The 71,323-nt window shown below is 37.4% G+C and overlaps 5 protein-coding genes across 5 annotated transcripts in view; all 5 read right to left on the reverse strand.

The window, feature by feature from the left end:
- Positions 1-3,484: 3,484 nt before the first annotated feature.
- On the reverse strand, positions 3,485-5,159 carry LOC142643748 (B2 protein-like). Its single transcript, XM_075818463.1, has 5 exons — positions 4,757-5,159; positions 4,421-4,521; positions 4,194-4,277; positions 3,981-4,091; positions 3,485-3,824 (listed from the first exon to the last, which is right to left on the reverse strand). Exons 1-5 carry the CDS (start codon positions 5,157-5,159, stop codon positions 3,738-3,740), a joined length of 786 nt encoding a protein of 261 aa, XP_075674578.1. The 3' UTR covers positions 3,485-3,737.
- A 3,726-nt stretch (positions 5,160-8,885) lies between these two features.
- LOC142642469 (monooxygenase 1-like) lies at positions 8,886-13,263 on the reverse strand. The gene is made up of 6 exons (XM_075816828.1): positions 12,969-13,263; positions 12,707-12,853; positions 12,536-12,586; positions 11,898-12,066; positions 11,013-11,241; positions 8,886-9,637 (listed from the first exon to the last, which is right to left on the reverse strand). Exons 1-6 carry the CDS (start codon positions 13,046-13,048, stop codon positions 9,111-9,113), a joined length of 1,203 nt encoding a protein of 400 aa, XP_075672943.1. The 5' UTR covers positions 13,049-13,263; the 3' UTR covers positions 8,886-9,110.
- A 21,604-nt stretch (positions 13,264-34,867) lies between these two features.
- On the reverse strand, positions 34,868-36,750 carry LOC142644403 (uncharacterized). Its single transcript, XM_075819027.1, has 3 exons — positions 36,573-36,750; positions 35,561-36,074; positions 34,868-35,474 (listed from the first exon to the last, which is right to left on the reverse strand). Exons 1-3 carry the CDS (start codon positions 36,748-36,750, stop codon positions 34,868-34,870), a joined length of 1,299 nt encoding a protein of 432 aa, XP_075675142.1.
- Positions 36,751-39,545: 2,795 nt separating this feature from the next.
- On the reverse strand, positions 39,546-42,845 carry LOC142642209 (protein SRG1-like). The gene is made up of 4 exons (XM_075816549.1): positions 42,465-42,845; positions 41,902-42,149; positions 40,732-41,056; positions 39,546-39,953 (listed from the first exon to the last, which is right to left on the reverse strand). The coding sequence occupies exons 1-4, from the start codon at positions 42,711-42,713 to the stop codon at positions 39,687-39,689; spliced, it is 1,089 nt and encodes a 362-aa protein (XP_075672664.1). The 5' UTR covers positions 42,714-42,845; the 3' UTR covers positions 39,546-39,686.
- A 24,466-nt stretch (positions 42,846-67,311) lies between these two features.
- LOC142643648 (monooxygenase 1-like) overlaps positions 67,312-71,323 on the reverse strand; it is a 4,095-nt gene continuing 83 nt past the window's right edge. The window contains exons 1-6 of the mRNA XM_075818347.1: positions 71,192-71,323; positions 70,931-71,077; positions 70,726-70,776; positions 70,075-70,243; positions 69,326-69,554; positions 67,312-67,969 (exon numbers count right to left, since the gene is read on the reverse strand). The exon at positions 71,192-71,323 is cut by the window's right edge and continues 83 nt beyond it. Coding sequence (XP_075674462.1) covers positions 67,443-67,969; positions 69,326-69,554; positions 70,075-70,243; positions 70,726-70,776; positions 70,931-71,077; positions 71,192-71,271 — 1,203 coding nt within the window. The 5' untranslated portion in view covers positions 71,272-71,323 and the 3' untranslated portion in view covers positions 67,312-67,442. The remainder of the gene's footprint in view (positions 67,970-69,325; positions 69,555-70,074; positions 70,244-70,725; positions 70,777-70,930; positions 71,078-71,191) is intronic.

Here is a 71,323-nt window from a genome sequence, read left to right on the forward strand (position 1 = left end):
CTAAATTACTGAACATGTATATTAGTATTAGCCTCTGTTTGATTGCCCAGAAATTGGAGGTGGAATCAATTGTAAATGTCTTAAGTAACCATTGTTTGGCTGCCGAGAGAATGTAGCAAAGAATAGGAGATGTTATTTATTTGTTTTTTCTAGTAATTTTCGTTTTGCTGTTTCCATTGCTGTACGATTTTTTTCTCCTTTCAAAAGCTCAGTAAGTGTGTTACACACTTACTCAATTAGGTGTTGTTTTGCGTTTCTGTCTTTATTGCTCTAAATCATCAATGAAGTTCTTAGCTTTTGTTTGGTTCCAGAGAAAATGGCAGAAAGAAAAGACAGGATGAACTAAAATCAAATTTATCTTTTTCCATTTGGATATAGTCTTATGAAAGATTTAGTTTCTCCTTATGGAAACTGACTAAGCTATTTGATAAAAATTAAAATTGGAATTTTGAAGTTGATCTTTGTCCATATAATAAATTTGTACAGTTTAGATCTGCTATCTCTAACAAATTTTTTAAAGGGGGAATATGTAAAATCTAGTTTCTACAGGGTAATTGTTACAGTGATTGAATTCTATGCTCTTAGTCAGTATATAGGAACCTCTTGGCATTAGTTAAATTATATATTAGAAAATGTTGGATTTCTAGTATTATCCAGTAAGTGGGATTGCTTGCTTTTGTTAATCTCTCTCATGTTGCTTGGCATTTGATTTTGTGGCAGCGGGAAGCTTCAATGGATTTAGAGCAAGCTTTGATACCAGGTCAAAGTGATCTAGCTAAGAACCAATGGAGTTTGCAGATTGAAAATTGCAGATTTTGAATGGAATGTTTAATCAAGAAGAAAGAGATGCATCAAATATGGAACTATCATGTTATTATAGTATTGTAATAAAAAAAAATTATATTTTAATACTGTAAGACTCTTGTTATTATGGCATTGTGATATAAGTATACATTTTAATAAAATTTTGTTCATTTTTTTATCAAAATCTTTTATTGTCTACCTTTCTCTTTAATCAAATTTCAATATAATGCAAGACATCAAAATTATTAAACTTGAAGTAACTATTTATAATACTTTAGGAACTTATAGTCATTCCTTTGGTTTCTGGTTTCTTTATAACAATACGTTTTTTCAAGTTATAGAGTAGTTACAAGATGTAGAACCATCCTTAATGGTAAATGATACTTTCGCCAAAAGATTAAAGAGGTAATGTTGTAACGGCCCCGCCCCAATTATGTAGATATTGTCCGCTTTGGGGCCCATGCCCCTCACGGTTTTGTTCTACACATTAAAGGGAGGTCATTCCTTATAAGCACATTTCATGTGCTTCCCTAGGCTATGTGGGATTCCATGAAATGCAAGACCCCCTTTTTGGGTCATTACAATCCACCCCCCTTACGGGCACATGCGTCCTCGCGTGTGGGGCCCATACTTCCGGCTAGGGCATGACTTTGATACCATCTGTAACGACCGAAGGACAAGCGCTAACTACATCTGTGTTATACCTTAAAAGGACTAGTCACAATTAAGGTTCCTTATAGTTGTTAATAAAACCTAGATCTACTTAGTAAATACCAGGGTGGTCGATACCGTATCGGTACATACCGTACTGTACCGGCTAGTGCACCGGTACTGGTACACTTCTATTTTGTACCGGAAAAAATACCAGCCATACCTGCCATATACCGGCCATAACAGCCAATTTCGGGCAATACTGGCCGGAACAAAAAAAAGCTTTTTTTTTTTTTTTTTAGTTTTATAATTTTTGAATTTTTGTAAGGGCATAATAGTAACTTATTTACATTAACTTATTAGTATTATTTGTTTTCTTAGTATGCAATGAACAACTAAGGTTTCTATTTTTTATATTGTGTTTTTTTTTTTTCTTTTCATTGATACTAAAGTCTAAGATTATGAATAATTTGTTCTAAATTGAGGTAATGTTTTATGATAAACTTTTATATTTACTATAATATAAGTGAAATATTATATGCTTATAAACATGGTTCTAGAGATTTTGGTGTGTGTGTGTGTGTGTGTGTGTATAATAGCGGTAAACCTGAAACGGTACACCGGTATCCGAAATATATCGTATCAGTGGCCAAACCGGTAAAGTCTTCGATACGATATTGACTTCCTTGGTAAGTACTCGATGTGAGACTCATCACACACCTACACACATCACACAATCAATCAAATTAACAATCCAAGGAAATTTGCTAGTCACATCTACGTTATACCTCAAAGTACTAATTATAATTAAGGTTCCTTGTTGTTGTTAATAAAGCCCAGATCTACCCAGTAAATACCCGATGTGAGACTCATCACATGCCCACACATATCACACAATCAATCAAATTGGGGTATCACAATCTCCCCCACTTAAATCCCTAACATCATCATTAGAGCCCACTTTGTGGGGCAGTGTCTCCGGTGATGATTGTGTAATATGCAAGAAGTAGACAATCATTAATTCTTGGGTCACATTGGCATTACTGCATTAGTCATACTAGGTGCAAAACATATCATTCTAAGTATGATATCAGTTTTGCAGAGCTAACAATATAATTTTTTCTAATAATTTTTCATATTTTCATCTTTAAATTCTAAAATCCTTGTCGAAGGACTTGAGAACTCTTTTTTCCATTCACAATATTATGATAAGAATTTTTTATCTTAAGTCATCTAATCACACCAATCTCCTACCATATTACAATGGAACTACTTTCTTCTTGTTGGTGTATGATCCAAACTCTTCTATATATTCTTCAATTGTCAAAGTTGTTGGAGAAGAAAACAAAAAGAAAGAAAGAGAGAGCAAGATTCAGTGAAGAAGAAAGTAAGTGGGAGACAGCAACAATGCTTTTTCGGAAAAGTAAGAAAAAAGGAGAGTTAAGAGTTAGGCGTGTGAGAAAGAAAAAGCAAAAGAAATTAATAAAGAAAGAGAGGTAAAACAAGCTGAAAAAAGAGAATAAATCACCACATCAAAGATGATCAAGTTAAATTTTCATGGGTTGTAAAGATCTTTTTTTTTTTTTTTTTTTTCCCTCTCTCCTCCCCTTGGTTCTAGTCCTCTTCTTCTCCCACATTTTTCTTTGGTGCTATCTGCACTCTTTGGTTTGGGCGATCTGTTATTGCAAGTAAGTAAAGGCACACTAGAGGGTTATTCCTAAATCTTCATGACAGGAAATGCATCAATCTCAAAGATCATTACTATAACCTAATCTTGAGGGATTGTTAAGCCAAGAGAGCCAATCGCACAAAGTTATACTTCAAGTTGCATGAATCAACCTCTAAGGACAATGCTATCGCATGATTTTATAGCTTTGTGAGATTGTTCTAAACTTTCTTTTTAAATTTCTGTTGTTGCTAATTTCTTTATTGTTGAATCAAAATTTGTTTTTTCATTGCTATATATTCCAACACTACTTAAGACATTATTTGGTTGCTTCCTATAATAACATATATAATGAAATAAATAGAAAAGGAAGTGTTTTTAAAGTGTCCACATCAAAATATATTCTATTCTTGACTTTGTAGAATTTTTCATGCTACATGTCTGAATTGAAATCTGAATGATAAACACGCTTTTTGTTTGGATCTTCAACTGTCACCATCATAAGTCAAATTTTTTTCAAGCAACCATTAGTGAATGCTGCAGTCCCTTACAACTATCATTTTTTGAGGAGCATTCTCTATTCCTATACATATATATATATTGTCATATGCCATCTTTAGTGAGCTCGAGCTTCCTGCAATCCTGCTACTGCTACCATTGGTGAGAGGTCCTCCTCTTTAAACAAGTCTAACAATGCAAGTGTCTGCCATAGATTCAAATTGAAACATAATAATATTGTGCCAAGTGGAAATGATTAAGTCATGTAATAAAAAGTTATTGGCATGTATCAATCTATGTACTAATGTGGGCATGTAACAGTTTTTGATACTAAGGATGCAGGCAAGGCATAGAAGCTTACCTCAGGCACAGAGAGCTGCAATCGGAACTTTGGGCCATCATAGTGGTGCAATATTGGCCTAAATGCATCTTCTTCTAATGGTTTGCATTTCTTCTTGATTTGAATTCTAACCTGAAACGAAGTCAGATAGTAACAATGTAATTCCCTTGAAGTCCTAATTCACAAAGAGAAGGTAAAAGAGAATGTATTGATCACATCACCAGTCTTTTTTACCTGTGCTGGAAATCTTGATTCTCCTTTGAACTTCTTGTCTTCCCATGCTGTTGGGTCTATGTTAGACCCACCAAAACTCATTGCCTTTTTTTATTTCAAATAAAATAAAAGTAACTCAAAAGAAGAAAAAAAGTGTATATAATTGTGACTTAATTTAGCTTTTTAAACATTTTCTAGGCTCAGTCAAATGGTTGAGAGCAGAGGTTTGTAGCATTCATAGTTCATACCTGGAATACTCCATGCAGCTGGTGTGATGTGTAGTTATAAAGAAAAAGGGGTATGCCAGGGGTTATTGCCCTAACAGAATCCTTATATTTCTGAGGTAAGCCTGCAAACAGAATTGCATTAGTAATTAGAAAGAAAGTAAAGACACATTAATTCTACTTTTCTATATTGTCATAGCTTAATACAAAATAAACTACTAATAAGTGTCATTTTTCTGACTTTGAACCAAATCCATAAGCGATGTTTAGAAATATCTCATGAAGTTTAAAGATTTGATGACTCGTTCTAACTCAATGAAATATCTAACAGAACAATGACAAGAAGATTAGAGAAATTACCAAAGAGTTGGCGGCGGAGATCCTCTTGCATTGTCTCATTGTTACATACAAAAATGAAGCCTCCCAAGACCTCATTCCTAGGCAGCATCTCAGCAGAGGGCAGAGTCTTGTACCACTTATCAGGCTGCTGCCCATGAAAAGGATGATGAATTTTCATCTCAGAGTACTTCAGTGACAGATCTAAAAAATTATTCTTTCTAAAGTGATCATCACCATCTATGTTTGCATATCTTTCTGCCATTCTCACTTCGTTGTCAAATGCAAGTCTTGATGCAGCTGAGCTCCATCTGTGGTAATCATCTGTAGTGGCTACTACTTGATGGAATTGGAATTCAGTACCAAATTGCCATAGAGAGCTTCCATTAGTAGTTTTGCTTGTGTTAGTACTATTCACAATTGACATATTGTGTGTGTGAGAGTGTGAGAGAGAGAGAGAGAGAGAGAGAGAGTTGTGTACTCTTGCTGTCTAGAAATGAATGACCTTTGGCACCTTATAAATATCTTCATGAGGTACGCTTTATTTGGATGGACATAAAAGACTTTCGGTATGGCATTTTTTCCATCTTTTTAATCTTTGGCCAGAGTTTGAACCAAGAGCCCGCCATTGCACTCTATAAAGTCATATAATATCATTGTCATTTGATTTTGAAATCTCCCTCCTACCATCTTATAAAGGCTATTAATCTAGGAGTGCTCATTAAAGCTGTCCGGGGTCCACGTTCTCACACTTTACTTATAGACATAGACAATTTGAAACTACAGTAACAAGAAGTTTAACATCTATCTACTATGATGCACAACGGTGCTCATCAACCAAAGATCAATTTTCATTTAGGGTGCGTTTGGTTAGATGTAAAATATTTTTCGAGTATAAAATGATTTCAGCTAAAAATATTTTTGGAAAAAGAAAATATTTTTAGGTGTTTGGTAGCATTTTAAAAAATACTTTGAAAAATATTTTCAGGTGTTTGGTTGTGATCTTGAAAATATTATAGAAAATACATTTTTTACTTGTTGCTCACATTTTCTCAGCTTCCAAACAAATATCATTTCTCAATACAGAACAACAAAACCCAAAAAAAAAAAATCATCAAATTTTCTCAAGAACAACAAAACCCAAAAAAGAAAAACTCATCAAATTTTCTCAATACAGACCAACAAAACCCAAATTCGGTCAGAGAAGAACAAAGAGATATTTCTCAATACAGAACAACAAAACCCAAAAAAAAAAAAATTGCTCAAATCCGGTCAGAGAAGAACGAAGAGAGAGGCGACTGGGTTCGACTGGGTTCAACGATCAAACTGGGTTCGACGATCAGACTAGGTTCGACGAAGAGAGAGGCGAAGGCGCGATCTCGCCGGGACTGGGTTCGACTGGGTTCGGCGACTAGGTTCGACGAAGAGAGAGGCGAAGGCGCGACTCGCCGGCGTGGGTTGGGGCACGACTCGCTCTCTCTACTCTCTCTTCGTGCTCTCTCTCTCTCTCTCTCTCTCTCTCTCTCTCTCTCTCTCTCTTGTGCTCTGTCTCTCTGGATTTTCTGGAAAATTCCTATTTGAAGGTAAAATAGACCTTGAAAATGTTTTACGGGTGGGGAGGTTTTATTTTACGGTCAATGGTTTTGATTTTCCGTTTGACCAAAATTTCAGGTGTTGCCAAACACCCGCAAATGCTGAAAACATTTTCCGAAAGTTATTTACCGTCGAAACAAACGCAGCCTTAGTTACTTAAAATTTAAAAATGCCACTCATTATAGCAAGCCTCCCTTATGTGCTGTTTTAGAGGAACAGAAAACTGCCTCTTCTGTAACGCCCCAAAAATCATAAGCAATAAAATTCTATTTAATCTGAAAAATTCATAAAAATATTAAATAAAAGAATCCAGCAACCTAAAAATTTCATCACAAATGTCAGAGCTCTAATCCACCAAAAATTAAAACATCCACAAAAAAATTCTCTGGTACAATGTTTAATATCATAAAAGTAAAAATAAAATCTTCAGTTCCACAAAATAATTTATAACTGCTGACTTCCAGGAATCTCTACTCCAATAATCCATCTAATGTATCTGTAAGGGGAAATAAAGGAGGGTGAGATACCTCAATAAGTGGAATTCACTAACATTGGGGTGCGGGAAAAACCTTTAAAAAAATAATTCTTACAAACAATTCATTACTCATACCTCATCAATATTTTATCATCAAATATTTCATATAAAAGAAATAATAATCTTTATATAGTGAGCCATCATAGTGTATATATATATATCGATACCATCACAAACACAATTTCCTAGACTTTACTCGTGGTCAACGTTTACGCCCCGTTGACAAGGTTGTGCTATCCCCTTTTTTGGGACTGGGACCTCTTTTTCATTCCCTTTCTTAAGGATGGTTCCTTTGGAACCTAAAGGTGCACTCCCTTGCTAAGGAGCTTTCTTTTTGGATCCTCAATAGTATACTTCCTTGCTAAGGAGCTACCAAATGTGCACTGTCCCCTTTTCTGGGACCGTCTCTTGCTAAGGACTAATACAATACTGAGCTTTTTAATCACGACTTGCCATAGGTTTTCAAAACATATTCAAGATGCTCACATAAATAATCCATTCATAATTCTCAAAATATCAATATATATTCACACATACAAGATTAAATAAATTTAGGTTGTCCCACATGTTTTTCGTAAAATGAATATTCAACGTGCACATCAAACATTTATAAAGTATCAATTTATATATAATATCAACATATTTATTTGATATAGAATAGTTTAATAATCAAACACTGTTTTGGGAAAACCCCCAAAATTAGCAAACACCACTTACCTCTTAATTGCAAAAATAAAGGAAATCAACCTCCCTTGAATCACAACAAATCTGTAGAATTAGAACCTAGCAACACCAAAAATAGGTTCATCAATACACAATTTCCCACTTAAAAATCTATTTTCACGCTTAAACGGTTTTATCCTAGACAAAATTGTTATATCCAAAATCCTCTATTTATTCACTTAACTATCCAATTCAATATTGGAAGCCACGTATAGCCTTAATTTATCCATTTAGTTGCTTAGCATTCCCACTTGATGCTGCTAGGTATTGACTCTAATATTATATATATACATCAAGTGGGATATCTATTGGCTCTAACATTATATATATATATATATATATATATATATATATTCAATCTAACATGGCTCCCACGTACAAGCCTTAATTCATTCATCTAGTTGCCTTTTCCCCCATTAAAACTGCTGAACAAGTTTTAGAAAACAATAAAAGGGTGATAGTTGATTTGGTCAACAATGGAGGCTATGTGTGAATACATATTAACACAAATACCCTTATCCCTTTAACATAGTCACAAAGTCCAAGCCTATTACTCTATTTGTTCAATTTCAAAGTCTATGGTGACCATACGGCTATATATATACAATTTCTACTACAATAATCATCATGGTCTGCTAGAGAAGCCAAAACTCTCTTTTAAAAGCTTTAAATCTTCATAGTAAAAAAATATTATACATATATCTATTCAATCAAATATAGGAAGCTATGTAGAAGCCTTAACTATCAATCTAGTAGCCTATAATTCCTATGATGCCGTTGGACTTGTTTTAGCCAATAACAAAAAGGTGATGGTTGATTCGGTTAACAATGGAGGCTGCACTCTTTTCTATTAGTATAGAGATAGTTTAGGTTCATAACAATTTCTACCTATGACTATTCCAACTTCTTAAATCTAGAGCATTAGAAAATCATACCTGTAGACTCCAACTCAACGCCATAGTGAAGAAAGCAGAGTTCAATAGTCGGCTAAAGCAAAAGGAAATACACGTGTGACCAAAGAGGAAGAAAGCTAGGGTTTTATTTATTTAATTATTTTTTTTAAAGCTTAACAAGGCCCATATATATATATACTTATGTCACCTCACTTGGGCTTCATATTCCAAAGTATATATCTCACTTTTAATATCTTAGGCCTAGATCAATTTAATCCATTTAATTGTAGGCATCTTTTATAATTTAAGTATAATAATTAAATTGGTATAAAAAAAAAGGGGGTGTTACATCTTCAAAGGTCGGTCATAACAAATCCTACATGCATCCGGAGATGTAGCAATGATTCAATATTAGTAAAACATAGAAAGATGACTGAAATAGATTATAATACTAGATGAAAAGAACAAAGTTTGTACAATAATGGCAATGAAATTATTTGTAAGCATTATTGAGACCACTGCACAAGGCACACACCCGGCAAGTACCAGTTTTAAACAACAATTTTTTTTTAATCCTAATTAAACAAAGTTAAATTCCCTATAGATTCTACAATTCAACTTAAAGCAGCATATTTTAGAGGCGGCCACAGTCAAAGCGAGAATGAGCAGTGGGGTCACTGAAGAGAACCGTCATTAGGATGTTACATACAAATCTCACTAGCAATGGTGGATTTTTTATTAGTAAACCAGTTAGATAAGTTTGTGTTGACAATCGCACCAATCTCATCCTCCGTTCTTTCACATATTGATCCAATGCTTCTCCAACTTTGTGCGCTGTCACCTGGCTTCCATTGGTCTTAATATCAATTTTATGCCTCTTTTGTGCCAAGCATCTTGCTAAGATGATTGCATCTTCTAAAGCTGCTGAGCCACCCTGTGCCAAGAATGGACCCATGACATGCATGGCATCTCCAGCCACTGTCACTGTTCCTTTTCTAAAACTTTCTAGTAGTATGTCCCATGGGGCATGATATCTCAAGCGTGCAAGAGAGAGAGAGTCTCGGTCACTGTGTTTTACCATGTCTAACATTTCTGTAGGGAAGCCTTTAATTGCTTCAAGAGTCAGTTGTTGAAGGAGCTCCGGGTCCTTTGCAACCACATCTGTTCATATAATTTCTCTCAAAAAAAGAAAAAAATCTGTTCATATAATAAATAAACACTGCTGTGAAAATTCAAGCCTGCTACCACAGTAACACAGTTACTGGAAAGCAAGTAACATATTAGCACTGAAGGGGAAATATCATTAAATTTAATTCCTAATAATATGCATATTACTTTGAGATTATATAGGAACACTTATAACCTTAATCACAGATTGTTTTGGATTGTGATTGTCTTGACAATTGGACCTGGACTGTCAACAGCTGGAGCATTTGGGAACAAACTGCAGGTTTGGCTCAAACTACAAATCAACAAAGCTGCTTCCATTCCTCTACTGCAGAATGTATAGCGGACTGTGGGGTTGCTGCCTAATTATTACCTGATCTTAGATATTCATATCAAAGGACTTTTCTTGTTATTAAATTAGTTCAAAATGAGGATGTGAAAAAATGAAGATTGTGTACACTTTATATCTTGTTAGGCACTGACAGGGTGATGCCTATTGAAGTTTACTTGCTGTGCCTATCAACACTACAACTCTCAAAATTTTAAACTTACTGGCCCGGTAGAAACTATCAAAATACAAAATTAAATGTACAGACTGGCATGGTTGTCACCACTTAGCTCAGGCGAAATTCCAGGGTGGTGCAATGTAGTTTTTGCCTTTTTTAACTAAACAACCTTCAAATGGAAAATTGCTGAAGATTTAGGATCTTAGCAATATTAGTGAAAAATACAAAGAAAAGAGAAAATATCAGCACAAAGATTTATGTGGTTTGACAGTATGCCTACATCCACAAGCAACAAAAATCTTCACTTTCAATAAAGGGTTTCCAAAGACATAATAGTACTTCCAAAGTAACCCCAGCCCAGTATATTGAAATTTTCCAATACATCCTTAACATACTTAGACTAGAGACCAATATTACTTCCAATTTAAAATATGAGTTACTATCTCTAAAAATAATTTTTTTGAACATACATTGTAACCCTTGATTATGTGGATTGAATTGGATGAGTGTGTGTTGTGTGAACGTGTAGTAGGTCCAACATTGGAGGTATACTAGGTTGATTTGGACTATATAAATGATTACAGGGAATTGCAAAAAGAAACAAAATTAGAGCCTACCAGGTAATGCCATATGGCTGGCACTACTTGTCGAGGATGTCAAGGATAGAATATATTAGATCGTATCTGTGTGAGTTGTGTTGAATCCTATATTGGACTCGAACTAGATCAATGAGACCTACTTGTTACTTACTAATCCTTTTGAGGTATACCACCAATGTAGATATCGAAATAATGCTTTCCTTAGGTTGTGACATGCATAAAGAAGCAACAGTTGAAGATAAGTTGTGTCATCTTAGAGTGTACCTTTTGGATTAGCTTTATGAGTCACAAACCAATAGACCAACTTATTGTCAATTGGGATCATCCCAATCATGCTATGATCTCCTCTGACTTGGGCATATTCATTTTTGAAATCATGACCACTTGGATATTCAGTGTAACCTCTGACTTCCGATAATGAGAAAAACTTTAGTGGTTTTAGCCCAAGAAAATCTGCAACTACTGAGTTGGCTCCATCACATCCAATCAAAACCTGCGATATGATTGGTAAAAGGTTAAAAATAATTTTCTTATTTAAGAAAAGCGATTAAACTCTCTCCAATTGTAGGTAAGGAGAGATTTTAAGTATATTATTTTCATCGTATATTCATTATTACTTTAGGTCGTAGCAGTATAGCCACCTTGACCTTGAATGCTTTAGATGGATGTCTGAATTCAGAAGTAATATGCCAAAAAGTGGTGGCTATAAATTATTCTTGCTAATATAGTTTCCAGAATTTGACCATCAGCCTCAAAAGAGTCTTCCATTGTTTAAAGCAATTGATTAACACAACTTGGGATTTGATTTGCCTCAGCAATGTTTATTTACATTCTGGAGAAAGCCAGCACTAGTTTTTGGAAATGCTAAGAATTGTATCAAGAAATTACAAATTCAGGAAATTTCATTTTGACATTTTCACTGAGAAAATTTCTCATATATTGTGATTGAACCTATGAGAACTGCAAAGTAATTTTAGTTGAGTTGTAGACCCAATTGGCGCCAAAAAATCATTCCAAATTCCCCTCAAAATTGATGATAATGAGATTTATAAAGTGATGCACACAATAACTACACAGGGTATGTCATCCAATTTGATTGAGCAAAATGATATAAATCTATCTGTCTACACAAAATTAATAAAAGAATACCTTAGCCTTGATGGTACCTCCATTTTGGAGTTGAATAATTGAATAGGAAGAAAGTGGGTCTGGTGTAATGGAGAGTACTTCGCATCCAAGGTGTATTGTGCCAGGAGGCAAGCTTTCTGCTAGGCTTGTAATAAGCTCACTTCGCCTCAAGCATCGAATTTCCCCCTTCCTGTAGACAGCTTGAAAAATTGGTAAAGATTTTTATTCCCCCTTTTAAATGAGTTCTTGTGTATATTACATAGTTGAGTACGACAGGCTTTGAGTCTTCAATCAACTCTCGTCACACCATTCATGAATTTTTGTAACTTAAAAAAGTAGTCATTTTCATTTTGAATGCAATCAAGTGATGAAAAATATTCAACATATCATAATATTTATTCTGCATCTGTCTTGAGAAAGTGTAGCTCATTTATGCAAAATATTTGAAGGAATGTGGTCTTAGGGAATGTGGTCTTAGGCATAGATAAAGAAAATAAATAAATTTGTGTTGCCAAGAAAAAGAAGAAGAAGTGAATGGTGTACTTGGAGGAGCAACTAGTTGGGACTCAACGCATTATCATAGTCATATCATTTGGTTTGAAAATTACTGAGTTGAAGTTCACACGATTTTCAGATTTGGCCTCTGCACAGGGACTTACTCAATTGATATTTCTTGTTGCTGTCCATTTGCAAGACATATATCTTTCCCCCTGTGTTGAGTAGTATACATCAATGTCAGAAAATATACAACATATATATACATAGACTTGGGTTTGAACTACTACTTCACTAATCTCTTTCCTTTTGTTAGGCTATGAATTTGAACATACCCTTGTATAGGGAGGGCAGTTAGTCTGAGGTTTGAAGCAACACCAAGCTGATGAAGAGCACACCAACCATTTGCCCTGATAGTGATACCTGCTCCAGTTGAACGCAGTGTCTCCGATTTTTCTAATACTACACTTTTTATACCCTTCCTATACAGCATACACATTTCCATATTCACTTTTCTTGTTTTTTATGTCTCAGAAGTTATAAGTTACTGAACATGGTATAAGAAAGAAGTCAAGAAAAGAAGTGAATAGACAGTACCTATGAAGAGCAAGAGCAGTAGCAAGACCACAAATGCCACCACCAACTATGACAATCTCTATCTCTTCCATTGCATCCATTCTCCAGTTGCTGTAATTGTCTCTGTAAAGTCTTGACGCAGAAGATATGGAGAAGAACCCTGTTTTTAGATCAAACTCAACAGTCAACTGAAGTCAACACTCAATAATAATACATTAGGCGTGAAGTGGACAAGGGATGTACAGATGGGCTTGTGGTCATGATTGCATGTATTGGCTTTCTTCGTACTCCACCGAAACACAAATAAGGAGTTTCTATTGGGCCACTTCAGTCTTGGTTTTGGCATTATAAGTCTACGATTGATATTAGCGTAAAGAGTAAGCTCTTTTTACTATTCACGGTTGCGCATGATAATTATTTTGATGGTCACTCTATTAAATTTTTTTATACAATTTAAACTAATTTAATAAAGTGTAATGTATTTTGTAATTATATTTTTATTTATTATAAAAATAATCATAAATGTAATATAAAAACAATTATAAATTAAAATTTTAATAATTTTTGTCGTACTAAAATGAAAAAAATATAATTTTTCTCAGGAATTCAAAAAGCAAGTTAACGAAAATATTTATTTTTTAATAAAAGCTATTTATAACATTTTGTGAATCATTAAAAAGAATATAAAATTTAGAAATTATTTTGTTAGTTTTAAACAAACTTTCTTAAACTTATTTTTTCTATCCACAATCCAAAACATTGAAAAAAGTAAATAAAAAAAATTAATAAAACTTAACTATGATTAATTGGACCAATTAGGAAAAAAATTTGTTGTTTATAATGTACTAAGGCTATTTTCTTTGCGAAAATTATAATTTCGTCCACCCAAAACCTATTATTAAATAAACAATTATTAGCAAAATCTAAGAATTAAATTTCTATACATGCATTGTTATAAAATAATAATAATAATTAAAGTAAAATTGCGAAAGATAAAATTTGTCTCTTATCCCATAATTTTTGTTTAGCCAACCTTTGTTTTTCTCTAAATAAATGGCATTATAGAGTACTTTTACGCTCTGTTTGTTTTGCTGGAAAACTTTCTGTAAAGATAGTTTTCCACATTTTTCAGTGTTTGGTAGCACAAAAAAAACTAGTCAACGGAAAACTATCTTTAGTCAATGGAAAATCCTAATAAAAATAAAGCTTGTTTTTTATAATTTGTTTTCCAAAAATAATTTTTGGAAAACAATCTCTCTCTCATAGTACGCTCTCTCACTCTTTCTCTCTTCTTTTTTTTTTTTTTTCCTCACACCCTCATTGTCACTAACTCTGGTCTCTCCTCTTCCATAGATCTCTCTCCCTCACTCTCTCTCCATATTTCTCTTTCCCTTTATAACACAGTTCTCTGAGTAGATTTTTTTCCCCTCATTGCTCAATAATTATTTCATTCCTCTCTACCAACTTGCAAAAGAGAACATATTTGCAGTGGTAATTATTTCATTCCTCTCTACCAAAATCTCAATTCTTTACTTTGAATTTCAAACTTGATTTTATTTTTTCTCTAAGAAATTTTTGGTTTGATGGATTCCAGGTAGAAGTTTTTTTGCACATAAAAGTGCTAAAAAAATTAAAAAATAAAAAATAAAAAATAAGAATGAATGAATGAAGTAAAAGACGAAAATTTTAAACACAGTGTCTATATGGCTCTAAATTGCTTTGACATAAGATAATTTTTTTCGTTGATAGATACATTATGCAGATACTATGTAGTGATGATATATTATGTAGATATATTATATGAATACATAATTTTGAGTAATATTAAAGACTTGTGGTTGACCATAGTAGACAATTAGTATACCAGTAAAAAGAGTAAACAATTAAAAGTTATTGTTATTTGTACTTATTAAAGATATATTCCCTTATTAATTTTATGTATATAGACAAATGGTTTATATATATTTATATATGTATGTATGTGTGTGTGTGGACGTTTCTGTCCATATATTTGAGCAAGATGAGTAGTAGAGATCATGGAAATTTGACAACTAATTTTGATTGTATCTATTGTCAAAATTTTAGTATGAAAACCAAATTCATTCTTGGTTTTCTTTTTATTACTTATATTGATTATATTAGTTGGTTTACATAATACACATGTTTTAAATTATACAAGAAATATAAAAAATAAAAATAAAAATTTGCATACCAAATACCAGAAAACATTCTCAAGCTCATTTTCAAGGTCGTTACCAAACACTAGAAAATAATATAGTTTTCTAGAAAACGCTCTTTGAAAAATGAACAATTTTTCAGAAAACGTTTATGCTGAAACAAACAGAGCGATACAATTATTAAGAGTACTTTGTCCGCCACAAAGGATTAAAAAATAAGCAAAAATGATTAAAGTCTCATAATTTAACATCTAAATTGTGCACTATAAAAATCATGCTATCAAATTACAATAACTACCAAATTATATTATCCAAATCATGCTATGTAGGGGTGTCCACGGGTCGAGTTGGGTTGGTTTTCGACCCAACCCGGACCCGACTCGCAGGCGTCGGGTGGAAGGCAGAGGGACCTGAAACTGACCGCCGGCGTCAATCGGTTGAGTCGGTTTCAGGTTCGGGTAGTGTCGGTCGGTTTAGTCAGTTCAGAGAGTCGCCGGAATCTGCAAAAATTCAGTACATTTGCGCCAAAATATGCTTGAATCTCCTCAAACCTCGTCGGATTTCACCAAATACGGTTGAGATCTCGCCGAAATCAGCTTGGATCTCCTCGAATCTCGCCAGATATAAGCTTGGATCTCCTCGAAACTCACCGGAAATAAGCTTGGATCTTGTCGAATCTTGCCGGATTTCACCAAGAATGGTCAAGATCTCACCAAAATAAGCTTGGATCTCCTCGAATCTCGCCAGATCTCACCAAATATGTTCAAGATCTCATTGAATCTCCTCAAATCTGAGCTTGATCTTGCTGGAGTTGCCGAATTTGTATTTTACATCGGTCGGGTCGGGTGGCTCGGGTTTTTAGGGAGGAAAACTGTCAGCCAACCCGAAGGGATCGGGTTTAGTGGGTGGCGACCCGCCGGCGACTGTCGGGTTGATCGGTTCGGGTAGTGGCCGGTCGGTTTCGGGCGGGTCCGGTGGGTTGAGCGGGTCACCGGGTTGTGTGGACACCCCTAATGCTATGTATAGAATAATATTATATTTTTATATGCTATATTTAATCATTTATAATGTAATAGGATAACATTTAACAATCAAAGAGAGAGAAAAAAAAACACAACAATTAAAAAAAACAAAACTGAATCGCATTAACCTAAAGTAGATTAAAGAATATAAATTTATGTGTGTGTGTGTGTGTGAGAGAGAGAGAGAGAGAGAGAGAGGGAGAGAGAACCTTTTTTTGTAAGAGAAAACTATGCATAAAATGAAAGACATAGTGATAAATTTATAGTAAGAGAGTGTGAATAAGAAGAGACAAAAATAGAGGAAGATGGAGGGAAAAATGAAGAATGATATTAATGTAGAAGGTAGTGGGAAGGTGAGAAGGTGAGGGAAAGAGAAAGGTTGGAGAAGTAGTGCGGAGATGAAAAAGTATGGGAGGGAGAAAGGTTGAAGAAGTGTAAATATGAAATAACAAAAATATTAAAAATAATTATAAGAAAATAAAAAGAAAAAAGATAATGACATGGACGCTGTCGTGGCTCAACATAAGCACAATAACATTAAACGCTACGTTTCAGCTTTTAGTAATATATAGAATATAGATTCTATTTTTGCTATAATTTATGGGTCTTATTGCACTTTTTGATACTATTCATAAAAAAATTATAAAGTTCTTATGTTGAATAAGTGATGTGATCTACCATTCCAGTAAAAGACTTTCACCTATTTAAAATTGTAGAGTTTTAAACAAAAACTGAATACTGACTCAGCAATTTTAAATAGGTGAAAGTTTTTTATTGGAATGGTGGACAAATGACGTGGTCCACCATGAGTACTGTATAATTTCTCCTATTCATGTGTCTGACAGTACTATTTCAGCTACTTTTTAGCTTTATCTATAGTACTTTCAGCAAAAAAAATTTTAGTTTCAGCTAAATAAGCTATTTCCAAATAAACATTAATTATCCGTTTGGGATCCGCTTATTTTGCTGAAATTGAAAACTTTTTACTGAAAGTACTATAGATAAAGGTAAAAGTTAGCTGAAATAATATACTGAAACCCATGAATAGTACCAAAAAATGTAGTAGAGCCTATGAATAGTACCAAAAATAAGCTGAATAGTAAAATAAATTGGTAAAAATAATCAATGCCAAACGCACACTAAATGTTCGTTTACTTATTGTAAGTGCACAGTTGCACCTGGTCCCAAGAACAGTTATGGGCTCAGGCCCAATGAGCCTTAAACAATATGAATTTGTAGAGTGTGGGCTTGAAACCCAGGTTAGAAGCGTGTGAGGATTAAATGACAAACTAAAGATTGCAAATACTTGGAAACAACAAGGAATATAGTGAATCAGCTTCCTCGGACATAAGCCGAGAGTTGTTCTTATATTATCTCTCTCTTTGTTTCTTTTCTTTTTAGGTTACAAAAAGTCCGTCCCCCTTTTGTGTTCTAGGTTGCCCCTTAAATACTCCTCTCTTTGATACTTTGTACACGTGTTGTCCCATCTCCCCCTTAACCTAGATATTTCTTTTCTCAGTGCCTTTGAATAGTAACCAGAAGTTTCCCTTCCACTGTTCAGGTGTCACTTCCCCATTAATGCGGCCAGGGTAGTAGGTGCAGGGTCTTTACTGCGGATGTGGCAGCCTTTATCCTTGACATTTCTCCAACACCGGTGCTTCTAGGGCATTCTAGGGTTCATCCCTTTTAACCATTGGCCTTAACCGTGTCATCCCCTAATCTTTACTATGAAATCCCGAGTTCTTCGGTGTCCATCCAAGGGTAAGTTCACCCTCGGGTGGATCCTCGGATCCTCGGCATATGGGCCGACCCATAGTACTAACAAATTCTAAACCCAGGAGCAGGTCGGCCTTCCTTAACACGGCCCAAAAGGCCCACATTCCCATCAGGATCTTTTTACCCCCCACAATAGCCCCTCAAAACTCTAATTTTCAACGTCCGAGGAGAAAAATAGGGTTTTGATCCGACAAGAACCTACTCCACACATTCTGTGAGTTACGACACGTGTGGAAATCGTTTCGCGTCCCAGAAGATGCCACTTGGCGGTTTTATTTTCAAAAACGCGCGCATTTATTACTGTAAGTTACATTTTGTCTCCCACGTTCAACGGTGAGATGGGCATCCAACGGTCTTCGTTACTCCACGAAATTTTAGGCGGGACAAATATAATTTCGAGGCCGCATTCTCGTACGTCGTGACGCTTCGGGAACCTGCGCCTTCATTTAATTCTTCAGGGGCTAATCCCATCAAAACATCAGTCATCATACCTTACTTGCAGAAAACCGTGGAAATTTGCACACCTTCAACCTTGTAAGTTCTTGCTTCTTCTATTCTTAACCTTTTCTCCTCGGTATTTGTCCTCGGCTATCACTACAAACATTTTCCCTCTTAGAGTTTAGTCTCTCGTTCCTCTGTAATGGGAAGATTCAAGTGTCTAGTCGATACCGCCGCTGGGATGGAAGGCTTTAAGGCCAAGTACCGTATTCCCAGCGACGTAGGGTTAAAATATTGCCCGGCAGAAGCCGTGGCCGGTTCTAGGAAAGAGGGAGAGGTTATCATCCCAATGATAGCCTTTATAGAAGGTGGGATGACCCTCCCAATGAGACCCGTAACTAGGGAGTACCTTCGCAACCACCGGTTGTGTCCCGATCAGTGCCTCTCAAACGTTTTTAGAGTTTTGGGTAGTGTAGATGCTCTAAACGAGCAGATGGGTTTAAACCTCACCTGGCACGACGTCGTCTTTCTGTACGAGTCCCATAAACATTCTAAGGTAGGTTATTACATTAAGTCTCGGTCCAGTACCGTTAGGCTGATCTCCTGTCTGCCCAAATCCAACAAAGGCATAAAGGACGACTACTTGATCGTGTCTGGGAACTGGCACGACGGCCTCCACTGCCCAGTTGTGTGGGGAGATCCAGGTGCGACACCTTAGGATTAACCTCCCCACCTCGCAACTTCCTTGACACTCACAAACATGCACACTAATATGTGTTTATATTTGTTTAACTTTGTCACTCGTTATGTGAACCTGACCATGTTGTTCACTTCTTTCTTTACAGATAAGCAGCACGTGCGTCCACGTTTGAGCCACTGCAGCGTTGCCGATCTAAACCGAGTGCTTCGCTCCGAGGTGTTTGTCAGCGAGGACCTACAACTTAGAGCCGCCCATCTGATTTTAGGATATGATCCCATATCCTCGGACTTCCAAGAAATAGAAAACGCCATAACCGCGGGTGACCGGAGGCGAAGAAAAATAAACGTAGCCCGGCCCAACTTTTTGGACGACCACGATCTCCCTGACGCCCCTGACACCGTTTTATACAACCAGGCCATAGCGGCGATTCCCCTCGCCGTGCATTCCCAGGCAACTATTGTTCCAGAAGAACGGGTGTCTTCTTCGCATACACTAGACGATGAGATAGACAAATTCCACCTCGAAGACACCGAGGGACCTCGCGGGAATCAATTTGTTGTACTTTCCGACGAGGAGGAAGAAGCCGCCGAGGCCTCTGGAATTGCAGGGTTTGTGGTTGCCCTACCCGAGGACGAATCTGAGGAAGATATGGGCAGAATGCAGGGTCTCCTTACAAATAGAGCTGCGAAGGTTGTGGAGAAGAAGACGGGGACGTCCCAAGTTCCCCCATCTTTACCACCTCCCCCTCCTCCAGCTGAGCCAAAACCTCCAGCCGAGGATCCCAAGAAGAAGAGAAAGGGGGATACTGAGGGGACGATCAGTAAGAACCCCAAGAAACCAAGGCAACAGCTCCCACCGGTTCAGCAGAAGAAGCTGGACAAAGGCAAGGGTAGGGCCCGCTAAGTTGAAAGCAGGGAAATTGGGGACGAGGCTGAAGTGCGCCGAGCCCCGACCACCTGGTCCCCCGAACTAAGACTGGACGGCGCCCCCATCTCCTGCCAATCCAGTATAAGGGCGGTTCAACAAGGTCATGCCCACCACTTGGCCGAAGCGTTGGAGCGCCCTCTCCTGTTGCCCAAAGACATGGAGACCTTGGAAAAAATGAACCAGCCGCAACTATTCCTCTCTTTAAAAAGGGATTTAGCGCTGGTAAGTTTACCCCTTTTTAGGAAGATTCCACGTTTAACAATATTCACAAGTTTGTTTACTATTCCTAATTCCATCACACTTTGTTACAGGCCATTCAGGAGGTCTTTACAGCCGAGAAATTTATAGAAGATACTCGGAAGAAGGCCAGGACTGAGATGGAGATTAGGCTGGAGACAGAGAAGACCCTGGGCACAGCCCTTGCTGAGAACGAAAAGCTTACCTCGGAGGTGGCTGAGCTGAGGAGAGAGAAAAATGGGGTCGAGTCAAACTTGAAGACTATGAAGACCCAGATAGAAGGGCAGCGCAAGCTCCTCCGCGAAAGAGATGAAGAGCTCGCCCAAGCCCAAAGGGAGTGCTCGGATCTGAAAAAGGAACTGGCGCTGATGAAGGAAGAAGCCAGCTCCTTCCAACTCTCTCTACAAACTGCCAAGCAGGCGAGTTTCGAGGAAGGCGTAGCAACCACTGAGGAGCAACTGACAGAGGAGTTCGCGGCTTTGTGCCAAGAATACTGTCAAAAAGTCTGGGGGGAAGCTTTAAACGTAGCAGGAGTTCCTCTATCTTCGGATCTGAGGAAATCCGAGAACGTTTGGCTTCCCCTGGAAATACAGGAGATTGAAGAGGCTCCTGCTGCTACTCCTACCCCTGAGACAACTCTTCCTGCTCTTCCAGATCCTACAGAACCTTCAGGTTCCAATAAAGACAAGGAAGGAGGCGGAAATGCCGAGAAGGGACTGAGCCAAGCCATGGAGTCCAATGTTCCTCCAACCAAAGTAGCAGACAAAGAAAACAAGGTTCTGTCTGCTTTTGAGTTGGAGTTGAAAGAGACAGAGGGAACCAGCACTTCTCAGCAAGATCTTCCTCCAAAAGCTTAGGACTTAGCTTAGGGCTTCTATTTCTCCATGTTCAGCCTTTATATGTAATGTATACCTAAATGATTAATGAAGAACAACTTTATTTGATTTTTTACTCGTGTTGCATCTGTTTTTACTTTATTCTTTTTACATTTATCGCAAAAGTTTCCCATTAATACATAACGAAAGTCTCTCAGAGTAAACAAATCTAACTCCCAGAATTGCACAATCATAACTTCCCCATAATCATACACACATTATTAAAGATTTAACAGAAGGTGATATGATTGAGATATTTAAACAATGCCTTTGATTGAAAAGGAAGAGAAGACCTCGTATAACGATTGGACCCTTGTAACGTACATCGTCTTTTCTAGTAGGATGTAAGTTCCGAGGACCATTCCTTACACAAATTTGCTTAACACTTAAAAATATAAAACTTAGGATCCAAGTTAGTAAACAGCAACGCATTAGCACCCAGAGATAATAAGAAGTTAACTTTAATCAAAGTCGTGGTCCGAAGAATAAGACTTAACCAATTTTTCGTTTGATTCTTAAAAATGATAATTTCAAATGTTAATTTTCCCAAAGCAGGAGGTCCGAAGACCCGGCATAACTAAGGTTCTGTTTAACAAATGACAAGACATCAATTTCCACAAGGTTTGTGGTCCGAGGACTACACTTAACCAAGTTTTTGTTTGATTCTTAAAAATGATAATTCCAAATGTTAATTTTCCCAAAGCAGGAGGTCCGAAGACCCGGCATAACTAAGGTTCTGTTTAACAAATGACAAGACATCAATTTCCACAAGGTTTGTGGTCCGAGGACTACACTTAACCAAGTTTCTGTTTGATTCTTAAAAATGATAATTTCAAATGTTAATTTTCCCAAAGCAGGAGGTCCGAAGACCCGGCATAACTAAGGTTCTGTTTAACAAATGACAAGACATCAATTTCCACAAGGTTTGTGGTCCGAGGACTACACTTAACCAAGTTTCTGTTTGATTCTTAAAAATGATGCTTTCAAATAAAAGAGCTAATCATGACTTTGGAATATCAACTGACAAAGGCACATTTCATTAATAGTAATACCTTCTAAGATTATTTACATTCCATGGACGTGGTACAATTCTTTCGTCTAGGTCAACTAACCTATACGACCCTATGCCTGCTACTGAAACAATGCGATAGGGGCCTTCCCAATTGGGTCCCAACTTACCCCAAGCTGGGTTCTTAGAAGTGCCTACAACTTTCCTTAGTACAAGATCACCTGGCGCGAGTGGTCTTAGTTTTACGTGGGCATCATACCCTCATTTTAGCTTCTGTTGATAATAAGCCATTTGGACCATGGCTGCCTCACGCCGTTCCTCAAGTAAATCAAGATCCTTTTCTAGGAATCCTTTATTATTCTCTAGGCTAAAAGAACTCATCTTTAGGGTAGGAAAACCAGATTCCAGTGGTATCACCACCTTAACTCCATAAGTCATTGAGAATGACGTTTCTCCAGTAGACCTGCGCGGTGTAGTCCGATACGTCCACAGAACATGAGGGAGCTCTTCCACCCATCTACCTTTCGCATCGTCCAACCTCTTCTTGAGCCCGTTGACTATGACCTTGTTAACAGCCTCGGCTTGTCCATTTCCTTGAGGATAAACTAGGGTGAAATATCTATTTATGATACCCATGTTACCACAATACTTCCTAAAAGCCTTACTATCGAATTGGACACCATTGTCTGAGATGAGTGTGTGTGGTATTCCGAATCTAGTGACGATGTTTTTCCAGACGAACTTCTTGGAGTCAACATCTCTAATATTTGCCAAGGGCTCGGCCTCAACCCACTTGGTGAAATAGTCTGTTCCCACAAGAAGCCATCTTTTGTTTCCAGCGGCCCTCGGAAATGGCCCTACAATGTCCAAGCCCCATTGTGCGAAAGGCCAAGGACTGGAGAGAGGGTTGAGAACCCCTCCAGGTTGGTGAATATTAGGGGCGAACCTCTGACATTGATCACATTTTCTGGCATAGTCCTGAGCCTCCCTCTGCATATTGGGCCACCAATAGCCCTGAGTCAGGGCTCTATGGGCTAAGGACCTTCCCCCAGTGTGGCTCCCACAAATTCCCTCATGCAGTTCCTCCAGTAATGCGTCTGTTGATTCAGGGTGCACACACAACAAGTACGGTCCTGAAAAGGATCGTTTGTATAGCTTCTGGTCCTCGGACAACCAGAAACGCGGCGCCTTTTGACGTATCTTTTCTGCTTCAGCCCTGTCCTTGGGAAGGAGGTCATTTTTAAGAAAGGATACGATCGCGTCCATCCAGCTAGGTCCAGGCCTTATTAGATGGATGCGGGGTGCGTCGGCAATGACAACAGAGGGTTTTAGTAAATCCTCAACGAGGATAACCCTAGGTAAACCTTGAGCCGAGGTAGTTGCCAGCGTGGCTAAGGAGTCTGCATGGGTGTTCCCGCTCCGAGAGATATGGGTTAAGGCGAAGGAACCGAACTCAGTTTGCTGACGTTTGATCTGGGCCAAATATTCCTGCATTCTGGGGTCTCTAGCCTCCATGGTCCCCATGACCTGGCCGACCACCAGTTGGGAGTCCGAGAAGACATGGACTTCCTTACCACCCATCTTACGTACCATCTGCATGCCTACCAAGACTGCTTCATACTCGGCCTCGTTGTTAGTAGCCGAGAAGGCCAATCTTAAAGATTTTTCAAAGACAATTCCTTCAGGGGACATTAGAACGAGTCCAATACCAGACCCTCTTTGGTTAGCAGCCCCGTCCACATACACTTCCCAAATCGGAGACACCGCAACTGTGATTGCCTCAACTGATTTTTCACCCATGTGGGCCTCTTTCAGAGTTTCTTCCAGCAATGGTTCGGCAAATTCCGCCACCAGGTCAGCGAGGACCTGGCCCTTCACCGAGGTGCGAGGCTTGTATTTAACATCAAAAGCCCCTCGGATGGTCCCCCACTTTGCTACCCTTCCTGAGTAGTCGGCGCTACGCAGCACTGCCTTGAGGGGCAACTGAGTCAGAACAACCACCGTATGAGACTGAAAATAATGGGGAAGCTTTCGCGTGGCATGAACCACGGCCAGGAGCGCTTTCTCTAAAGGTTGATAACGCACTTCGGCATCACCTAAAGACTTACTAACATAATATACCGGTCTTTGCACCCCGTCATCATCTCTTATCAGGACCAGGCTGACCGCGTGAGCGGCCACTGCCAGGTAGGCAAACAAAATCTCATGTGCCTCCGGACGAGACAGAATGGGTGGCTGAGAAAGATATTGCTTGAGCCGTTGAAAAGCTAACTCGCAGTCCTCCGTACATTGAAACCCTTTCCACTTATTCAACAGTTGGAAGAAAGGGTGACACCGGTCAGCCGACCGAGATATGAATCTATTCAAGGCAGCAATCATTCCCGTTAACTTCTGGATTTCTTTTGGGTTTCGAGGAGACTGCAAGTCCTGAATAGCCTTGACCTGCATCGGATTTACCTCTATGCCTCTATGAGTAATCATATATCCCAAGAACTTTCCCGACCCCACGCCGAAAGAGCACTTTGAGGCATTGAGGCGCAACTTGTACTTTCTCAATATCTGGAAAGTGTCGGCCAAATCTTTCACGTGTGAGGGTATTGCTTTGCTTTTCACCACCATATCGTCAACATATACCTCAATGGTTTTCCCCATTTGCTGTTCGAACATTCTGGTCATCATTCTTTGATAGGTAGCCCCAGCATTCTTTAAGCCGAATGGCATGACCTTATAATGATAATTCCCCGTCGGTGTAATGAAGGCAGTTTTCTCCTGGTCCTCTAATGCTAAGGGAATCTGGTGGTAACCCTGGAAGGCGTCCAAAAAACTCATCCGAGGATGTCCGACAGTGGCATCCACCAGTTGATCAATACGTGGCATTGGGAATGAATCTTTAGGACAGGCCTTGTTCAGATCAGTGAAGTCCACACATACCCTCCACGTTCCGTTCTTCTTTTTCACAACAACCGTATGGGCCAACCACTCGGGGTAGAAAACCTCTTTGATAGCACCAGCCCTTTTAAGCTTAAGAACCTCTTCCTTCACAGCCTCGGAATGTTCCATGGAGGATCGCCGAGGTGGCTGCCTTCTCGGAACGATAGCTAGATTGACATTTAAGTGATGACAAATGAAGCTCGGATCAACGCCTGGAGCTTCATAAGGATCCCACGCAAAAACATCAACATTGTCCTTCAAGAATTCTAACAGTTCCATCTTCTCTTGGTGTGGCAAAAGTACACCGACTTGGAAGAACCTCTCTGGGTCATCGGCTACTGGAAACTTCTCCAACCCCTCACAATATGTCTCCTCCCCTGTCACCATCCCAGATGAACCGGGAGCAGTTAATTGCTATAATTCCTTAGTGATCAGGGCCGAAGATTCGGCCTCCGTCTGATGCAGGACAGCAGCCGATATACACTGCCTGGCCACCGATTGGCTGCCGAGGACCTCTTCAACACATTCCCCTGAGGGAAATTTAACTTTAACATGCAAGGTAGAGGAGACAGCTCCAAGAGCGTGCAGCCATGGCCTGGCAAGGATGGCTGTATACGGAGAGTACGCGTCAACCACAATAAAGTCCACCTCAACCGTTTCTGAGCCGGATTGAACGGGCAAACGAATTTGTCCCTTCGGCACAACGGCTCTCCCTTCAAAGCTTATGAGCAGCGAATCATAAGGAGTAAGATCTTCCAACCTCAACCTTAACCCCTTGAATAGATCAGGGTACATGATATCTGCACCGCTGCCCTGGTCTATCATCACCCTTCTCACATCATAGTTCCCTATCCTGAGGGTGACCACAAGAGCATCATCATGGGGCTGAATAGTCCCTACCTTATCCTCCTCGGAGAAACCTAGGATGTGTAAGGTGCCCTTCAATCTTTTCGGCCTGCTACCCACATCCTCGGCCTGAGGATGGGAAACCACCATCACTCTAGTGGGACCTGAGCTGGTCCTACCAGGCGCAGCAAAGATAACATTAATTGTTCCTAATGCAGGCCGAGACGAATTGTTCCTCTGGTTGTTCAAAACAGGTTGACTGCCCTGCCCATCAGGGTAGCACAGGTGCTGCTTCAGTTTTCCCTCACTGACAAGCTGTTCCAAGTGATTCCAGAGGGTCCGACAATTCTCAGTAGTGTGGCCCACATCCTGATGGTACTGACAAAAGAGGTTTTGGTTTCTTTTTGCAGGGTCCCCTGCCATCTTTCCTGGCCATCTGAAGAAGGGCTCTTTACGAACTTTCTCCAGTAACTGATGCACTGGTTCTCGGAACACAGTATTTACAGCCTGAGGTGCTGCCGAGCCGGATTGCCCGAAGTAATCCCTCCTCGGCTTGTTGTTGTGGTATCTGTCCGACCTGAAATCCCTTCTCTCCTGCGGGATAACCTTTTCCTTTCCCTTTCCTTGCTGCTGGTCTTCTTCTACCCTCTTGTACTCATCAATACGATCCATAAGGCGGCGTACGCTGCGGACGGGCTTTTTCATCAAAGACTTTCTTAGGTCGTGGTCAGTAGGAAGACCTACCTTAAAGGTATTAAGTGCCACCTCATCAAAGTCGCCATCTATCTCGTTAAACATCTCCCAGTATCGGTCGAAGTATGCTTTCAGTGTCTCCCCTTCCTTCATGGCCATGGATAGCAGGGAGTCCAATGGCCGAGGGACTTTGCTACAAGTAATAAACCGCGAAGCGAATGCCCTAGTTAGCTCCCCAAACGAGCCTAGAGACCCCGATTTGAGACCGTTAAACCATCTCATAGCCACAGGTCCCAAGCTGGAGGGGAAAACCTTACACATCAGAGTCTCATTGTGAGAGTGCACTGCCATCCTCTGGTTGAAGTGACTCACGTGCTCCACTGGATCAGTCCGGCCATTATAGATGGTAAAGGTGGGCTGGGTGAACCTTCTGGGAAGCCTTCCCCTTTCAATCCTCCGTGAAAACGGAGATTTAGAGAGTTGGTGCAACGCCCTACTCATAGTATCGTTTCCTAAGCCCCTAGAATAAAGCTTCTTATGTCTGCGGGTTGGCTGGTCGCCCTCCTCACCGGAGGACGTTGCACTGGTGGGGGAGCGCGACCTTGAGCCGTAGCCAACTCCCCTATCCTTCTCCGGAGAAGAACTAGACGAGGACGGTGAAAACTTACGTTTAGCACGACGTAACTTCCTCTTCAAACGATTGATTTCCCTCTGCATGGATTTAGATCCCTCCTCGTGGGTGGTGCTACCCCCGCCATGAGTATGGCTAGCGCTAGGGTATTTTGTATGGACACTCCCTTCACGATCCCTTTGACGTTCAAGACGTTCGAAATGGTCTTCCGGTTGTGATCCCTGTGACTCTGCATGGTGAGAGCCTAAGCCTGCCATAATATTCCTACCTCTTCTAGACTAGATTCCCCACAGACGGCGCCAATTGTAAGTGCAAAGTTGCACCTGGTCCCAAGAACAGTTATGGGCTCAGGCCCAATGAGCCTTAAACAATATGAATTTGTAGAGTGTGGGCTTGAAACCCAGGTTAGAAGCATGTGAGGATTAAATGACAAACTAAAGATTGCAAATACTTGGAAACAACAAGGAATATAGTGAATCAGCTTCCTCGGACATAAGCCGAGAGTTGTTCTTATATTATCTCTCTCTTTGTTTCTTTTCTTTTTAGGTTACAAAAAGTCCGTCCCCCTTTTGTGTTCTAGGTTGCCCCTTAAATACTCCTCTCTTTGATACTTTGTACACGTGTTGTCCCATCTCCCCCTTAACCTAGATATTTCTTTTCTCAGTGCCTTTGAATAGTAACCAGAAGTTTCCCTTCCACTGTTCAGGTGTCACTTCCCCATTAATGCGGCCAGGGTAGTAGGTGCAGGGTCTTTAATGTGGATGTGGCAGCCTTTATCCTTGACATTTCTCCAACACCGGTGCTTCTGGGGCATTCTAGGGTTCACCCCTTTTAACCATTGGCCTTAACCATGTCATCCCCTAATCTTTACTATGAAATCCCGAGTTCTTCGGTGTCCATCCGAGGGTAAGTTCACCCTCGGGTGGATCCTCGGATCCTCGGCGTATGGGCCGACCCATAGTACTAACAAATTCTAAACCCAGGAGCAGGTCGGCCTTCCTTAACACGGCCCAAAAGGCCCACATTCCCATCAGGATCTTTTTACCCCCCACACTTATTATGAGTACTTTTAATATTTTAATTATTATGAGTAGTTAAATTTAAAAATTAAGGTTGGGGATGAAATATTGTTAAGGATTATCAATATTATTTATGTGATTTAATTTTTCTCACGATAGTTGTTCTTTAATGATTTAAATTGTTGTTACTTCATCACAATTGACTAAGATAGGATTTTAAATATGAGTTTAATCATATTTTTCTCATGATTTAGGATTTATCTTAATTAGTTGAGTGTTTAGTTTATTATTTCTTGATTTTAAAATTGGATATCTCTTGTGATTTATTTGTCAAATGATACAATTGATGATTTGACTTTATACCTTGGAAGCGAAGAAAAGCATGCTTTATATTTTTAAAAATAAATTTTAACGATAATATTTTCCATGATAGCAAGATTAATTTCTAGATTATTATGTAGTGGTTGAGAAAAATTAATGGTGGGAAAAAATTAATGGTCATAAATATATGCTGATATGAATTAACAAGGCGGATTTCAAAATTTTAATTTCTTTCTCTAAATTGTTTAATCTCTTTACCAATTTATTTTATATCTTTGCTTAGATCAATTTCTTATTTAGTTTATTTAATTTCAAAACAACCAATTTTTATTAAACTAGATTATGATTAATTTGGTTAAGGTTTAATTAATTTTCCTACTTTATACAAGTCCTTGTGGGTTTGACCTAATTCTTGTTAAACTATATTTTGGTATGGTTTGTGCACTTACGAGTACTTTAAAATTTCACAACATTGGCTAAACTTTGTAATCAATGCAGATATTCTCTGGCTTGTCTCCCTCAAGATACAACCTCCAAACAAATGTCATATGGTTAGAACAACCTTTGCATAAGTTGTTTAAGCCCAAAACTCCACCAGAAATAACCCTTCCTTGATCTATCTATTTTTTAGTGTATAAGAATACTTGTAATTGATATAACTTGGATTGGGTCAGAGTGAGTCTATTTATAGGCTGAATGGGCCTTATGAAATTGATTACCCAAATTAATCAGATTAATTAAGTCCATTATTAAATTTTTTTAAATGATAATAAAATAATTTCTTTCATTTTTAATGTGGAATTAAACATTTCACTAACTTTGTAGAGCATCTACTTCGATGGAGCTAAAAATTTAAGCATTTAGCACCTCAAAAAGTTTCTTTATCTATTTTAACATACAATTTCACAACACACCCTACATCAATTCTCTTATTTTTTTCCATCAGCCAAACACTATTCATTTTTTTTTATAATTTCTTTCTCACATCCTCTTTGCCACAAACCTAACAAAAGGCATAAAATAATAATAATAACTTTTTTTTTTATCCCTTTATGCTACAATGAACTGCTAGTCTTGGCAGTTCACTGTAGCAAGTTGCCATAAAAGTTTGGCTTTGGAACCATTGATGTTGAGCTCTTTTTGGTGTTTGAGGTGGTAAAATAGCTAAAAAGCTATTTTACCGCCACCAATACTAAGCGCTATTATCTTCCATATCAATTCTCATATCTTAATATTTATGTTGTCATATTTATTCATTTTAATTTAAAATATTAAAATGTTACAACACAATTGTAAGGTCACAGTTTGTACCTAAGCCTAATAGTAGAAATGGTATAGGCCCAAAGAGCCCAATACAATAAATTTGTAGAGAGTGGGTTCTAAATCTAGTTGTTTGTGGGCTTAGTTAACAACAGTAATGACTCAAGATCATAAAACAATATTGATGGACAAGTTTATAGAATGAAAAACTATCCTCAGACTCAAACCAAGGAGCTAGTTCTTATACTTCTTTCTTCTTAAAGGAAGATTACAAAAATATCCAGTTTACAGTGTTTTCTTTCTTTCTCTTCGATCTCCTCTTCTGAATGTCTTCTCCTCCTTTTATATCATCTTTCTTCCTTCCTACATCCTCCACGTATGGGTCAGATTACTGGTTTGGACACTTGTCCCATCAGCCTCTCCTTGAAGTTTTTAGAGGTAGCTGTAAGGCTGAACCCTGATACTCAGGCATCATCTCCTCATTAAAGCGACCAAAGAGTTAGCTGCAGAGCATTCAATGCGGTGACAACAACTTATTCCTTAAATATTCCACGGCCCTTCCTTGTCCTATACTCTTACCATGTACATCCTTATCTACAGGACCTCATAGAAGGTTGCTTCTGGTAGACAAACCATCCCTCTCAACCTCGGCTTTACTCTGTCGAGAAAATATTCCACCTCGGACCACCTTCTTGGACGACCTTAGTCAGGCTTTATCCTTTTACTTTCTAACCCAGACCCTTGAGGGGATATTTTCCTATTTTCGAACTTCCTAATGTCCTCGAATTGGGCCATTGGCCCAATACATACATAGACATATATTCTGGGGCCCATTGAGCCTACAATAGCCCATCGAGATCCTCATTTCTACCACCTTGGGAGGAAAAGAGGATCTCGATATCTGTCATTGTTATTTTGTGTTCATCACACATCATCCCTGACTGTGAAGGTGTTCCTTGAACTGCCCATTGCATGTTCCTGACGCTTCAGCATGCGAGACGCCCCCTCATTAATTTCTACGGCTTTATGTCCCCCACGTTCTACTATGCGATGCAGATCCAACGGTTGAGGATTGTGCAGAAACACAAGCGGGAATTTTCCCACTTGTAAACCTTCTTTGATATAAATATCATCTAATCAAATCATCTTTTCCACTTCAACTCTCATACAACGAACTTGCAAGATTTCACAGTCTACATGTGCCCTTATAGCTACCAAGAATTAGTCCGAGGATGTTTTTCTCTTTAGCGTAAGTCTTCATAAACCTCTTCACTCATTCTTTTTTCGTAAACTTTTCTCTATTCTGAGTCTTTTTCTCCTCGACTCTCTTTTTCCTTTCTTTATTTTTCAATATCTTCAACCGTCTCTTAAAAATAGGTAAATTCACCTCTTTGGTAGACTCCGAGGAAAAAATAGAGGAGTTTAAAACTTGGTATAGGATTCCGCCCTAGGTGTCCATTAGGTACTATGAGGAAGGAAAGTGGCATGAGAAAAGGCAGGAGGGAGAAGTAGTAATCCTAACGATCTCCTTTATAGAGGGGGGAATGAGAATCCCAATGGGCACAATTACTAGGGACTACCTTAGGGCTCACTGGTTAGTTCCCACCCAGTGTGTCCCAAAGGTGTTTAGAATACTAGGTTGTATAGATGCACTTAACGAGAGGATGGATTTGGAACTTACCCATCACGATGTTAATTGGATCTACAACCTTTACCACCTAAAAGAGCAAGGGTACTACTTAAAATCTAGGTATCCCGAGGTCAGACTTATCCAATGGTCTACCCTGTCTGACAAGAGAAGGGATACCAGGTGGGGTTCTAGGTTTAAATCAGTCACTCCATAGTCACCCTTTACTCTTTATTTCCTTCTTATGTTTGTACTTATAACATTCTTTTGATTAACATTGTTTTTTGTTAATGATTTGCCAATAGGCCCATTCCAAATTTCAGTCTTGTCAACGAAGCAAGTTTGGACAAGATCTTGAAAGCCAAGATATATGTTCATAGCGACGGTCAACTCAGAGCGGCGCATCTGATCCTTGGATATACCTCTATATCCAAAACCTTTCAAGCACTAAAGTGTGTCATAAGGGTTAGCGACCCCTGCCTGCACCACATAAGTGTTGCTATCGAGGGTTTCCTTCTTCTCGAGGGCACTTCTATCCCTGGTGGTACTTTGATCACACAGCCCATACCAGAAGGCATCCCTACAATACCTCTTACATCCCAATGTATAACTGGTGAAGCGACCTCCTCCCAACCCATCATCAAGGAGGAGGAAGAAATTGTTGAAGTCTCAAATTCCAAGGACAAATTTGACATTTTCAACCAACCTTCATCACTTGGAAGTCCGGCGAGTGATCTCAGCACTTCATCTGGAGAGGCAGCACGTCTTTTGCAAGAAGAAACTATCTCAGATACAATGTTGATTGAGCGCAAGCCCCGTTAGGGCCTTCAAGACTTGATGGAAGCTCAAGTGAAGGGTCAAGAGCCAAGTAAGATGACCAAGACCAAATCTCCTTCCCCCAAGGGACAAGAACGAGGGAAGTCTAAACAATTTAAGCTTCCCTCTCTTCCCCCCACTCAGCCCCAACGTACCGACCAAGCTGATCTTAAAAGGAAAAAGGGTCAGCCTAAGGGTAAAGACGTGATAGAGGGGGGAAAAAGTATTCCTCCTAGGGAAGTGGAGCCACAAAAGGGGCCAAGCAGCCTCGCGTATCTCAGATGGCCATGGAGAAGAGGGCTGAGGTCCAAATCCCTACACCTGCTCCAATTTGGGCTCTAGCCATGATCCTGGATGATCAGGCTGTCACTGCTGAGGCATCCATTAGAAGCTTTGACTCAGGAATAGCTGCTTGCGTAGCTGGCACATTGGAGTAAGCTCTTTTGCTGCCTGAGGATATGGATGAGTTAAGGTAGATAGGGAAGCATGAGGTCTTCAAGACGTTAAAGAAGGAGATTGCATGGTAAGATTGTCATCTAACTCTTCCACCTTTCACTCATCATTTTTTATACTTAGTTTTTCTGATCTAACTATACCCTTTTGTTCCTTTTTACTTTTGTGACTAGGCCGTCCAATCTACTCATAGAGCTGGGGAGATAATTATCAGCTCGCACAGGGCAATGAAGGATGAGGAGGCTAGGCGCATTAATGCCTAGAAGACCTTTGAGGTGGCGGAGAAGAAGCTGTAAGAGGTCACTGCCCAGCTAAAACAGGAAAAAAGCGAGAAAAAGAGCGTCGATGCAGCTTTAAATGTAGCTGCAAGGCAGGCCGAGACTCAACGGCTACAACTTCGCCAGGTTGACGAGGATTATGCTACGGCAAAGAAGTAGATAGAGGCCCTCAATAAGAGCCTGAGGGAGTCTGAGAAGGCTAAAGAGGAAGCTAATAAAGTCAAAGAAGAAGCAATAAAGGCTACGAAAGAAACTAAGAAGGCAAGGGATAAGGCCGAGCAGGATGGATATAAGGCTGGTGTGGCTGAGACCGAGGAAAACTTCAAGTCGGAGGTCTTGGAGTTATGTAGGTATTGCTGCCTCCAAGTGTGGAATGAGCCACTTACCTAGGCTGGGATTGATGTCTCTTCTGCCATTTGGAGGATAGAAAGGTTCTACTTTCCTCCAGCCATCTGGGCTTCTATCCCATCTATCCCCAAGGCTGATGCTACCTCCTAAAGAGCAGATGCTGGAAAGGACGGCTCAATTGAAGCCATTCCTTCCACTAGACCTCAGTCCGAGGAGGTCAAGCAGCCTGAAGCCATCGAGCAACCAACTGAAACACTTGAAGAAGTGGCCTATGATGCTGCTCAACCCCCCATTTCCTTTAAAGAGCCTGTTACGAAGAAAGGAACTACCCAGACAATGGAAATTGTCTTGGCAACCTTTCCCATCACCACCAAGGAGGACCCAAAGGGCAGAGGGCTTGCTTCTGACACCACGGCTCCTAACAAGCCTTCAAAGACTTCCAAGGGCAATCTTGTGATAAAGACAAAGCCATGACTTGTCCTTGTTTGCTCTTTCTTTTAACTTTAGTAGTTTAAAAAAAAAAAAATGTAGTTGGCTATTCTGTAAGTAAATTGCCTTTTCAAAAGGCTTTAATTTAATGAAAATGCCAAGTTTTTTCCTTTATGTGTATGACGTTTGTACCTTTTCCTTGTATAACTTCTATTTTGCGTAGTGCCTAATTAGTAGGACAATGACATCTACCTAACTTTGTCATCTGCATAAGTGATAATTCTTTTCTAATGAATCAAAATTTAGTTAATCAACCAATCTAGTAAAACACCTTTATAGCTGCAAAGTCTATATATCACAACCGAACAATCATTCACATCATTTCCAATATAACTTAATGATCTTAAGGAAGTAATCAGACATGGGCCAGGCAACAAATATGTTCGATATACTTACAAATGTTTTGAGTGATGCTCATGAACTCCCACCTATTGAGATCATTGTCTTGGAGTCTCCAAGATATGCAATCAGAAGAGCTAAACATAATCAAGATCAGCCTTAAGTGTCAACTAACCTAGAGTGGATGATCCGAGGAACTAAAGGGTTTTGTTTGACACTTAGGAAAATAACTTACAGTGTTAATTTACCCAAAGTAAATGATCCGAGGAACCAGACATAACTCAGGTTCTGTTTAACACTTAGAAAAATGTTATGAGATATCAATTTACGCAAGGTATGTGGTCCAAGGAGCCAGGTATAGTCAAGGTTCTATTTGATATTTAAAGAAAGTGCGAAATATTATAAACGACATGCAATAAGAAGGATTTTTATTAATAATAATACATTTACAGGTTATTTACATTCCACAAGCGTCGTACAACTTTTTCATCTAAGTCCTCCAGATGATATTCCCCTATCCTTGCTATTGAGGTAATATGATATGGCCCTTCCCAGTTGGGCCCTATTTTTCCCCATGCCGGATTTTTTTGTAGTTCTTAACACTTTCCTTAATACCAAGTCTCCAAGTACAAGTGGTCTCAACTTCACATTTGAATCGTACCCTTGGTTGAGCTTGTGTTGGTAGCACGCTAATTGAACCATTGCATTTTACCTCCTTTCTTCAATCAAATCCAGACTCTTTTCTAATAAGCCATCATTGTTATTGGGGGTAAAAAAGCTCGTTCTCAGTGTTGGGAACCCTGTCTCGAGAGGGATTACAGCTTTGGCTCCATAAGTCATAGAGAAAGAGGTTTCTCTAGTGGACCTCCGAGGAGTAGTATGATATGTCCATAAAACGTGTGGTAACTCTTCTACCCATTTTTCTTTTACTTCATCTAGTCTCTTCTTAAGCCCATTCATTATTACCTTGTTGACAGCCTTGGCCTGTCGATTCCCCTGTGGATAAGCCGAGGTGGAATACCTGTTTGTAATACCCAAATCACAGCAATACCTCTTAAAAGCCTTGTTATCAAACTGAAGGCCATTGTCTGAGATGAGGGTACGAGGAACTCCAAATCTGGTGACAATATTTCTCCACACGAACTTTTTTGCATCTAAATCCCTGATGTTTGATAATGACTTAGTTTTAACCCATTTAATGAAGTAATCTGTGCCAACCAGTAGCAATCTCCTATTTCCTGCAGCTTTGGGGAAAGGTCCTACAATATTCGAGGTAAGCTTTGTGCCGAGGACATTGCTAATGTGGCAAGAGAGTCTGCATGGGTATTTCTACTTATGGGGACTTGCACTAAGATGAAAGATTCAAACTTTAATTGTAAATGTCTAACCTAGTTTAGATACTCCTGCATCCTCGGATCTCTGGCCTCTAGTTCCCCTGTGACTTGGCCCATAACCAGCCTCGAATCCGAGAACATTTCCACTATCTTTCCTCCTATTCTTTGGACCATGGTCGTCCTTACTAAGAGAGCCTCGAACTCAGCCTCATTATTTGTGGCTGAGAAGTTCAACCTCAAAAATTTTTCAATAACGATTCTCTCCAGAGAGATTACAACTAGCCCCACTCCTGATCCTCTTTGATTCACAGCGCCATCTACGTACACTTTCCACAACAGAGGTTCCTTTAAGGGGATTGTGCCAATTGATTTTTCATCCATGCCCAACATCTTGGCATTTTCTTTTAAAGAGGGCTCAACAAATTCGGCCACCAAATCGGCAAGAACTTGGCCTTTTACAGAGGTATGAGGCATATACTTGATGTCAAAATCCCCTAGCATGGTACCCCATTTGGCAATCCTTCCCGTGTAGTCAACACTTCGAAGTATTGACTTAAGAGGAAGTTGAGTCAAAGCAACAACTGTATGGGATTAGAAGTAATGGGGAAGCTTATGCGTAGCATGCACCACTGCTAGGATAACTTTTTCCAACGGTGAATAATGCACCTTGGCCTTATCTAAGGATTTGCTCACATAATAAATTGGCCTTTATACACCACCGTCAACCCGTATCAGCACTAGACTAATGGCATGACGAGCCACATCAATGTAGGTGAATAGAACTTCATCCACCTTGGGCCAAGACATAATAGGTGGTCGAGAAAGATATTCTTTAAGCTGCTGAAAGGCTAAAGTGCACTCCTCGGTCCATTCAAATCCCTTCCACTTATTCACCAACTGGAAGAAAGGCCTATATCTGTCTGCAGATCGAGAAATAAATCGATTTAGGGCAACAGTCATCCTTGTCAACTTCTGAATTTCTTTGGGATTCCGAGGTGGCTGCAAGCTATTAATTGCCCTAACCTGCACAAGATTAACTTCAATTCCACAATGAGTGACCATATAACCTAAAAATTTACTTGATCCCACACTAAAAGAACATTTAGAAGCATTAAGGCGCAGCTTATATTTTCTCAGTGTTTGAAAGGTGTCATTTAGGTCTTCCACATTCGCAGATGCCACTTTACTTTTCACTATCATGTCATCCACATAAACTTCAATAGTTTTTCCCAATTGTGACTCGAACATCCTGGTCATCATCCTTTGATAAGTAAACCCTACGTTCTTCAAGTAGTAAAATTTGTAATATTTCTAACATCACTCAACAATAAAATGTTGTGAAATGTATCACAATGAAAATGGTGAAATAATGATATTAAATAAAAAAGAAAAAGAAAATACTGAAATAGGTGCAAAACGTGGGATAGACAAAAGGTTATTTGGTTTAGTCTTTGAGAATAACTTCTTTTTCCTTTTTTTTTTTCCTATGTCAAAGTCACTTTCAAGTGGGAGTCCTTTTCTTCTTCTTTTTTTTCTCTATGTTAGTGAGTAACTACTTTAGAATAGACTATCTATGCAAGGAAATTTTAGGAGTCAAGAGGGGCAAGTGCCCCCTGGCCCCCCCCCCCCTCTGGCTCCGCTCCTGCAGTACATTATTTTCTATTTTGAAAAGGACAAAATTTAACTACAAAATTTGTTGTAGCCTAAGGTTACAACCCGATTCAATATCATTAATATTGCTACATATTTCAAAAATCTAACTGTTAGATTACATTTTCTTTATGCTCTTAATACATATATCAAATTTTGTACCAATCAGATATTATTTACAATATAATCTATAAGATTATATTTTATGTATAATTTTAAATTACAAAAACTTAGGGCAACCACATCAGTCCTTTTAAAATCTTTTATAATACAAAAAAACCTGCATTTTACACATTTTGGTCAAAAAAACACCCACATCAGTGGGTGTAAAACTATTTAAAATTGTACAAATCCATCCACGAGCTATAGTAACCGTGTAAATATACACGGCTACTGTAGCTCGTCTATACAATATTTTATTGATTTCCATTCGCTCCTTTTTTTCTCTCTCTTCTCCGTGCTTAACAAACTCAGTCTCTCCTCATCTTCTTCTTTTTCCTCAGATGCACACAAACACATCCACACAGACAAATCACAATACAGAGATACACTTGCTCAAAAAAAAAGAAAAAAGAAAAAAAAAGAGATACACAAACACAGATCGGTACTTGACTGGATCGGAGCTCATGGGTCTTGCCTGTGGATCGGAGCTTGTGGATCGGATCGGATCGGAGCTCGTGGATCGTGGATTGGAGCTTGGATTAGATCGGAGCTCGTGGATCGTGGATTGGAGCGGATTAGAGCTATGGATCGGAGCTCGGTGATTGTTGATCGGAGCTGGGGAGAGTTGATCGAGAGGGAGAGCTCGTGGATCGGAGCTCGGTGATTGTTTATCGGAGCTGAGGAGAGTTGATCGAGAGGGAAAGCTCGTGGATCGGAGCTCGGTGATTGTTGATCGGAGTTGGGGAGAGTTGATCGAGAGGGAGAGTTAGGTACAGAGAGATGGGTAGAGATGGGTATAGAGAGGGACAGTGAGATTTGAATGAGAGGGAGAGATGGGTATAGAGAGAGAGAGAGCAACAAACAGAAATGGGTAGAGAGAGAGAGAGAGGCGCGTATATATATCGGGTAGTTAGAGAAATAATAAAAAATTGTGAGGAAATTGATTATTTAATTAAAAGATGTGTAGAATAGATGAACTGATGTGGGTGTTTTGTAAAATTAGATGTGTAAAATAGAAAAAAGTAGGTTTTTAGTGTAAAAATGGATGTGTAAAATGAAAGAACTGATGTGGTTGGTCTTACAATTTAAAAAATTTATTGATGACATAGCTATTAATCTTTAATTTTCTAGAAATTTTATAAACATGGTGGATATAAGAAGAAAATGTAATCTAATGGTGGATTTATCAAAATTCAGCTCCAACAAAAAGATATTAAGGTTGTAGTTTTAAGCTATAACAAATTTTGTAATTAAATTTTGTCTTTTTGAAAATAGCTGATGTACTTTTCAGTTGACATATTTGATACTGGGTTGCTTTGGCAGAATATGCAAAAATTTTGTTTTAAAATCAGTTGAGTTGATTTGTGGAGAAATGCTAAGCTCGGGCAGTCTAGCTACGCTTGCGGCGTTTACTCTGACAAAGGACATAAATAATATTCAATCTAAGCTTTATAAGAAGTTCTGGATTTTCTTTTTTCTTCAGTTCTACAAATTATTTGTTGCTGGGTTGACCATTTGAAACATTCTCTTGGCAGAGGAATATCTTACAAGTTGTCATTCTCCTAAGAATCTATGGTTAATAGAGAAAGCTTTATTTAATCACAGTTATAGCCTCTTCATTTTGCTGACCTGAGATATCATTAGCTGAGATTGATCTGGACTAAGAATCTTGGCAATGAGATTCTTAGTGGTTGCAATGCTTATTCTGCCATAGAGCGAGGCTTGCTTTTAATATTTAATCGAATGTATATTGGTTCCTTCAAGATTGCTCTCTAAAAAATTAATTGCCTATACTAATGAATCATTGTAGAGACTAGACAATATGAACTAACACTCTAGGTTTTTTTTTTTTTTGTGTGGATATATCGATAGTCTAAGGTGGGGAAATTTGAAGTTGGGATGTTTTTGTTAGAAACACAAGGAGGTGCTAGTCAATTGACTTTGGCACTAACGTAATTGGTTTTCAAATGTTTGCACACAATTTTTGTGAAGCATTAATTATGGATATATAGGTATATTTACATTACATATTAGTTTCGAACTTTCTATGCTTTCCTAATAACCAATTCTCAGATTGCAGAATGATTTCCTCTAATTTATGCTAGTTAATTATCCCCAAGAGTTAGCAGGTCAATCAATTGCATGTGCTGTGCTATATCTACATGCTGTAAATGAGTGGTCTATTATTTACTACTGTGGAAGTAGAAGTTCTCTTAGTCCAGCTTTGGCAAAACAAACGATTTTAGAATGAATATTGCAATTATTTGAATCTGGCTTTGATTTATTTAAACCAGACTTAGTAGACAAGCCACTAGCATACATACAATATAGTTTTTATGCCATTTATTTCCTTATTTAAACTCAAAGGTATGTCTCAACTCTCAAGTGCCTTTCTGTTCCTCATTCTGGATCCTCATGCCATCAATGTATGTCTTCCCATTGAGTTTACGTGAGAGATATCCCCTAAAATAATCAGCAACGCCTATTCTTTTGAACAATGCTGGAGATTCTGGAGTAATAAGGCTTGGTGCTGGACCCATATCTGCTTCTAGGCTTGGGCTGTAAAATGTGGCCATAGAGAGCCTCTCCTTTGCTGAGTTAACAGTTGCCCGATGCTCGATGCTACGATATATTCCATTCGTCACAATCTGCCAAATAATTCATGGAAAACCAATAATGGTAGTTTTGACTTTGGTAGCTCATGATTTTGTTCGATTCTAGATAAGGTGTCCAAATGAAAAGAAAGAACAATTAAATATAGGGTAAGAATTAGGTCCAGTGTCCAGTTGCACTGGACCCATTCGAATGATCCTATTTGTCTACTATTAGATATATGTCATCATTTTAATGAGTTTAGTGCAATTGGACATGAGATCCAATCCAAGCTTAGATATAATTTTTAAAATATTCTGGGATCACAAACTTTTACATATTTTTTGCCACAACTATCTTATGTGGTCAACTGTGAGTAGTAGAGGAAAAGTAATGGAATCATGTGAAAGTAACAGATTGCTAGTTATAGTTTGCCATATAAGATAGTTATGAGAAATGGTATGGTAAAGATTGTGGTTTAATTTTGGAATAATTCTTCTTTTATATATATATATATTTTTAGAAATTCTTTTCTATTTGGTCTTGCTTTGACTTTTGAGCGCCTTAAAATTGAGTATATTGCAAAAGGATTTGGTGGGTCTATGTATGTGATTTGGTCTTTAATTATGTTTTAAGGAATGAGTCTTAGTTCTTTAGCTAAATGGATAGGAAGATGGAAACTTTAGAAAAATCACTCAATAGTTTGGAAGCAATTTTGCTTGGATGAATATAGGCCTTATCATTTAATTAATTAGTGATACTTGTATTTATTTGAGAGGAGAGAACATATTATTTAGGGAGTATTGAATAATTACTCAAAAAATTCGTATTTACCTCCAAAATGTCGCCAATGTTGACAATAAAGGCATTAGGGAGAGGTTTGACCGAAATCCACCTCCCATCTTTCCTTATCTGGAGGCCTTCCATTTCATTGACTTGGAGGAGGATTGTTAAGGCCACAGCATCTGAGTGAGCATTGAGGCCAATCGCAAGCTCAGGTTGTGGGCATGGAGGATAGTAGTTCATTCTCATTGCCTGAAACCCTTCTTCAAATAGGCTCCTCATGTCATTAAGTTCCAATCTTAGAGCTTTTGTCATCAGTTCAATTATTTTCATGGCAAGGTCTTTAAGCTCTGTTGAGTAAGCGTCCAAGTTATCTCTACATGTGAAGGAAGATTGTAAATCACCAGAATAGTAATTAGACTTTGAGTAAACCCAACTAGAAGAAAAAAAGTTAATGTTTCTTCTCTCTCTCTCTCATTATATATATATAAGATAGTGTTCTTAATTATTTATTATTATTGTCAAGAGATAGCTAATATGTTGTTTGGAATTGGTATTTGGGACATGGATTTTTTGTTTTTTTGGGAGGGAGAAGAGGAGATTTAAACTTTGAGCATCTCTATTAAAATTACCATAAATTGCAAAAATTGAGTTGATGTGCAAGACTCTTTAATTGGATCGTAGAAGTTGATATAGCGTTTTTATGAGTGAACAATGCTGCATGCCTATTTGTCATGAATGTGACAAGTGAATATTCATATTTTAATTGAAAGACGTGACATATTCCATCACCATCTATCTTAATTATTTTGTCTTCTCTTTATCGCTCACTAGCAGCATTTCTCTATAGTTTGGCCTTTTGTTTTGATTCCTTCACATGCCAAATTATAATATACATAATTATAATTTAAACTGGCTCACAACCTTTTTTGATAAGAACTAAGATTGCTATCTTAAATACCATATAAATTGTTTTGTTTCTAAAAAATAAGTTTTTGAAAACAATTAATAAAAAACTACGAATTATTGAGTCAAGGAAAAAAAAAAGAAAAAAAAAGAAGTGGCCAATTATTGTGAGAGAGATATAAATTGTTTTGTTTTTAAAAATAAGTTCTTGAAAATAATTAATAAAAAAAATACAAATTATTGAGTCAAGAAAAAAAGAAGAAGTACCAATTATTGTGAAGAGAGAGAGAGAGAGAGAGAGAGAGAGAGAGATACTTGAATGGGAGTGGGATCTTGGGGAACAAGTGAGGCTTCCTCAAATGGATTGGACGCGTGATCATGTAGAACATGTCTCCCCAATCAAGCTTTTGTTCTTCAGACACAACAAAGGCCTGTCCAAACCCCTCAAGATCACCTGGTAATTGCCATAACTTCTTCTTCTCTTCCATTGGTAGATTAAAGAGTTCTTGAATGCCTACTTTCACTTTCTCCACCAATGAAATGCTCACCCCATGATTAATTAACTGCGCAAGAGGAATAGACTCCATTCAAACTAAAATACAAACTCACTTTGTCATGTTTTACATCAAATCATATCTTTTCTCTCTCTATTTCCTTTTTTTTTTCCCACTTAACCACCAATTATTTTGATCGATCATGTTTGTTCTTTACGTCAAATCATATCTTATCTCTTTCTCTAATTCCTTTTTTTACCACTTAATCACCAATTATTTTGATCATCTTTGTTCAGATTCAGCAAAACAGGTACAGTTTTTCCACTCCTAAACATTCTTTTCACAGGGAGAGAGAGAGAGAGAGAGAGAGAGAGAGAGGATAACCTGGAAGAAACCCCATTCCTTGCTTGCATAGTGTAACTTCTCCAACTCTGTGTCCATAAATTCTGCAGAAAATAATCTTTGCATGTCGATGACTGGGACTTGGGGTAAAGAAGTGGTGTCAGATATGATGGGAGGCTCATTAGTAAAACGCACATAACGTGGTGGGACTGTGCTTGTCGTCTCCTTTGCTAGCTCTTGAACACAAGGAACTGGGATAGAGCTCCCTAGCGTCGTTATTTCTGGTTCCATAGCTCCAAGAAAACCCAAAGAGAAAGAGCTTAAAGTCTTAGCTTCTGAACAGAGAACCGTGAACTATAAATTTACACCAAGAGTTGAAAAGGACAACACCATGGGCGGCTCTTCAGCCAGCCAAGGGGTTCATTGAACCCCTGACCTGGCCAAAAAAAATAAACACTATAGGTCTGTTTGGATAGAATTTATTGTTGAAAATTGAAAACTGAAAACATTGTAACAAAATAATTTTTAAATGTATAAATAATATTGTGGAACTCATTTTGAATAAAAAAATAACTAAAAATAAAATTTGTGGGTCTATGAACAGTACACGAATACACTGTTCACAGCAGAAAACAGTTGAAAAGTCAGATATATACGGCTACTGTTCATGAACAGTAGCCATTTGTCCCTGAGAAGCGTGCTGCTGCAGGAAAAAAAAAAAAAAAAAAAAAGAGGAGAAACGCAGGACAGTCAACAAGTGCGGCTGGATAAAAAAAAAAAAAAAAAAGAGGCAAAACGCTGAAGGAGAAACGCAGATGCCAAAACGCTGAATCCAAACGCATTCTATATATAATTTTTTTTACTCCTAAATAAAAAATTTCAACACTCTCAACCTAAATTTTGTTCAAAAAAGTTAAAATAAGCTTAAATTTAATTATTTTAATGCTATTTTCACAATAATTTTACAAAAAAAAATATTAAGTGGTATATTGTAATTGATTTTTTTTAGACTTACAATTAACATCACTTTTTTATATACTTCCAACAAATTATCACCTATTATTTATTTGTAACAACTTGTCACCTAAATTTTATTATGAAAGTGTTGCATTAGTAGCATTATTGATAAAATTTCTTCTTCGTTCAACAAAATAAATAAATAAACTCTCTCCAAACTACTCCTAGCTCCTATACTATTGCCCCCTAGAAAAAAATTCTGACCCGTTAACGTTACAATTTTCTTAAGAAACCTACTTGCCTTTCCCATTTTTCTATATAGGTAGGTACATGCTCTGCCAATTGCCCAGTTCCAACTTCCTTTTCGTTTTAAATAAATTACGCAAGGTATAAGAAATCAACAGTCCTACATGGTTTGCAGAAAAAATGGAGCACGTATCTCTAAGTACCTGACATTTAACAACGTATTTAAATTTGTAGCGGAGTATCTGTAAATTATTTTTTTGGGTTCTTGGAGCATGTATCTGAACTTTTTAAAACTTTTTAAAGGTTTTAATTTTTTATTGTTTGAGTATAGTGGGTTTGAATCAATAATTTCGACCCTCCTTGCTCTTACAAGGGAAAGAGGTTCGCATATAAGTTAAGAGGTCATTGGTCATGTAACTTGACAATTTTGGCTTTGATTTGTCATTTTGGTCATGTTTCTTTAAGAATGTGAGCATGGAAGTCTTTCTAACGTTTTCTATTTCAAAAGTTAAAATACTTTCTTTGAGTTCAAACATTTGATAAAGCTAAAGAAGTGGAATAGATGTGAAGTATGCAATGAAAATAGCTTAACATTACAAAGGTTTTTTCACTTTGTTGCTGATCAACCTTTGAATTGGTCTTGACACAAGACAAAAGCTTTACTGGCCATGTAGGGTCTTTAGAAATTCTACACAAGCCAGGAATTTTGACCATGTCATGAGTTTCGTTTGATATTTTAGGATTTAGGAAATGAAAATATTGGATTTTGAATATAGATATTTAGGGAGTAGATGGCTTTTTGGTGTCGTAACATTGAATTATTTGAATGTGAAATAAAGAAAGATAAATCCCAGCTACTCCCACTTTGCTAAGCAATCACACCCTAAGAGCTAAAAATCTGGTTTTGGAATTTTATAAAATTTAATATCTATATTTGTTGACCATGAGGCAGCCTTATAGGCTATTGCCAATCCTTTTCCTAGAAACACTAGGGCTCACAAAAAATCTTTTCCTAGGAAGATTACAAAAGCGTTCTCAAGGGTAACATGTGTGTAGGTAAAAATAAAAAAAAAAAAAAAAAAAAAAGAGAAGAAGATAAACTTATTAATCGACATCTGGGCTTATATCAAATAATGGGAAGAGGGATAAAATAAAGTGATCAAAGATATCGTTGTTTGAAATTATCACACAGTAGTCGAAACTCGAAAGAAGGACAAAATGTCAAAATCTAGAAATTAGCACCAAGCAAAGAACGAGAGATTGGGGGAAAAAGAAATGTAGGACCACAATTTATTTCATATCTTCTTTTCTACAACTGTGATGTAGAAGAGTGTGACTAGTCGAAAAGAAACGGTGGTTCATGTATAAGTCATAGGAGAAAGTATATGATGTTTCAGGAACTCCACTTTAGCATCTAGTTGGTGTTTCTAAAACCAATAAGAAATTGACATCTGTCCTAAAAAAGAAACATCAGCATACTGAACCATTTAAACTCTCTTGTTTTTCCTCTTTTTCCAAAATCAAAATGTTCATCTCTCTCTCTCTCTCTCCATTTTTTTCTCCACCACCACAACACACCAGCACCTCCATGACTCCATCTTTTCTCTCTCAACTCCAAACCAAAAACCACTTTACTTTTCCTCTTTTCAAAATCAAATCTCAATGTCTCTCTCCCCAGTCCACACGCCACCATAGCCTTTATTCTCTCTCAACCCCAAATCCCAACAACCAATGCCTAGCGGTAGCGTCTCCGCCGGCACAACTCCACTGACATCACAAGTTCTAAAGAAATCGGCCTTTGTCTCATCAGAAAATCCCCAAAATCTTCTCTTTCTAGCAGAACTACCCTACACTGGAAACTTCACGCTACTTCCAACACCTGACATTCACAAGAAGGTTTTTTTTTTTTCTCTCTGTTTCTTTTCTGCATTTTTCACATTTTTTTGTATGCTTTTTTCTTCCCAAAATTACAGATGTTTATAAGAAACAAAAGAAAACCAAATGAATTTTTGTGTAGAAAGGAAATTCGTACCTGTTTGATAAAATGTCTCAATGAAGATGGATGCACTCATTTGTTCTTAAATTATTATCAATCAACGGAATATATAATATACAGTAAATGGTTAATCTTTTTTTTTTTTTAATGTTCTTTTGAATCAGATTAAAGTTGTTTTTTTTTTTTTTTTTACTTTTTTTTGTTATAGTTTCATATGTAGAAACATAAAGCTTCTTTCTTTGTTTGACAAATAGCTTGCTGCCTTTATTTTGCTGATAAAATGCTTTGCTGATATGTTTATTGATATCTTGGTCTTGAACAACTTCATTTTTGTGTGTGAAGGTTTTTGACTGCAGTATATTTGGTTTCCCCAATTCTAAACTTTGTTTTTTCCGCTGTTGAGTTTACTGATGATAACATACACACTGCAGTATATTTGGGCTCATATTAATAAGTAAAGAAAATTTGGCATACACCAACCAAATGCTGAGTTGAGTTTTTATGATGTTGGATTTGGCACCATATGGATGCTAGGTTGAGTTTTTCAGGTCTGCTACTCTTCTTTAGTTCCCATTTATAAAAATATAATTTTTTATTTTGTTCTCATGTCATAGGTTTGATCAAGTGATAAGTATTGGATTGAAAGTTGTTGAGTTTGTTTAGACCCCTTAAACCACAATTGGATTAACCTAGTTAACAAGCCAAGTTATTGCTTAATCCAAATTCCAGATCTAGGTTAACACAATCATAAAATCATATCAATGTAAAGTGTGGAATATAAAAACACAAAGATATGATGACTCAGGAAAAACAAACCAGTAAAAAACCTGGGGAGGATTTAACCTAGCTATCCTCAAGGTAAACTTGAATCCATTATGAAAGAATCGAAGTTGTACAATAGCGACTTAGACCACTAACATCCTATTGCTACCTACCAGTAGAACTTACTGACACGACCACGTGCAAGCTCCGAGACCACGGACTCCTTCTTTCTTGGATTCTCTAGCAAGTACAAGCACTCCCACTTGTGTATCTTTAAGTTCTTATGGCAACAACTGAATGATCATCAAGCTCTCAAAGAAATCTCCTTCTTGATAATCCTAAGCTTGTGTGAAGGCAAGCACCTTTCTAATCTCGCAAGAGATTCACACAAGCAGCAATATGAGCAATCTCAAAAACGTGACTAGGGTTTGCCTTTTATACATAGGGCAAAACATGAAACCCTACATGTCATATGGGCTTAGGGATGAGTTGGAAAATCTGCAAAAAAAACAATCTGCACGACTTTCGATTGGTCGAGTCTAATTCTCGATTGATGGAGTCAGGTAGAAATGCACCGTAACTTCTGCAGTTAACTCGATTCCAACTTTACATAAATCACATACTTTGAGCAAGTCTAAAACACAACTAGACACCTATTTTGATTATGGTTTGCCAACAATACATATTAGAGTTCTAATACATTAGTTTCTAAGTACTTAGAACCTAACAAACTCCCCCTTTGGCAATTTGTGACAAAACACAACTAAAAGCTTAAAGTTTACAAAGAAAAGCCCTTTACAAAAAATATGCCCATCAGAACAAATCCAATCCTAACTACTATCCATCAGTTGCAAGTGTAGACAGCAGCTTAATTGAATCAACCTGTATATTTCCTGAAACACTAAACAAAACGCATAAACGTATGTGTGGAAAATACAAGTAAATAAACATAACATTCTTGATTTCACAAAACACAAAATATAGACAAATAGCAATGATATCAATGAATAACTCAAAATCATAAGTCTATAAGCAGTGAAACAAAAAACAATAAAACTCCCCCTATCATGAATACATCAAGAGCCAAAAAACACAGTGAAGCATCTAAATACAATCTAAAACTCCACAGGCTCTCAAAGAACAAAGCCCCAAAAACCCAAAAACTCCAAAAACAAAAACTCCCCCTAAGATATACAATCTACTCCCCCTTTTTGTGACAAAATGCCAAACAACAAATCAAAATCCATCATCAAAAGGAGGCAGCGAAGATGAACGTCTAAGAAGCGCCAAATCTGCTTGCAAAGCACGGATCTCGTCTAGAATGTCCACCAAAATATGACCATGAGCCGCCTGAACGGTCACGACAAACTCCAACGTATGATGAATGTCAAAGTCATCCGAAGTCGATGGCGGTGGAACAGCAGCAGTAGTATCTTCGACAGGATCAGCAGGCTCCTCACCCGAAGTAACACCTGTAGAAGAAGAAGGGAGAACGGTTCCAGAAGACTCAGCTCGAGGGCGTTTAGAGCGCTCTCTCATCTGAGCAGCCCTCTGCCTAAGGAAAGTGGCACCAATGGTAGCAATAACATGAACGAGCTCAGACACGGGGAAGTCAGAAAAACCTAAAAACAACAAAATCCTATGAATGAAAATAGGATAAAAAAGAGCATGAGCAGTAGATGAAATCCTATACACTTCGTTCAAGGAACAAAGAAACAGATGAGGAAAACTAATAGAAGCATCCGTAACCAGAGCATACAAAAATGCACATTGTCCCAAAGGAATGGTGTGCAGATGCGAAATAGGCCATAGGGAATGACACGCTATCCTAAAGATAAGATAGGTAGACTCGGTAAGCTCAGTAGAAGTGATCCGAGGATCAAAACCCCACCGGATAGAAGTACTGGTGATGTAGGACATGATGTCGTCTAGGAGAGGAGACACAGCATAGGGGTAAACAGGATGCTGAACAAGAGGCACCCGTAGAGCATTAGCCACTACTGAAGAGTAATGGTATACTCATCACCACGAATCCAACTCCTCACAAGAGTGCCGTATTCATAGGGGTGAATAGAGAGGTTCGAATAGAACTCTTTAATTAAGATGGCTGGAGGAAGAGCATCAAAATCCAAAAGAGACAACTAGCCTCAACGCTCAAAGTTTGCCCTAATGGCAGGATCAAGCTCATCTAACATAACCCTACGCTCAGCCCAAATTTTTCTCCTAGTGTTAAGATTCTCAAAAGTCTCTTGGTGCTTCTCAATTAGGAACCTATCACTCTCAAAGGAAGGAACAGAAGTAGAGGTGGATGTCCTATTGGCTCTAGTCTTCCTAGGCATGGTGCTAGAGTAAGAAACAGAGACACAAGAGAAAGAACAAAAACAAAACAACACAAGGGTAGACTGCAAGTTAGCACAACAAAATAAATCTGTATGATGCATGAACAAAAAAAATGTCATGATGCATGCTCTAATGCAATGACAACAAGTTCTAATTTAAGTTTAGAATCACAAAATTGGCTTGAGCATAGAGTTTAAAACCAAAAAAAACTCTAAAATTTTCAAAAACCACTTGTAGAATTTTACTTAATTAACCAATTGATCATCACACACGGTAGAAAACAGTTTATAATGATCAATTACATTAAATCAACAAGCCAATTTCATCAATTCAACCTAAATTGAACAAAATCCCCAATTCGAAACAGAACAAGCCCTAGAATTTTCAATTCTTCATATAACACCAAATTGATCAAATTAAACAGTATGGGTCATGATTATAGCATTATAAGACAAAAAACCATCAATCAATTTCAGAAAATAAGGCTTGAATCATCAAAAATCTCAAAAATTGCTTAGTCCGAAAATATCCCTTAAAATGCATGAATTTATGCATGAAACATGAAATAAAATGCAAAAGGAAGGTATAAAGGTCTTACCGGCCTTTGGAGAGAAAAACCTTGCAAAAACAATGAAGGAAAACGACAAAAAATTGAATAGCAGCCTTGACCGGTTTGTATGGAGAGAGAAAAGTTGAAAAACTTTTTGAAAAGTGGATGAACACGTGAGAAGAAAACTCTTTTTTAAAAAGTCTTCATACGATTTTTGATCAATCGAAAAACAGATTTGATTAGTTGAAAATGCTTCGATTGATCGAAAACCAATCGAGTACCAATCGAAACAGACAGTGGCTGACCAAAAATTTAATCGCAATTTCGATCGATCGAAAAGCATGTTTGACCGGTCAAAATTCTGGAAAACTCAGTTTTTGAAAAAATAAAGCAAATTTATGCAGAAACTCCTCAAAGTATTGAATTTTATGAACAAAATGCATGAGTATGAGATGAAATGTTTTTCGAAAACATGAATTTTGAACCCAGTTTCCCAAATATATAGATTTTCCAAACATTTTCCTTGAATTCTCAAGCATCAAAATGATTTTGCAAAATTCTCAAGGCATTTTCAAACTTGGCTGGTCAGACCAAAAACACACACAATAACATGTACAAAATTTAACAAAGAGTAACTTGTGTAGTGTGTGCAACTAGCAAAAACTTGAGAAACATGTGAGGTGATATGTAAGTAAAAATCAACTACAAAGTCTTCAAAATTCATCACAAAGAATGTAAAAGAGACTATCACCTAAAAAGTTACATCATATAACTCTCACATCTCCTAGATCATAAGCTTGCAATCATGTAAGTTTTTTAAGTTTGCCTCATAATATATACACAGATTTTAAGATTTTCAGAAGCTTATTAAATAAAAGCCGGGATAATGTACACACCAAATTTATGTATTTGATTTTTGCATTAAGTCCAACAATGTACACACCAATTTTAAGCAATTAACCTGAAGCTACACCTTATGTTCTTTTTGTGTATGTGCTACACTTTCTCGAGCACAAAATCTTACGATATGCACTAAGATGTTCATGATTGGCTAGTGAACAGTGGTAAGATGGTTATTTATGCATTTCTCAAAAGGATCAAGTCCGTCAGTCAAAGACTTGTGACTTCAAGATCATGACAAAGTAGTCAAAAACTACAAACATCTTCCCACACAACATGCACTACAACGCTTTAACTAGTAAAGTGCAAGAAATAAGCTCATCCAAGCTAAACAGAGTACATGTACATGGTATATGAAAATAATTTGACCAACCTTGTTTTCAAAAACCAAGAAAATAAATGCAAAAACATATTTGCTTTCCTTTTTTTTTTAAAATGAAAATAAACAAAAACATCCTAGAATGAAATGCATGAATGTTATGCAATGCAAATCCTAGAAAACAAAGAGAACAAAAAAAATGGTCACAAAGAGTATAGCAATGAAGCACAAGGACCATGTCAGAAAGACTCACTTAGATTGAGCCTTTTGCATTCAAAGTATTTTAGATGCACCTTGAGCATTGGAGTTCTTATTCATATTAGAATGATTTCTAACTCCAAAATTGGAATAAAAGTTTAGAGCCTTTACCAACTCACCAATAAGTACCACAGGATTATGTGCTTGAGGCACATATACTTTTGGTTTATTTGCTCTCTTAGCAGCTTGAAACTTGTAACAGTTTGGACGAATGTGCCCAGACTTTTCACAAAAATGACACACCCAAGTAGACTTCTCATGTGTCCTGTTCCTAGAAAGAGTAGACTCCTTAGGTTTAGATTCTTTCAAATCAATCCTAATCTTCTTGGGAGGAGAAACTTCTATGGGTTTGACAACCTCACGCACAGGGGGTTCAGAAGAAGATGAAGGAACAAAGATTGTGGAATTTGGTGCAGACACATTGATGCTCTCTACAAAACCTAACCTAGTTTTGTCAGAAGGAGACTTTTGAACACTCAACATCTGATCAAGTTTGGAACTAGCAGACCTATTCGTTTATTCTCTAGCAACAGATAATTCATGTTCCAAAGATTTAACTTTATCAAGCAAAAGCATGTTCTTAGTCTTCATATTATTCAAAAGTTCAATAGCATCAAACAAATTCACAAGCAAATTTTTCTTATCAAGCTCAAGAGATGCAATTTTCTTTAAGTCTAATTCAACATTCATAGCATCCTTTGCAGCAACTTCGCAAAGTTTATTGTAGGCTTCTTGAAGATCTGTATCCTCAGAGAGTTCCCCATTAGAAGGGTTCTCTTCAACAGTCATACTTTCATTGACTACAATAGTAGCAGTGAAAGCAATGAAGTTTCCATCCTCGTCACAACCAGACTCATCATCAGAAACTTCATCATCACTAAGGGTTACAGTCATAGCCTTACCCTTAGACCTCAAGAAAGTTGGACATTCTGATTTCACATGACCATACCCTTAACATCCAAAACATTGAGGACCCATAGAATTATTTGAAGATTGACCTACTTTTTCTCTAGGTTTTTCTATTTTGTTAACCTTAGTGGGATCATTCTTCCTAAAATTTCTAGGTTCATCAATGTTTTTACCTCTTGCCCTTCTTTTGCTATTTCTAAGGAAATTTCTAAAGTTCTTGGCAAGATAAGCAATCTCTGTAGCAGAAAGATCATTATCAAATCCACAAACCTCAACATCATCAACAGACTTAAGAGCCATTGATTTGGATTTGCTAGTTTTGGGTAGGTCCAACTCATAGGATTGAAGAGATCCTACAAGTTCATCAACAGGAATGGAGTCCACATCCTTGCTTTCAGTGATGGCAGTCACTTTGGGTCTAAAATCTTCAGTTAAAGATCTAAGAATCTTCCTAACAATTTTAGGTTGATCATAGATTTCACCCAAGTTGTAAGCAGAATTAACAATGTCATTTAACTTAGCATAGAATTCATCAAAAGATTCATCATCAGACATCCTAATGCTTTCAAATCTAGTTGTTAATTGTTGCAACTTATTGATCTTAACTGCCTTTGTGCCTTCATGCATAGTCTGGAGGATATTCCAAGTAGTGTGAGCAACCTCAACATTAGAGATTCTCTTAAGTTCCTCCATAGAAACAGTATTAAAGATAGTATTCATAGCTTTGCTATTGAAGGCTGCTGTTTCTTTCTGAGAAGTTTGCCACTCATTCACAGGAGTAGTGGGCTTCTCCCATCCGTATTCAACGGAGTTCCAGACTCTCTCATCAATGGATTTCAAGAAAGCTTTCATACTTACTTTCCAGTAAGCATAATTATTCCCATCAAATTGAGGAGTAATAACAAGAGAGTGTTCGTGTTCCATGACAACAGGGGTCAAGGATCAGCTCAGAGATCAAAAGATCTACACACAAGAGCTACCCGCTCTGATACCACTTGTTGAGTTTGTTTAGACCCCTTAAACCACAATTGGATTAACCTAGTTAACAAGCCAAGTTATTACTTAATCCAAATTCCAGATCTAGGTTAACACAATCATAAAAGCATATCAATGTAAAGTGCGGAATATAAAAACACAAAGATATGATGACCCAAGAAAACCAAACCGGTAAAAAACCTGGGGAGGATTTAACCTAGCTATCCTCAAGGTAAACCTGAATCCACTATGAAAGAATCGAAGTTGTACAATAGCGACTTAGACCACTAACATCCTATTGCTACCCACTAGTAGAACTTACTGACATGACCACGTGCAAGCTCCGAGACCACGGACTCCTTCTTTCTTGGATTCTCCAGCAAGTACAAGCACCCCCGCTTGTGTATCTTTAAGCTCTTATGGCAACAACTGAATGATCATCAAGCTCTCAAAGAAATCTCATTCTTGATAATCCTAAGCTTGTGTGAATGCAAGCACCTCTCTAATCTCACAAGAGATTCACACAAACAACAATATGAGCAACCTCAAAAACGTGACTATGGTTTGCCTTTTATACCTAGGGCAAAACATAAAACCCTACATGTCATATGGGCTTAGGGCTGAGTTGGAAAATCTGTAGAAAAAAAAATTTGCACGACTTTCGATCGGTCGAGTCTAATTCTCGATCGATCGAGTCAGGCAGAGATGCACAGTAACTTCTGCAATTAACTCGATTCCAACTTTACATAAATCACATACTTTGAGCAAGTCTAAAACACAACTAAACACCCATTTTGATCATGGTTTGCCAACAATACATATTAGAGTTCTAATACATTAGTTCCTAAGTATTTAGAACCTAACAAAAGTTATAATATGAAAACAAAAAGGGACAAGAAAAAGGTTTGAAATTTGTCTATTTGCTACCACAACCATGTGCCTTTGGCATTCAATTTTTCTTTTAATAAGCAGCTTCCAACTTAGTTTTGATGGTAATGGTATATTATATTGAGTGAATTTGAAGGATAGATTTATAGTAGTCCCAAATTTTTTATTTTCTCTTTTTTTGTGGATATTCTTAAACTTTTATTTTTTTACTTTTTATGTGAAGTCTTGAACTTTAATTTGGTTACTTTGTTTGAAAGTAAAAATCTGAATTTTCAAAGCAAAAAATCTGTCAACTAGTATCTAGATTCAATATTGTCTATTGTTAGTGTGTTTCCCATTAAATTTTAATTTAATTTGCTTTAGTATTGGAGTAAAGTGACCAACTAACCAACCTTGAATTGGTTTTGCAGATTGTCTAATATTGCTTGTTTATAATGGCTGTCAGAAAATAAATTTCAGTAGCATATAGCAATATTGGAGTAGCCACACATAAGCAATAGCTTGAGGAGTATACTTGAAGACGTGCTAAACTTAACAAATGAGATTGACTAAGTTTCATTTCGGATATGAGAGAAGTAAACACTACAAAAAACAGGGTCTATGGCCGCGTTTCAAAAACACGGCTATAGACCCCAAAAACGCGGCTATAGGCTATAGCCGCGTTTTCTAGAGCCGCGTTTACAACCGAGGCCTAAGCGGCGCAGCAACAGCCCTGCGGGTCTATAGCCGCGTTTTTATAACCGCAGCTAAAGGTCAAGCCTAAAGCCGCGTTTTTTAACCACGGCAATAGGCATTGGGTCTATAGCCGCGTTTTTTAAAAACGCGGCTACAGACCCACTTTAAGCTGCGTTTGTAACCGCGGCTATAGGTTTTATTAAAAACAAAAAAAAAAATTCTGGGTTTTTTTTTTCCTCCGAAAATTCAAAATTCAAACAAAAAAAATTCAAAATTAATCACAAACCCAAAAAATTCAAAATCAAACACAACATACCCACAATACAAACACACCCAAAAAATTTAAAATCAAACACAAACCCATTTAAAAAATTCAAAATCAAACACAAAAGAACAACCTCAAGAACACAAACCCATTTAAACATAAGCACTATAGCACAAATTCAAGCACATATCCAAAAAATTCAAAATCAAATAATTCCACCAATGTAAAACCCATACATATAAACACATAAATATTACTCCCAATGCTCATAAAGTTTAAATAAAAATAAGCTCTAGCAAAAGTATAATACCCATAAGAAGATTAGAAATTTTTTACCTTAAATAGTAGAGATAGATGAACCTTAGCTTCTCCAATGAATATTTCCGGTCATCTTTGCCGGAAAAATGAAAAGAACCATTGTGTTGTGTTGAGAGAAAAAGAAAATAATGGATGTGTTGAGAGAAAAAGAAAAGACAAGAAAAGAAGAACACGGGCATAGAGAGAAAAGATGAGATATTTTGAATTGAGTGGTAGGGATTAAATGGGGTAGGTGGGGGGTCAAGTCATTACTTTTTTATTTTTTAAAAAGTAGACCTATAGCCGCGTTTTTAAAAACGCGGCTATAGGTCCTACTTGGTTAGAAATATAATATTTTATTCTTCTACATATCTCAGCGTACTCCTTTTTTGTTTTTTGTGTTACCTATAGCCGCGTTTTAAAAAACGCGGCTATAGGTCCTCCATTAAAAAAATAATAATTTAGTCCACTCAAAGCTCATGCCGAATGTGTATTTGGCCTGTTACCTATAGCCGCGTTTCTAAAACGCGGCTATAGCCCCAACTTTAAAAAAAAAATTATTGGGCTGTACATGCTATGAAGGTCAAAAGTAAAATTTGGCTGGACCTATGGCCGCGTTTTCAGAAACGCGGCTATAGGCCCTTAAAAAAACGCAGCTACACACATACAAACACGGCTATAGACCTTACCTAGAGCTGCGTTTTTTAAAACGGAGCTATAGGTTATGTCTAAAGCTGCGTTTTATAAAAAACGCGGCTAGAGGTTAAATCTATTGCCGCGTTTTTTAGAAACGCAGCTATAGGTTTGGTCTATAGCCGCGTTTCTTTGAAACGCGGCTATAGGTCAAGTATAGCTGCATTTTTTTTTAAACGCGGCTAAAAAACGCGGCTACAGCCCGCGTTTTTTGTAGTGAAATCAAGCAGCTCGTGAGCTTGCTAAGTGTTAACAATTGGAATGGTTTTGTAAATTGTGGACTTACCGGCCGGATCATCTGATATATCATATATGTGATCATGAAGGATGCTTTGAATTGTACAATTTGAATTTAGTTCCTTTTAATAAAGCTTGGTTTATTGTAAAAAAAAAAAAAAAAAATATATATATATATATATATATATATAAAATGGGTGATTTGGTCACATGTCCAAGATATCTTTATGCAACTTTTAGAAAGAAAAAAGAGAACACACAAACATTGATAAGATTAAGAAATTAAAAAAAAAAAAAAAAAAGTAGAAATGAATAGTTGTAATTCATTTCTTGGCTTGGCAATGCAGGGACAATCATTCTCCCTTGTGAAGCTGTGAACTTAAAACTATTGTAAGATTGATTCTCAAAAAAAAAAAAAAAAAAAACTATTGTAAGATTTGAGTAAAAAGGGAGCAACTTGTAGCATTCACTATATCATCAAAATAACACAAAAGAAATAGTCTAGCACCAAAATATTGTCATTCACTGTATCATCCCCTTAATTGGAACTTTTCATGAGTGCTATCATTTATCCCTATGTAGCACCACAACAATATAGCACCTGCAACAATCTAGCACTGCAATTCTACCACCATGCACATATTGAAATTAATATATAAGAATAAAATTTACTATTGCATTAAAAACTTTCATCATTTGCATATAATTAGTCTTTAAGTAGAAGCTACTCAAACATACACCCAAAGGGCATTACCTTGTAATGATAGTTCCCTGTTGGAGTGACAAAGGTTGTTTTCTCCTAATCATCCAAAGCCAAAGGTATCTCGTGATAATCTTGATAAGCATCCAAAAAACTCATCCGAGGATGCCCAACAGTGGCATCCACCAACTGATCTATACGAGGCATTGGGAAAGGATCTTTGGGACAAGCCTTGTTCAAATCTGTAAAGTCTACACATACTTTCTACTTCCTATTCTTCTTCTTCACCACCAATATATTAGCCAACCATTCAAGAAAAAAAAAAAAAAAAAAAAACTTCCTTGATAGCTCCAGCTTGTTTGAGCTTGATCACATCTTCTTTGACAGCCTCAGAATGCTCTTTGGATGAACGCCGAGGTGGTTGTTTTCTCGGTACCACAGCTGGATTGTCGTTTGGTTGATGGCAAATGAAACTCGGATCCACCCCAAAAGCCTCATAAGAGTTCCATGCAAACACATCAATATTTCCTTTCAAGAACATCATCAACTCTTCCTTCTCCTGAGGAGGCAGTTGAGATCTAACTTGAAAATACTTCTACTTATCATTATCTATTACAATTCTTTCCAATTCCTCACACTCTGTCTCCTCTGCCGTAACGCCAACTGATGCTGGCCCTTTTGATTGCTACAAACTTTGCTTGGTTGATGCCGAAGACTCTGCCTTGGTCTGATGTTTAACGGCGGCCACCATGCACTGCCTGACCATAGGCTGGCTGCCCTTCAGCTCTTCCACCAGGCCACCAAACGAATATTTTACTTTCAAATGCAAGGTAGAGGAGACAGCTCCCATGGCATGAAGCTAAGGTCTCGCGATAAAGGCTGTGTAGGAGGAGAAAGCATCCACCACTATGAAGTTGACATCTACTATCTCCACCCCAGTCTGCACTGGTAGCTTGATCTGACTCATTGGTATAACAACTTTCCCATCAAACCCTATTAAAAGTGAATTATAACTGGTTAAACCCCCCAGTTTCAGCCCCAAACCGTTATAAAGATATGGGTACATGATTTATGCCCCACTACCTTGATCAACCATCACTCGTTTCACGTCGTATCCTCCTATCCTGAGGGTAACCACTAATGCATCATCGTGTGGTTGTAGAGTACCAGCCTTGTCATCGTCAGAAAAACTCAGCGCTGGTCAGCCATCCATTCTGCTCCTTTTGGGTTTTGGGTAGTATTCCCCTACAAAAGGTTGGGCCACATAAATTACCCTAGAATAGTGAGAACCAACCCTTCCTGGTGTGGCGATAGCAACATTGATTATGCCTAAAGGTGGTTTCGAAGAAATATCCCTCTGTGATCCTGACCCTACATGGCCTCCCTGTCCAACGAGATGGTATATGAATTGCTTTAGCTTACCTCTACATACCGACTACTCCAAGTGACCCCACAAAGTTCTAAAATCATTTGTAGTATGTTCTCGAACTTGATGCTATTGACAATGAAGGCTTTGGTTACGCCTCATGGGATCTCCTCCCATTTTGTTTGGCCACTAGAAGAAAGGTTCATTCTTGATTTTCTCCAGGATTTGGTGCGTTGGTTCTTGAAACAACAAGTTAACTTCTTGTGGTGCCACAGCAACCCTAGATAGCCCAGAAAAATCTCGCCGAGGACTATTATTGTTAAATAAGTCCAACTTGAAGTCCCTCCTATCTTGAGACACCTCCTTCCCCTTGCCTTTACCCAATTGTTGATCTTCCTCGACTCGCTTATACTTTTCAATGTGGTCCATAAGCTAGCATACATTATTAACCGGCTTTCTAGTTAGTGATTTCCTCAAACCATGCTCAGCAGGCAGGCCGACCTTAAAAGTTCTTATTGCCACATCATCAAAATCTTTATCTATCTCATTGAACATCTCCCAATACCTGTCTGAATATGTCTTCAAAGTTTCTCCTTCTCGCATAGTCATAAACAACAAAGAGTCCAAGGGCCGAGGCACCCTACTGCACGTAATAAAGCAGGATCCAAATGCTCAGGTGAGTCCCTTAAAAGAATCAATAGAACCCGCCCCTAGGCCATTAAACCATCTCATTGCCACAAGTCCCAAACTGGATGGGAACATCTTGCACATCAAAGCCTCATTCGTGGAATGTACGGCCATTCTTTGGTTGAAATGGCTCATATGCTCCATAGGATCTGTTCATCCATTGTACATGGTGAACGTTAGTTGAGTGAACCACCGAGGGAGTTTGCCTTCCTCAATATTGCGTGTGAAAGGTGATTTAGCAATTTGATTCAACACCCTGTTCATAGCGTCGTTTTCCAAGCCTTTGCAAGACAAGCTTTTCTTTTTGCGGTCACGAAAGCTATCCTCTTCATAAGAATATGATTGACTAAGAGGAGTTTTTGATCTGGGCCTATAACTGTTGTCTCCATCATTGCCAGAATAAGGGTCAGAAGTGGAGGGGGTTTGTTTTCGCTGCTAATGACGTAGCTTCTTCCTCAAGTGATCAATCTCAAGCTGCATGGCTCTAGCACGTTCTGCATGAGAAGCACGGCTCCCATTCAATGATTGACTCCTGCTAGTATGGGCAGTATGCACACTCCCCTCCCGATAGGCCTGTTCAAGGATATACCGGCACCGAAAAAACCGGTCTGACCACACCGCCCCACCCCGCTTAGAGCTCCACTGAAGGTTTCTGGCACGGTGGTCTGCGGTAGATTTTCAATGCCGACGTCGAACCGGTGCGGCCATCGGCGCCAAGATGTGCACACCAACAAAGACCGAACCGACCCAAGCATGTTATATATATATATATATATATATAAATATATATATATATATGTGTGTGTGTGTGTGTGTGTGTGTTAATACGTATAAGAAAGAACTAAAGAAGGTTAGCACCAACAAAAAAAAAATGAAGAAGAAAAAGAAAAAGAAGAAGAGGCCTAATGTTCATCCATGAACAGGGCCTTATCAAAAAGAAATTTTAAATTAAAGAGGAAGTTAATGTGTGTGAGGCTATGAGAGGAATAGTCAACAAAAAAAAAAAGTGTAAGTCTGTCTAAGTCTTTCTCAGTCCAAAACGTGTGTCAAAGAGCGGTCTTATCTAAGTCTGTCTCCCAGTTGCATTTTTTGAAAAGAAAAATATTAAAAAAAATAAAAAACAATGTTGTATGACATATGGGTTAGTGGGTTACAGACATGCCACTTGAGTTTTTTGAAAATAAAAATTGAAAAAATAAAAAATAAAAATGCCGCATGGTTATAGTCATTCTCTTGCCACTTGCATTTAATAAAAAAATAAAAATAAATAAAAAATGAAAAATAAAAAACGAAGGTTGTCACTTTGAGTCAGTCACTGTGCAAATTTTTTTTATTCCCCTTTTGATCTCAGCCACACAAGTCTTTTCTCTTGAGTTGTTTCTACTCAACTACTCTCATTAGTCCTTTCTTCTCTTTAATCCTTTCTCTTCTTTACTCTCATTTCTCCTTTTCACTCTTTAGACTTTTGCACTTTTAAGTCATTGTATTAGATTTTTTTTCTTGTTTTCTCTCAGCCGCACACCGTACCCAGTTGTCTAACACTCTAACTTGTCTCTTTCTCTCTTTTTTAGACTTTTGCTCTCAGTCACTAAGACTCCACTCACTCCATCACTCAACTCAATTAGACTCAAAAAAGTGGTTTGTAATGGGTTTTAATATTTGGGTTTGTGATAGGTTTTGAATCTTTTGATATTTAGATTTGATCTAAGTTTTGTTTGTGGTTTGAATCCTTGAGTTTTCTGGGTTTAATTTTGGTTTTAGAATTTAGATATCTCTTCCTCTCTCTGTGTGTGATAGACGGGTGGACACCGACCTTCGCGCCGACTGGAACCGCCACCGAGTTTGCTGGAGAACCGTTCCTCAGGCGCGGCGGCGGCTTGGGTTTTAAGGAAACGGAAGATTCCGGTGCAGTGTAGAAATGGCCACAAAAACCGGTGGCACCGCACCGTGTACAACCCTACCTTCCGGTCCTTGCCCCGCTCAAAGTTGAGGGAACGCTCTTAACGTTGGGACCCCATAGACTCAGCTTGGTGAGGACCTGAACCTACCATAGTTGAATGTTAGGCTTAACAAAACAACAAGATTCCCACAGACGGCGCCAATTGTAAGGTCACAGTTTGCACCTAAGCCCAATAGTAGAAAGAGTATAGGCCTAAAGAGTCCAATACAATAAATTTGTAAATAGTGGGTTCTAAATCTAGTTGTTTGTGGACTTAGTTAACAACGCTAATGACTCAAGATCATAAAACAATATTGATGAACAAGTTTATATGATGAAAAACTATCCTTGGACTCAAGCCGAGGAGCTAGTTCTTATACTTCTTTCTTCTTAAAGGAAGATTACAAAAATATCCAATCTACAGTGTTTTCTTTCTTTCTCTACGATTTCCTCTTCTGAATGTCTTCTCCTCCTTTTATATCATCTTTCTTCCTCCCTACATCCTCCACGTATGGATTAGATTACTGGTTTGGATACTTGTCCCATCAATCTCTCCCTGAAGTCTTTGGAGATAGCTGTAAGGCTGAATCCTAATGCTCAGACATCACATCCTCATTAATGCAACCAGAGAGTTAGCTGCAGAGCATTCAATGCGGTGACAACAGCTTTTTCCTTAGATATTCCACGGCCCTTCCTTGTCCTATACTCTTACCATGTACATCCTTATCTACAGGACCTCATAGAAGGTTGCTTCTGGTAGACAGACCATCCCTCTCAACCTCAGCTTTACTCTGTCGAGGAAATATTCCACCTCGGACTGCCTTTTTGGACGACTTTAGTTAGGCTTTATCCTATTACTTTTCGACCTGGACCCTTGAGAGGATATTTTACTGTTTTCGGACTTCCTAATGTCCTCGGATTGGGTCATTGGCCCAATACATACATAGACATATACTCTGAGGCCCATTGACCCTACAACAATCTATATCTTAGCTAACTACAACCCACAAAATTATATATTTAAGTACCTTGTTTATATAGTTTTTATCAAAAAATATAATTTTTTTCAATTTTTCTATTAAACTAGTCGCAGGCCCACGCAATGTGTAGGACAGTTACAATTTATTGTGTTGATTATTTATATATTTATATTTGTTCAGTAAAAAGTTTGGTACTTCTTCCAATCACACAACTGAGTCAACATAAAGAGCTTGCTTCATGCAACATTTTTTTTTTTAGAATACTAAGTATTTTAATGCACACACATGGGGAGAGGAAAAATGGTCTTAAAGAAACTTACAGTGATGTATATCTAAAATGACCTATTTATTTATAAAGAAATTTCTACAAGATAAGCTTCACATGCTAATGAAAAAAAAAATTCATGTGCTCAGATGAATTATTAAAAATATAAGAGAACCATAATTATGGCAAGCTTCTAATTTCTATCGAACTTAAAATTTTCTAATTACATCGTATCAAAATACTAAACTTATGTAATTCACTCAAAAACTAAAACTTCAATATCAATTGAGAGGAAAAAACTGCATAAACAAAGATAATACTACAAATCATTAAATTAAACAATTAAAAATAATAATATTACTTTTACTCATCTATATTTTTTAATAAATTCAAATTTAAAATAGGTACTATTAACCTAAACTTCCCTTTTTCATTCTTAAGTAAGTGCATCAAAATGAATCAAAGTGGAGTGAAATGGACCGAATTGGACCAATGTGAACCAAAATGGGCCAAATGGATACAATGAACCAAAATTGACTGAAACTGAATGAATATAATATTGTGGAAAGTTTAATATATTTAATAGGCCAAAATGCAAAACTCACCCTCCAAGTTACACTACTTTTCATTTCAGTCCTCTAAGTTTGTATTTTGTCAATTCAGTCTTCTAAGTTTCAAATTTATCAATTTAGTCTTCTGTTAACTCCCTATCCCTATATACCGTTAGTTTTGACCATAATTTAATACTTTATTATATGATTTATTTCTTAATTTAAAACAACATTTTCTTATAAACAAAAAACCCAGAAATTAAAATAATCCCAATTACCCCCCAATCCATATCATCTGAAGAACACAAAATCCCCAGCCTAATCCAATATGCGAGAGATTGAGAGGGAGAAAGAGAGAAATATATATAGCTCAGCAGCCTAAGATAATGGGGTTTTTAAAATACAAATTTTAAAAGAGCAAGAAAGAAGAAGAAAAAAAGTTAGAAAAAATGAGAATAAAAAAGGACTTACAAACCCATAGTAGTTGTGAGGAACAACAAAGCTTGAAGACACCAATCAATCCACAAGAACACAAACTTCTCCAAACCAAACACTTTTTGATCCCAAGCCTTCCCAGATGCGACAACACAAAGCCTCACTTTTCATCCAAATTTTTGGCAAGTACATATAATACAATTATACAACAACAATAGCAATACTAATAGTTAAGGTAAAATAAAGAAGACCCAGAAAAGAAAAAAACTGCTCTTTGAGGAAAATATAAAAAGAAAATGATAATTGAAAGAGTTATGATTTTTTTTTTTTCACTTTAAAGCTCCCTTTTTTCTAATCATATATTCTCCCATCTATCGCTTCTTCTTCTTCTTCTTCTTCTTCTTGGCCGGAGCTGCCGAATAGACCTTCTAGAGTGGAGCTGAGCCACTAAGAAACCCTGGAGCAGAACCACTGAAAACACCTCCTTCTCCCTCTCGATCTCTCTTTCACCCTCTTAGTCTCTCATATTTGGGTTAGGCTAGGGATTTTTTTTTTTTGTTCTTCAAAAGAGGTTGGGTAGGGACCGTGGGGTAAATGGGTTATTTTAATTAACATTTTTTTAAAATTAAGTAATAAATAATAAAATAAAAATTAAATATTAAATTATAGGCTTATAGCCAAAATGGAGTCGTTTTGGATAAGTTAACAGCAGATATGGGCGTCGTTTTGGGTAAGTTAACAGCAGATATGGATGTGAGTTAACGGAGGACTTAATTGATGAGATTTGAAATTTAAAGGATTGAAATGACAAAATACAAATTTAAAGGACTGAAATGAAAAATGGTGAAATTTAGAGGGTGAATCTTGCATTTTAGCCTATTTAATATTATAAAAGATTCTAATAAAAATATTAGAAGAATAAATAATATTAAAAGGTGATATAACCGATGATGTGACTTAACAAGAGTGTGGCAGTATTAAATGTTACGCTTTGATTTTTAGATATTATATAGATAAATTATATAAATATAGATGTGTTTACAACTTACAAGAAAAAACTAAAAGCTAAAAAAAATACATAATAAATAAAGCAAAAAAAGAGAGGAAATGATGGTCTGGACTCCAACAAAAGCCCATTCTTGGTGACACCTCATGAGAGAATAGAGATCACAGTAAGCCCAATAATCTATTGGTAGACCCATCTGAGAGTGCGCAGTTAGGGTACATTTGGTACACTGAATGAGAGTGTAGCCTTAAATTTGATAACATCACCCTTAAAATTTCAGTATAATCAATTAACCTTTATACTTATTTATTTATTAATTTAAGATATATATTTTCAATTTGATCAATTAACCCTTTTTTTTAATGCACTTTAGTCCAAGGGTACTGTTTTTAGTGTTTTAAGTCAATTGCATCACTTATTTTATTTTCTTTTTTTGCGGTTCACCTATAAGGATGATTAGACTATGTTGATCTCTTTATAGGGTCTCCCCCCCCCCCTTTTTAACATCTATTTAGGGTTCTACGTGTTTATTAAATGATTGTTGTCTGAGTTTTTCTATGTTGATTCTGATTTGGGTGTCAATTTTGGTTAATAGGTCTACCTTATTATTGCTTTGGTTAATTTTGATTTGGATTTTCAATTCTAGTTGCTGGATAATGGGTATTTGTTATTTTGAAGTTTGGTACTCTTCCTTTGGATATTTCCGATAAAAGTTTCAATCTAGTTAATCTGTCTATCAGAATTCACTTTGTTATATTTGGTCCACTTCGGTCTAATTCAGTCAATCTCAATCTATTCGGTCCACTTCAGTCTATTTCGGTCCGGTTTAGTCCACTTGATTCAGCACTCAAATGAAGTCAGCAAGCCACTTTTTTTTTTTTTTTTTTTATTGGAAGTCAGCAAAGCCTGTCTACTAGTGCTCTGTTTGTTTCAACAATGATATTTTCTAGAAAATGAGTTATTTTCTATAAAGCATTTTTTAGAAAACTATCTCATTTTCCAATGTTTGGTAGCAACTTTAAATGAGTTGAAAAACAACTTTCTAACTTCCCTTATTTAGCTGGTTGTGAGATAAAGTTGTTTTCCAAAAAATTTAATGGAAAACAATCTCTAAAAATAAGCCATATTTTTTATGTTGACCAAAGATAGTTTTCCTTTTACTCATCTTTTTTTATGTTATCAAACACTAATGTTACTTGGACTGCATTTAAGTCAGCACAGCCTTTTTTTTTCCCCTCATAGCAATGAATGTGGTGTGCTGCTTCTCTTCGCCTCATCTAATTTTGCACCAAAAAATACTGTTGTGTTTGTCCTCTTCTGGTTTTCTGATCAAATGTGGTGTGCAGGGTTTGAAAGCCTCTCAAGTAGGTATTTCGTCTGATTAAATCCCATTGCATTATGTGCGTGCACTTGTGTGTGTGTGTAGTCTCTCTTTTTGTTTGCAGCTTCCTTATAATGCGGTATGATGTTAGAGAAGCAGCAGGAGTCAGAAAATAGGTTGCCATGGTATCCTTCTCTTTAAACAAGTATAACAATGCAAGTATCTGCCATAGATTCAATTTGAAACTTAATATGTCCCCAGTGGCAATGATTAAGGCATGTAACAAACAATTATTGGCATGTATCAATCTCCTTTTTCTTTTCTTTTTTTCTTTTTTTTAAAGAATGTACTAATGCAGGCATGTCACAGTTTTTGATACCAAGTATGTTGGCAAGACATAGAAGGTTACCTCAGGCACAGAGAGCTTCAATCGGAACTTTGGGCCATCATAGCGGTGCAATATTGGCCTAAATTCATCCTCTTCGAATGGTTTGCATTTCTTCTTGATTTGAATTCTAACCTGAAATGAAGTCAGATATTAACAATGTCAATCCCTTGAAGTTCTAATTCACAAAGAGAAGTTAAAAGAGAATGTATTGATCACATCACCAGTCTTTTTTACCTGTGCTGGAAATCGTGATTCTCCTTTGAACTTCTTGTCTTCCCATGCTGTAGGGTCTGTTAGACCCTCCAAAACTCACTGCCTTTCATTTCAAAATAAATAAAAGTAACTCAAAAGAAGAAAGAAAAAGTGTATATAATTGTGACTTAATTTAGCTTTCTAAATATTTTGTAGGCTCAATCAAATTGTTGAGAGCAGAGGCCCCTTAAGGAAGGTTTTTAGTATTCATACCTGGAATACTCCATGCAGATGGTGAGAATTGTAGTTATAAAGAAAAAGGGGTATGCCAGGCAGAGTCCTTATATTTCTGAGTTAAGCCGGCAAACAGAATCGGATTAGTTATTGGAAAGAAAGTAATGACACATTAATTCTAATTTTCTCTGTTTTCATAGATTAATACGAAGTAATACTACTAATAAGTATCAAATTTTAATTGGACAGATTTGTGTAGGTTGAATTCAATTGAGATGGTAACTTTTGGATGACATGGTAACTAAATAAGTTTTTTTTTTTTGTTGAACTTTGAACCAAACCCATAAGTGATGTGAGAAACATCTCATGAAGTTTGAGGATTTGATGACTCATTCTAACTCTATGAAATATCTAACAGAACAATGACAGGAAGATTAGAGAAATTACTGAAAAGTTGGTGGCGGAGATCCTCTTGCATTGTTTCATTGTTACATACAAAAATGAGGCTTCCCAAGAGCTCACTCCTAGGCAGCATTTCAGCAGAGGGCAGTCTTATACCACTTATCAGGCTGCAGCCTATGAAAAGGGTGATGAATTTTCATCTCGGAGTACTTCAGTGATTGATCTAAAATATTACTCTTTCTACAGTGACCACCACCATCTATGTTTTCATATCTTTCTGTCATTCTCAATTCATTGTCATGCAAGCCTTAATGCAGCTTAGATCCACTGTGGTAATCATCTGAAGTGGCTACTACTTGATTATTTTGGAATTCAGTACCAAATTGCCATAGAGAGCTTCCATTAGTAGTTTTTCTAGTGTTAGTACTATTCACCATTGACATATTGTGTGGGGTGTATATGAGAGAGAGAGAGAGAGAGAGAGAGAGAGAGAGGGAGGGAGAGAGAGAGTTTTGCACTCTTGCTGCCTAGAAATGAATGACCTTTGGCACCTTTATAAAGATCTTCATGAGGTACACAGTTTTTGGGTGGACATAATGGACTTTCCGTAGGGCCTTTTTTTTCCCTTCTTTTTAATAATTTGCCAGAATTTGAACCAAAAGTCCGCCATTGCACTTCATAAAGTTATATAATATCATTGTCATTTGATTTTGAAATCACCCTCCTACCCTCTTATAAAGGCTATTAATGTAGGAGTATTCATTGGAGCTGTCCAATTGGGGTCCTTGTTCTCATACTTTACTAGCATTTAGACATACACAGTGTGAAACTATAGTAACAAGAAATTAACTTCTCATGGGTGTTAAAAGAGTTGAAATTGGACTGGTTAATCTTCTCTCTGCAATGATGCACAACAATCCTTATTAACTGAAGATCAATTTGCATATAGTTACTTAAGATTTAAAAATGCCACTCTTATAGCAGGCCTCCCTTATGTGCTGTTTTAGAGGAACAGAAAACTGCTTCTTCAAAGATCGGACAAAACAAATCCTACACATCTGGAGATGCAGCAATGGTTCAGTCATAGTAAAACATAGAAAGATGACTCAAATAGATTATAATACAAGATGAACAGAAATTATTTTTTAGTATTATTGAGACCAACCACTGCACAAGGCTTCACACCCAACAAGTACCTGTTTTAAACAGCAATTTTTTTTTTTTATCCTAACTAAACGAAGTTAAAATTCCCTATAGATTCTACAATTCAACTTAAAACACCATATCTTAGAGGCGGCCACAGTCATACTGAGAATGAGCAGTGGTGTCACTGAAGAGAATCCTCATTAGGATGTTACATACAAATCTCACTAGAAATGGTGGATTTTTTATTAGTATACCAGTGAGATAAGTTTGTGTTGACAACTGCACCAATCTCATCCTCCGTTCTTTCACATATTGATCCAATGCTTCTCCAACTTTGTACGCTATCACCTGGCTTCCATTGGTCTTAGTATCAATTTCATGCCTCTTTCGTGCCAAGCATCTTGCTAAGATGATTGCGTCTTCTAAAGCTACTGAGCCACCCTGTCCCAAGAACGGACCCATGGCATGCATGGCATCTCCAGCCACTGTCACTGTTCCTTTTCTAAAACTTCCTAGTAGTATGTCCCATGGTGCTTGATATTTCATACGTGAGATAGAGAGAGAGTCTTGGTCACTGTGTTTTACCATGTCTAACATTTTTGTAGGGAAGCCTTTAATTGATTCAAGAGTCATTTGTTGAAGGAGCTCTGGATCCTTCGCAACCACATCTGCTCATATAATAAATAAACACTTCTGTGAAAATTTGAACCTGCTGCCATAGTAACAACACAATTACGGGAAAGCAAGTAACATATTGGCACTGCAGGGGAAATATCATTAAATTTAGTTTCTATCAATATGCATGTTACTTTGAGATTATATGGGAACACTTGTATCCTTAATCATAGATTATTTTGGATTGTGATTGTCTTGACAATTGGTCCTGGACTGTCAACAGCGGGAGCATTTGGGAACAAACTGCAGGTTTGGCTCAAAACTACAAATCAACAAGCTACTTCCATTCCTCTACTGCAGAATTTATAGCAGAGTGTGGGGTTGCTGCCAAATTATTACTTGAACTTAGATAGTCTTATCAAAGAACTTTTCTTGCTATTGAATTATTTCAAAATGAGGATAGGTACACTTTATATCTTGTTAGGTACTGATGGGCCGATGCCTTTCGAAGTTTACTTGCCGTGCCTAGAAAGTAGAAACACTAACTCTCAAATTCTTGAACTTACTGGCTGTCGCTAGTAACTATCTTGTTAGGTACTGATAGGCTGATGCCTTTTGACTGGCATGGTTGACGCTACCAAGCTCATGCGAAATTCCATGGGTGTGCAATGTAGTTTTTACCCTTTTAAACTAAACAACTTTCAAATGGAAAATTGTTGAAGATTTAGGATCTTAGCAATAGTAGTGAAAAATAGAGAGAAAAGAGAAAATATCAACACAGAGATTTATGTTGTTCGACAGTATGCCTATATTCATGGGAGAGAACAATGAAAATCTTCACTTGCAATTCCAAATACTTTATAGTACTTCCAACGCTAGCCTGGTATATTGAAATTTCTCAATGTATCCTTACCATACCTAGACTATAGATCAATGTTACTTCCAATTTAAATTATAAGTTACTATCTCTAACAATAATTTTTTGAACGTACATTGCAATTCCCTTGATTATGTGGATTGATTTGGATGAGTGTGTTGTGTGAACGTGTACTAGGTCCAACATCAGATGTATACTAGGTTGATTTGGGCTCTATAAACAATTACAGGGAATTGCAACTATAACTTGACGAGTCTTTTTAATGTCTGGCGTAGATGTGTTAATGTCATATGGCTTGGGGGCACAACCTGACAAGGACATTCGGGATAGACTAGATTAGAATCATTAGATTGTATCTGTGTAAGTGTGTGTCCTATATTGGATTTGAACTAGATCGATGAAACCTAATTGTTACTTACTAGTTCTTTTGAGGTATGGCATTGATGTATATATCAACATGATGCTTTCCTTAGGTTGTGACATGCATAAAGAAGCAACAGTTGAAGATAAATTGTGTCATCTTGGAGTGTACCTTTTGGATTCATTTTGAGAGTTGCAAACCAATAGACCAACTTATTGTCAATTGGGATCCTCCCAATCTTACTATGGCCTCCTATGACTTGGACAATTTCATTTTTGAAATCATGACCACTTGGATATTTAGTGAAACCTCTAACCTGTGATAATGATAAAAACTTCACTGTTTTTAGCCCAAGAAAACCTGCAACAACTGAGTTGGCTCCATCACATCCAATCAAAACCTGTGATATGATCGGTAAAAGGTTAAAAATAATTTCTTACTTAAAAAAAGAAGGATTAAACTCTCTTCGATTGTAAGTAATACTAAGGAGAGATTAAAATTTTTAAGCAAATTGTTTTCATCGTATATTCGTTAATACTTTAGGTCTGTAGCAGTATAGCCACCTTGACTTTGAATGCTTTAGATGGGTGTCTGAATTCAGAAGTAATATGTCAAAAAGTGGTGGCTATAAATTATTCTCGCTAATAATATTCCAGAATTTGATCAGCAGTCTCAAATGAGTCTTCTGCTGTTTGAAGAGATTGATTAACACAACTTAGGATTTGAGTTGCCTCAGCAATGTTTATGTACATTCCTGGAGAAAGCTCCAATTGGCCACAAAAAATCATTCCAAAGACCCTTAAATTGATAATAAGATTTGTAAAGTGATGCTCACAATAACTACACAAGGTATGTCATCCAATTTGATTGAGAAAAATTATGTAAATCCAACTGTCTAAACAAAATTAATGAAAGAATACCGTAGCCTTGATGGTACGTCCATTTTGGAGTTGAATAATTGAATGGGGAGAAAGTGGGTCTAGTGTAATGGAGAGTACTTGGCATCCAAGGTGTATTGTGCCAGGTGGCAAGTTTTCTGCTAGGCCTTTAATAAGCTCACTTCGCCTCAAGCATCGAATTTCCCCCTTCCTGTAGACATCTTGAAAAATTGGTTATAGGGTTCCTTAATCCTTATTAAGGATTTTTATTCCCCATTTTAAAGGACTTCTTGTGTATATTACATTGTTAAGTAGGATAGGCTTTGAGTCTTCAATCAACTCTCTCATCATACCCTTCACGAATTTTGTTAACTTTAGAAGTAGTTGTTTTCATTTTGAATGCAATCAAGTGATGAAACATATTCAACATATCATTCTGTATCTGTCTTGAGTGAGAAACAATGCTTATATATATATAAATTTAAGTAGCTCATTTATGCAAAATATTTGAAGAATATGGCCTCAGACATAGATAAAGAAAGAAAGAAATTTGAAGCAACTAGTTGGAACTCAAGGCATTATTATTGTCATATCATTTGGTTTGAAAATTACTGAGTTGCAGTACACATAATTTCCAGATTTGGCCTCTACACACACAGTAAAGATGGCGAATTTAGAAGCACAGGAACTTACTCAAATGGTCTTTCTTGTTGCTTTCCACTAGCAAGACTTATATTTGTCCCCCTGTGTTGAATAGTATACATTAATATAAGAAAATATACAATTGCACACACACATATAGACTTGGATTTGAACAACTACTTCACTAATCTTTTTTCTTGTGTTAAGCTATGAATTTGATATATGACACATCTATCAAATAATAAAAAGGACATACCCTTGCACAGTGAGGGAAGTTAGTCTGAGGTTTGAGGCAACACCAAGTTGATGAAGAGCACACCAACCGTTTGCCCTAATAGTGATACCTGCTCCTGTTGCACGCAGTGTCTCTGATTTTTCCAGTACTACACTTTTTATACCCTTCCTATACACATTTCCATATTTCACTTTTTCTTGTTTTTTTTATATGTCCCAGAAGTTATAAGTTACTGAACATGGTATAAAAAAGAAGTCAAGAAAAAAAGTGAATAGGCAGTACCTATGAAGAGCAAGAGCAGTAGCAAGACCACAAATGCCACCACCAACTATGACAATCTCTATCTCTTCCATTTCATTCATTCTCTAGTGGCTGTAATTGTCTCTGTAAAGACTTGAAGCAGCAGAAGGAGAA

Source organism: Castanea sativa, chromosome 7 (assembly GCF_040712315.1).
Source record: "Castanea sativa cultivar Marrone di Chiusa Pesio chromosome 7, ASM4071231v1".
Taxonomy (NCBI): Eukaryota; Viridiplantae; Streptophyta; class Magnoliopsida; order Fagales; family Fagaceae; genus Castanea; species Castanea sativa.

What these genes read in the sequence shown, in the direction of transcription:
- LOC142643748 (XM_075818463.1), bottom strand. Translation starts at nt 5,159, where the DNA reads ATGTCAATTGTGAATAGTACTAACACAAGCAAAACTACTAATGGAAGC. An exon ending in AGCTGCATGGAGTATTCCAG is followed by an intron (nt 4,278 to 4,420) that starts GTATGAACTATG and finishes AAATAAAAAAAG; the next exon opens with GCAATGAGTTTTGGTGGGTC. An exon ending in AATCAAGATTTCCAGCACAG is followed by an intron (nt 4,092 to 4,193) that starts GTAAAAAAGACT and finishes ACTTCGTTTCAG; the next exon opens with GTTAGAATTCAAATCAAGAA.
- LOC142642469 (XM_075816828.1), bottom strand. Translation starts at nt 13,048, where the DNA reads ATGGATGCAATGGAAGAGATAGAGATTGTCATAGTTGGTGGTGGCATT. An exon ending in ACTGCTCTTGCTCTTCATAG is followed by an intron (nt 12,854 to 12,968) that starts GTACTGTCTATT and finishes TATGCTGTATAG; the next exon opens with GAAGGGTATAAAAAGTGTAG. An exon ending in GAGGTACCATCAAGGCTAAG is followed by an intron (nt 11,242 to 11,897) that starts GTATTCTTTTAT and finishes ATCATATCGCAG; the next exon opens with GTTTTGATTGGATGTGATGG.
- LOC142644403 (XM_075819027.1), bottom strand. Translation starts at nt 36,750, where the DNA reads ATGACCAGGATGTTCGAGTCACAATTGGGAAAAACTATTGAAGTTTAT. An exon ending in TTCTTTTAGTGTGGGATCAA is followed by an intron (nt 36,075 to 36,572) that starts GTAAATTTTTAG and finishes AATCCCATACAG; the next exon opens with TTGTTGCTTTGACTCAACTT. An exon ending in AGAGATCCGAGGATGCAGGA is followed by an intron (nt 35,475 to 35,560) that starts GTATCTAAACTA and finishes ATACCCATGCAG; the next exon opens with ACTCTCTTGCCACATTAGCA.
- LOC142642209 (XM_075816549.1), bottom strand. Translation starts at nt 42,713, where the DNA reads ATGGAACCAGAAATAACGACGCTAGGGAGCTCTATCCCAGTTCCTTGT. An exon ending in AGGAATGGGGTTTCTTCCAG is followed by an intron (nt 42,150 to 42,464) that starts GTTATCCTCTCT and finishes CCTCTTGCGCAG; the next exon opens with TTAATTAATCATGGGGTGAG. An exon ending in ACATTGGCGACATTTTGGAG is followed by an intron (nt 39,954 to 40,731) that starts GTAAATACGAAT and finishes ATTATTTGGCAG; the next exon opens with ATTGTGACGAATGGAATATA.